This window comes from Streptopelia decaocto (genome assembly GCF_964273445.1).
Source record: "Streptopelia decaocto genome assembly, chromosome: 2".
Taxonomy (NCBI): Eukaryota; Metazoa; Chordata; class Aves; order Columbiformes; family Columbidae; genus Streptopelia; species Streptopelia decaocto.
The window spans coordinates 43,694,436-43,766,524 of record NC_138655.1 but is presented as its reverse complement, the minus strand read 5'-3'; the positions used below and the strand labels follow the sequence as shown (position 1 = coordinate 43,766,524).

Genomic DNA, 72,089 nt, shown 5'->3' with positions numbered 1-72,089 from the left:
CAGGACCCAAGCTAAGCCATCACCAGCTTGGTTCTTCTCATGACAGCATTTATGTCTCTACCAAGCATCAATAAGTAGCAAGATCAGAAAATGGTAAATATCTGGATAAACCCCAGCAGAATAAAGAAAAATAGTTTCAGAATATTAAACGAGTTTTGCTGGATCGCTGTTCCCAGAGCACAATATATTCCTCTGGCAGGACTGTTAAGCACATTTTGCCTGGACCTGCCATGGACCCCACGGAAGGCAGCACAGCAAAGTTGAGAGGAACCCCCAGGAGGCATGGAGCCCAGTGGAGCATACCAAAAATAGCTCTGGAGGTTTATTGATGCAGGTGATGACTTCATCCTGGAAGGTATAAAAGTATAAGTAACTCACACACTGTAACTTTTGCAATTCTTAAGCCTCCTACATTTCAAAGGAAAGTGAGAAATGGTTAATAAGAGCAAAACAAAAAAATGATCAGTTTCCATTAGCCAGTTGAATGTAGAATATATCAGCTCAGCTTTGGGGTTACCCTGTGCTTTTGTATTAATACTTTCTCTGTAGTGCCAGCTGGGACATCCTGGAAAAGAAAAGAGGTGGTGTAACTTTTGGAAGCAGGAAAGGTTTAGTAAAGCTAGAAGGTAAGGAGCACCTCAAATGTGATTATGTTGAATGACGGAGGGGAAAATACCCAAAGTTAACAGAATAGAGGGAAACAATGGATTGTATTCCTTGACAGTGCCCTAACACATATGACTTAAGAAATTATTTGAAACACATTTTTAGGCTACCTTTTCTTTCATGTTTTTCTCATCCTTGCAAATGCTGACCTGAACTATCAGCAGAAATATTCAATTTAAAGAAGGACTGTTATGAAATCATGTCAAGCTCCAGTCTTGTGGGCTCAAAGTTCAATGAGTCAGAATAAATCTTTGCATCTTGGAAAAGTTTTTCCATGTAAAAATTTTCCACATTTTGAAAGTTTTGCACCAATAAATAAAGTTTTTCTAAGACCAGTAACTTTAAGTCAGAGTTATCAAGTACATTTCTGTAATAATGTCTAAACTTCTGAGATTCAGAAAGACTATAAAATGGGTTTGCTCTCAGGGCATGTTATAGCACTAAGTGCTTCTCCATGTTTTGGTTATTTCAGGTTTGTAATTCCAGTCTAAGCCTATTAAAGAATAGATGATCGAAATACGAAAGTCTGATTCAATCTGAACTTTCCAGTAAGTCAAGAAGCTTTGAAGTTGGTGTCTTAGAGGTCTAAGGCCATCTCTAATTTATATATATATATATATGAAAATAATACTAATTGCAAATTAACCTGGATTCATTAATAAGATGCAAATTAGTTCCTTTTGGATTAAGTAGTTCAAGTAAGACTGGCTTCTGTGCTCTCTTTCACACCTGTGTAACTTCACTGACTTAAGAGGGTTCAATTTAGAGTCAATTTATCCCATAATGAAAGAACCTGGTCATAGTTCAATTTTCCTACGTTGTTTCTACATTAAGATATTTTAAGAATGGGCCAAATTCCCCTGTCATTCCTGTCTGTAGTATCTCCACTGGCTACAGCTGAGATATTTCAGATTTATGCACACAGAACTGAGATGTGATTCTAGTCCAATAAATATAACTCTGTTTACATGTGTAGTACTGTGACAAATATTCATTAAACAGAAGTGCGTTACATCCCAGCTAAAGCTATTACACTCTGTAAAGTAATGCTTTCTGCATCCTATTACGCTTTCCTGATCTTCCAGTAGTGCCACTGGCACTATACAGAAGAGCAACAAAAGAGTTGAAAATGCTGACCTTGGGATCCAGGGCTTGCACAAGCCTTACGTGGTTGGAAAGAGCCATCTGCTGGGCAGGGCCACCGGCGGGCCGTGACTGCTCCCCGCAGCAAGAGCTGGGCCGGCCGCCCCACCCTGTGGCCAGTCCCGGAACTGGGGGCTGTTGGGGACAGCGGGGACCGTCGGCCGTCGCCGCCGTGCTGCTGGGGGGACCCTGGGGAAGAGCAGTGGCAGGGTGATGGAAACGGTCAAAAACCGGCTACACCACTCCTCGAATTTCGTAACACGTCTGAGATCTACGATTTTTTTAAAATATTTTTTTTTTCATTTTCATTTTCGTTTGTTGCCTACTGCAAAGTGAGATATGAAGGCATCATTCAAAATTTCCTGCTGTGAGGAACGCATGTCTTTTTGTGTGTGTGTTTATATAACATGCACTGTACATATATACTTACAATGTATTTATATATCTATATATGCTTATGTTTGTACATATTCTGACATATACTTGGGACCATATTTCAAACACTAACAATTCAACATGACAAATATTTATGGGAAAGTGTCATTATTCCTGTTTTACAAATTAATAACTGAAGCATGAAGAGATTAAGACTGAAATTTTCAAAACCTTAGTTGTGAAGTGTATTTTTCATTGTCTTGTGGTCCCCTTCTCTCCAACAGCTTATATTCATGTCTCCAAAAGCTGCACAAGCTGCTTTATCATTTCCTATGTAGCAATTGTTATTGTATTAATTTACAGAGTTTTCTGACAATAAAGGATTATACAGTGTGTCATTTTTATGATTACATTATCATTTCTACTTCTATCCACAGCCCACTGTATCTTCATAGCTTTTCACCTTTCACATATTTTTTTAAAATACAATAAAATGTAGTTTGGTACCTTTTAAAAATTATCTGTTTGTCCCTTTACTCTAGTAGGTGGATTAGAGTACTTGGATTTGGCCATCAGTGTTTTACCTAGCTTTTACTTCTGATGTTCTCTTCCCAAATACTTCACATAATGGTTGAAGTGGGTTCTTTTCCACTCTGCAGAAGCCCATGCTTCACTCTGGAGCACTCCCTGCCTTGCCAAAGGTTCCCCACCATCCTGCTTTTAAACTGAGTGTTCTTGAGGTAGTGACTGCCGGAATCTGCAAATATAAACCCCATCATCATACACTGTTTGATATTAGATTGAACTTGTTGATATCAACAACTTCCTACCTTTGGACTAGGTTTATGTATCTACATGGAACCTCCTCTTCTTGGCCACTTTTTCTACACACCTACATAACAAGCTACATTACACTTCTTTTGATTTCTTTAACTCGCGGACAGTTGCTTGCTGCCCAGTAGGCATAACTTGCTTGCCCACCTTGCCTTCAGGTGTGTTGGGTACAGGAATCAGCAGGAAAGCCTGTGGCTTTTGGCTTTCACCCTGTGGCCAGCCCTGAAGTGTGGTGTTGCTCCCCGGCAGCCATAGCTGTGTCAGAGCCTCTATCAAGCAGCAATAAGTGTGTGGGGCAGTGCACTGTGTTCTAGGGGACAACAGAGTCCTTTCCCTCTTCTGCTGAACTCAGTACTCAGAAATACGTGTAGCATTTTTGCCACAAAATGTAGCATTCTTGGGTAGTTGTCTTAAATTAGTGGATCAGTGAGTGTCTTTGTTTATTTATAGTTACATATTTACTGTTCAAAGGATTCAAACCTGTGAGTTCTTTTCTACTTCTACCCAACTCTTGGCATCTATGTGGTGTGCACTGTAGTTGCACTGCTAACAGCTGGGACACTCAGCTTTCTGCTCCAAAATGAACAGATGATGTCACTCCGCGGAGCTAGTATCTCAGGATAAATTCATCATTTTGTTGTGGCAACAGAAGGTGAGAGCTGCTGGGTTTGCTTCAGTGTTACTCTTCTGTTTCCTCCTGAGGCCTAAGGACCTCCTGTAACCCCTGATGTTCAAAATGATAGTAAGTGCTACAAGGCTGTTTTACCACCTGCATTGCCTATTCTTCATTCTGTCATTTAACATTATGTATTACTCACACACTGGATCCCAGGCAAATGTTGTACTTGGCTATTCTTATAATTTCTCACATTAACTTCAAGAACTTGGTCTTTCAATTTCTTGAGGTCTGTTTGGAAGTTCCCAGGGCCCCAGAGATTTCTGGTAGCGAAGATCTCCTCCTGAGCTCCAGCTCCTTTGCATTCATGTTAGTACTCTGCTTCTGGCTCTGTTAAGCTAGATAAAGACATCCTGCACTATCTTCTGCTATCGTCTTAGACAATAACAGTTGCCAGCTGCAGGCCTGATGTCTGAAAGTCCTGTTTTGTCTTTATCTGTTATTGCTGGAATAGCTTTGAGGGCAGGCTGATGTCTAGAGCCTTTTTTCTTTCTTCAGTGGTACCTGGCAAAAGGCGTAGTGCAAATTGTCAGGGCCTGGGTGATTCAGCATGCCAGAATGTATTTTTGAATTTGCAACCAGAGAACTTTTTAGTCCCAGACAAATCAAGCAGTATATCTTCGGGATTACTGCATAGTGACTCCTTTGCAGGGCTCTGTTCCCTGATGGGAGGTTTCCCAAACATCCAAGACATTCTTGAGGGCTTTTCACCACTGTAAAAATGCTAAAGGCTGCAAAAATGAAAAGATGCAGCTGCTCACTCTGGTTTCCATGAGGGTGTCTGGACTTTCTGCTCCCCCCCAAGTTCCTTCCTCAGCAGATCCACCAGGCCTGAGGGATGTCTGTGCTTTGGGTTTCTCTACTAGCTCCTGCAAGAGCCTTCAACTGACTAGGGTGCTGGAAAAGTCAATCTCCTCACAGTATGTCTCTGTTAGGCTGCTAGAGAGGGGCACAGAGTGACTATTGCTTTTTCCTTTCATCAGACACACATCATATTTCAACCAAACTAGTGGCTTGTTTTAGTGACCACCTTTGCATCAACTACTGTACATTTCAAGTGAGAGTAGCTTGGTGCTGGTGGTGTTTTTATTGTTTGTTTGTTTGTTTTTAATTTCTCTGTTAACAGCCCCTGTCTGTCTGCTGGCTTCAAAATTGTTTTATGCATATTGCCAGCACTTGGCCACACTTCTTCACCCTCATGTTGTGCTGCCTCTCAGTACCAGTCGGTGTGAGCTGCAGTTGTCTCTGCACATTGGCTAGAACTGGATCTGTCATTGATCCCAAAGTCTAGTTATAGCTGTGGTAGTATGGATGATTTTTGAATCAGCTGAATATTTGCTCATTTGTCTCTCTTTTCCATGGTCCTGAGTGTTTCTTCTGCAATAGTGGCTATTGTTGCTTGTGTACTTTTCCTGTTCCTCCTGTTTAGAGATATGCAGGATTTGTGTTTCCTTCAGTAACTGTCTCTACAAAGTAGTATGAGTACACCATGAATGACTGCCTCTAGGTAGATAATTTTTATGTCTCCAATGCTACATGAAGATACCAGTGATCTCAAATTTCTGGCATAAGCATCTCATTCTGCTTCCTTTTTGGGGATATAAAACCAATATTCCTCTACAGTTTTGTTCTGTTTAAAACTGCTCTCTCTGCCACAGAGCTGTGACCTGGTAGCGTGGTGTCACCAGCCTTCAGAGGCTGTGGAGGATTTACCCTCATTCCCTCACCTCTGCTCAGACTGCATTTTGGCTCCCTGAGCATCCGTGCTTGTGCGTAGAGTGTGCCAAGAGGCCTGGCTTCATGATGTACTGCCTTTTCCTCTAGTTCTTGCTCGTGCTTTAGTTCTTAGTGAATTAAACCTTTTAGCATCATGGCTGTAAGAGAGATAAATGGAGAGAGACCTTTCCTGGACTGACTGCTGCCACCAGAATTTATGGATAATTTAATGGGTAACAACATTGAGAAGATTGACTCACCACAGATAAATTGTATATGCATAGATATAGATAAGTGGCTCAGCATCACTGTTGACCCATGTCTTCATGTGTAAACTGATTGTTTTTCCCCAAAACAGGGTGGATACAGCTAATCTGCCTATTAGAAACAGTCTTGGAAAATGCTGAATGATGCCTAGGCCTTAGCTGGGAGGATGTTAATGCTTACAGTCCAAAGCCATACTAGGAAAACCCTAAAAAAGCAGTGTAGACAGTTGTAATCCTGTGCCTTGGCTCTGTTTCATCTATTAATCAGACATAGCTCATATTCCTGAAATCAGGCTGATTCTCCATTGAAGGAAATATCTGCGAAGATGCCTGATGCTGATACTAAACCAGGACAAATCTTGTTTCCAGTGCCTCATCTATGTCCTCCTTTATAACAGATCTTTCCCTCCTAACAAGTTATATGCATTGTGCTGTGTATTACCTCCTGACATTTATCTGTCCATGGAAAAATAAAAGAATAAAAAATGGATGTATTTTACTCAAATTATGCTGTAATATTATTATTTGTAATTTCAAAACTTCTAAATCAGTCAGTGAATTTATAAAATTCAGGTCATAGATTTTTCTACTGGTACCTCTGCTCTTCGAAACTTTGTGTCAGTTTCATTTACTCCTTATGAAGCACCTATGTTAGTTTATTTTGTATCAGTTTGGTCCTAGCCTCTTTCCATTGCTATCCTCTTACCCACACAGCTCTTGAAAAAGCTCTAGATAATTAGTAAGTGACTTAAAGAAGATTTAGATATTCATGACTTCAGGGAAACAACTACTGTTGATCCTAAATATCTCACTGTTCTCCATGAGAGAAATGATAGAAGCAGGTGATAAGATGAAAATGCAGAGTTCCATATTATAAACATCGCCAGGAAGAAGAATGAGTAACCAGTATGACCAACTGTCATCTTCTGAAGTGGAAGTAATAAAGATTTTCAACAGAAGGTGGCCTGGTGCAAAATCACAACTAACAAGCATTTTGTGTATGGTCCCATTTCAGTAAAGAAAACAAAAATTTTGTGGGGATGCTATGTATGTGATAGCCTATATTGCAAATGGAGTGATGTTTGAAACTCAGAAGAATCACATCTTTAAAACTCTAAAGAGGACAAACAGCAGGATTTCAAGAAGAAACATAGCTCTATGATTAAGTCTTAATTTACTTCATCCTGAGAAACAAGTTGAAGCCCCAGCTCTGCAGCAGATTACTGTCATTTGTGTTTCACCTGCTGCTTCCCACTTCTAAAAGGGAGCATTTCCCCCCTATCCTCTAAGGAGGTCTGAGGACTACCCCTTTAAAGCACAGGCAATATTAATGAGGAGATTAGCAGTGCTTTGGAGTGAAATGAACTGGGAAAGAAAACTCAGAGATGGAGGAGGCTGTTAACAAGGGAATGGAGAGAGGAGGGGGAGGAAGCAGATGCAGTGAGAATATGTGCCCTGAAATACCTTCAAGGCTGTGTCTTCTCCCATCCCAGAAGGAAAAGGTGGTGCCACATTTCTGTGTGCTTGTCCTTCCTCCTCAGTTCACCCATTCTGCTCCTGTACCTTTTGTGCACATGTCCTTATCACTGTGCAGAGTAAATCTCAGAGGTACAATTTTGAGAGATTGTGTGCTGGACAAAAAAAAAAAGATCTCAAGCTGGAGCTGAGGTTTTTCATTTCTCTGCCTCCTGGTGAAGCAGAGATATGAATGAGTTGCTCCTGTCATGTGTTACTGCATAATTCATGAGTTGAAATAACTATGAAATACCTTGCTGAAATCTTAAAGATCAGCAGAGAAAATGTGCACTGCATAATCCAGTTTAGAGCACTGACAAACACAGAATATAGAAAACAGAGGCCTTCAGGGCCTATAAGAAGATTGCTTTTCACCTTTTTTCCTTTGTTGCAATTTTGTTTCCTCATTAATTACTCTTAATAAATTAGTCTATTTATGTAGATGATAACACTGGCTATATTAGCTGCTATGAATTGCTCATTTCAGGCAATTATGTATTTTGAAATTGCCCAATCCCCATTTTATTTATTCCCATGCAGAGTAGATTGCTTTGACGTGAATTTCAAGCTTTTTCAGTGACTTGAGCAGGCTGCAGAGGCTGCCTCTAGAGGAGGTAAAAGGTAACTTTGCCTTTATTTTAACTTGGTCTTTGCCCTTATTTTAACTTGGTCTTTGCCCCTGTATCTTGTTTTAACCTCACTTGGCAACTAAGAACTATACCACTGCTTGCTCATTCCCCCTCCCAGCAGGATAAAGGGAAGAGAATTAGAAGAGTAAAAGTAAGAAAACTTGTGGATTGAGATAAGAACAGTTTAGTAACTGAAATAAAATAATAATAACAATAATAAATTGCAATGAAAAGGAAAATAACAAAGAGAAATAAATGAAACCCAAGAAAGACAAGTGATGCAAATGAAAGCAATTGCTTACAACCAACCAAATGATGCCTAGCCAGTCCCCAAGCAACAACATTGCTGCCAGCGTTCCCCCTAGTTTTATTACTTAGCATGACATCATATGGTGTGGAATATCCCTTTGGTCAGTTAGGGTCAGCTGTCCCAGCTGTGTCCCCTCCCAAATTCTTGCGCACCCCCAGTCTACGCACTGGCAGAGCCGTGCGAGAGGCAGAAAAGCCCTTGATGCTGTGTAAGTACTGCTCAGCAATAATTAAAGCATCCCAGTGTCATTGGCACTGTTTCCACCATAAATCCAAAATATAGCCACATACTAGCTACTATGGAGAAAACTGCCTCTACTCCAGCCAAAACCAGCACACTCTGTCAGCAGTGACTGCCAGATTACCTACATTCCACACAGTGATTTTTCTCACTTGATCACTTTTCTTTATGGGATAAACTGAGATACCCCAAAACAACCTTGAGGTCCAAGACAGTTTAAAACAAAAAGAACAAACTAACAAACAAAACACACAACCCCCCAAAACAACAACAAAACAAACAAACAAAACACTCATAAAATGAGCTAATACTGAAACAGCTTTAAAGCCTACTGAAAGTCAGACTTAGTAGTATGGCATGTAAAAAGCAAATATGTGCTGTTCTATGCAGCTACCACATGGGCTTTATGTACAGATCAGATGTCACTTTATGGCTCATTATTTGTGGGCTGCTTAGTTGCTTATGCAGCCTTTTTGTTGGGGATTCTTTGTGAAATGTATAATGCTAAGGAAGTTTCATGTAGGGGAGTCAGACAAAAAGAGAGAATAATATCTATGAAAAGAAAGAAGGACTAAACCAAATACATGTCAGGTATTGACCTCTCAGATCCTGCAAAGTCTTTGAAGAATATGGAGTCTTTTTCAGATGGCAGAGTAGTCCTTTCAATTCTACTTTACTGACCTCTAAGTGCCAGCATAGTGCTGTGGTAGCTGACAGGAGTATTTGCCTCCTGACTCGTGTTTCAATTCCTTCAGATTCTCCCTAAACATCATACTACTTTAAAAGATCATTTTTAGTCAAGTGTCTTTGCTAAGGATTTTCCATAGCTCGCCTGTACTAAACTGATATACACTTCTTTCATGCATTTCCTTGGTTCTTTACATTTTTTTCTTCCAGGAATGGTTGCAAATTTTCATGTATGGAAAAGATAACTAATGAATGTGCAGCACTGTACGAAATACTAAAACCTGTCTTAAGGACTTAGGTGACCTTTCTTTGCCAGACTAGCCAGGTATATCTGCAATGTGATGGGAAAAGGATGTAGCAGGACAGCTTAGGGCTATTTTGCCCTATTTTGCCTGGAAATTATGTCAAACGTGCATTAAATTACTAAGTCTGGCACTCCTGAAAAGTGTTGTGTATTACTGTGCCAGCCCAGCCCAGCTGATCTGCACATGCACCTCAGAAATATCCAGGACTGGCAGATGTTGTAAAATTTGTCCTTCACCAGCCTGGAGGTCACCAATAAATGTAGAGTCCTCACATTTCATCCAGACAGAGATTCCTTTTGAGAAAAGAGGCTGTATATGAAAGGAGCCCACAACATCTGGTAGGCAGGGCTAGGTAGTCAGCTACCTTCAGTTTAGTGATGGAATATTGAGGGACACAGGGGAGCTAAAAAAACAGACTCAAAGTCATAAAAAGAAAAAAAAAAAAAAAGACTGTGTAGGAGTGAAAGACATCTACTGAGAGCAAAACTAATTATGCAATCATTTTTCCTTTTCTCAGCACTATTTTTAAGCAATCATTGAAGAAGGCGAGGCCATTAGCAGGTCTTTGGTCTGTGAGCAAGGGGAAAGTCCCCAGTACAAAGACAGCTGAGATGGTCAGTGGCTGAATAGCACATTTTGCTTGTGAACCACATAATCAAGTTATTTCTCCAATTACATGCACTGACGTTATGCTTCATGTCTTGTTAAAATCTAGAGACGTAAGCTACCTGGAGAATTTGCATAACATTTGAGAAGACATAAAAATGTAAAAGATCAAGGGGATTCGTTGTTAAGTACTGTCAGGGTTGTTAACAAAATTACCACTGAAGAAAAAAAAATGAATAAATTATGAATAATAATGTGCTGTATCAGGTAAGTCAAGCCATTGTTTCTGCAGTAATTAAGTGTTCCAATGATATGGGCTGGCAATGTAATGAGAAAGCAGCAGTGAACATGCATTAATTACATTTGTTTTCAAATTCAACAGAAGCTGAACAGCTGTTTGGTGCAGTAGGTAAATTAAGTGCACTAGTCAGATCCAATTTTGAAGTGAATTCTTGATGTCACTCAATGATTAATGTGTAGGCTGAATGTTTAAGGGCATGATTCAGCTAAAAAATATTGTCACTCGGTGTCTTGTTACCTCCTCCTGCCTTGACCACATCTTCCCTCTGCAAAATCCTTTTGCGGGGGGTGTGTGTGGAGGTGGTAAGGAAGAAACATCTGAAGAAAGTGGCTTCTGTTGTTTCCTTGCAGAATTTTCTTGTCAGACATTTGTTTATGAGGAGCAGAAGGAGAGAACAGCATTTGTCCTCTCCTCCTGAGGAAACAGCTGCGGGGACAGTTTTAAGGCTTCAGTTACAGCCTGTACCTGATGACTGCTGGGTTGGAGGTAAACTAGGACACTCATCAGAGGAAAGAGCTGTCCAAGTTCATTGGATTGCCTTAAAAGGCATTTTAAGCAGGAAAGGAAAATTTTTACTGTTACATTGACACATGAACTCCTCAAGGATTGACTGACTGGCTCCATGGCCTACACCATCGCATCTTCCTGGTTTTTATGTTGCATAACCAACCCCTATACCAAGAACTGAAACCCTGGGCTAGAGTAATAAAGTTGCCATAATACAAACTTTTTTTGCTATGTCTGACAAACACAGTCCGTATTCTGGTGTTGCACACTCTTCCTCCACACTTTGTAATGAGACATTGATGGTGTTTCATTTCTGCTGATGTATCCCATGCTCCACAAAAAAATCCTGATCTCAAGGTGTGATGTGGAAGGGGTTGGCACTGGTCAGTAAGAGCTGACTTGTTCCCCATGTTAAGGTCAACATGACAATCAAAATCAAGAGAAAACACATTTACTCTCAGCCAAGTACCTTGTTAGAGAGAAGCAACTAGGATTTATTTATTGAAGGTCTTTACTTGTTTAAATTCACCTTCTCGTAATGTATGAGGGCTCTTTTTCTTCTGTTTTTTGAAACCCAAAGAAAACCGGTAGGAAAACATTAAGTGTGATGAATGGGATAATCTGTTATCATTGTCTTATCAATGGGATTTTCCTAGTGATTGACATGTGACAAGCCATTGCCTTTTGTAATTTGAAACTTAGGTATTGGTTCTCCTTATGCCTCGAGCAGCAAGTGCATTTCCTTTATAGGTTCACTTCAGCCAGTGTCCTGTTCTGTCTGTACTAGACATCATTTGATCATTTAAAATATTATTTTTAAAAGGAAAGAAGAATCCGTCTGTTCGGCCAATGCCATTTTTGAAAATGAATTAGTCATGTACAGAGATTCTTGTCTCAGGCCAGCACAGAAGATATGTAAAAAGTCATATTCAACATTCTTGTCTGGATGCCACTTCCCTCAGAGCTCATCAGCAGTCCTGCTCTGAAGCATGACTTTGATTTAGGTGCATTTGTTAGCTACATATAGATGAAAATTAGTTTTAGGACTATTAATGAGTCTACAAAGACAGAATCATGGCAGTGAAAGACAGAAAACGGCCTCTTGTCTTCCTTTCAATGAAAGATTGTATGGTTTCCAGAAATGAAGTAACTTGGGTGAGTCATGTAATCAGGACTCACAGAATCAGATGCAAATTTATGGTCCCTCCATCCTCTCTAAATGCAAATCCTGGGACTAGAATCGGTACTTTGCTAGAAAATAAGGTACTGGCAATTTCAGCATGGACTGAAATAGGCTTTGTTAAAATACCTTTGGTGGAATCAAGCTACAATTTTAAAACGGATCTCCTTATCATAAAATCACAGTTTCTCTGTATAATATCATAAAAGTATAGAAATCCAGGACTAAAGAAGTTACTACACTCAAAATTTCCTAGATCTCCCTTTTCTGGAAACATAACATGAGTACAGAAGAAAAAGTTATATAGACATGCTCAATAAATCCCATGTTCTTGTCATGACATGAAAATGTGGTCTGCTAGGCAGCACTGAACCAAATCACATCTATCTCAGAAAATAACTTATAGTCACTTTGAAGAGATCCTTAAAAGTTAAAATGAAGGCCTACAGAATTGGTGACCAAGCAGAATCAAGCACACCAAAAGTGAACAACCACCCCTTCCTGGGCTATTGTAAAACACAAATACATTGTGGTTTAAACTGCCTATTAGAGGTGTTCACGTGTGGATTTTCATTTGGGTCATCATGATCCTCATGTTGACATTTCCACCTGAAAGCCAATCCTTTGCTGAAGAAGAGGAAGAAAGTACCTCCAGCTACATCTGGCCCTGCCAAAGTACGCAACTTCTATCACTCATAATCTATGACATTGACACATTGGGAGGAATACTGGCAAGATAGACAGCCTAAATCCAAGAAAAGTGTGTGTGGAGGGGGTGGAGGGACACCAGAAGGGAGAAGCACCTTCTATTGATAATTCACTCCATAATTTTTAATTGAATCATCTTCAGATCAGTTTCCTTTCAATTCTGCCTTATAAATGTGTGTTATGTAGTTTCTCATTGCTCATCTATTACTATGTTTCAAAGTGTTATGAAGAAGGCATTCACCTAAATTGGTATAAAGCGTTACGTATGACATATTACTCATTATATTATTCAATAGTGAGAAGAAATAACAGCTCTATGCCAAAAGAAAAGGCTTCACTGACTTCTTAGAAATCCTTCCTTTATCGTGCCATGTGAACATTAATCATTAAGAGGAAAAGATTTCATGGAGATCAGGACATAACACCTACAGCTTTGCATTGATGTGCACAGACAAGATGGAGCCTAAGAGAAAACAGATGGAATTCAAGGAGAAGCACGTAACTTCTCTAAGTAGCAGAAATCCCTATGCCTAACTTCCTTCTCAAAGGCCGGTCTTTTCTTAAGGAAGCTAATACACTGTTTATGAGAGGAAATGGTTATATAATCTTGTCAAAAGAAAAGCTACGTAGCAAACTCGGCATATGCACACATATACTATCCTACTCTTTCCTGTTAAAAACTACTGATGTATTTTCACCCATTTGCATAATGTTTACCTTTTGAAGTCTACTACTAAAGTAACTACTAAATCCAGGAATTTCTAAGTTACACTGTAGATTCTAATTAAATTTGAAATAAGTCTTGATATTTTGACTTAAAATCCAAGGTAGAGACTAGCTAAATGGCAAAAAAATTTTTTTGAAATGATTAAAATATCCTCACATAAAAAGGTATTGCATTCTGCTTCCCCACAAAAAATACAATGAGAATGAAACTGAAAAAATGAGAATCTGAGAGGAACTGAAAAGTAGACTCTGGAAATGATTGGGAGAAACAGAACGTAAAAATACAAATGTATGAGGTGTGTAAAATAACATTGGAGGGAATGCAAATTAAATTAGAGGAAAATAGAATTTAACAAGATAGGGGACACAATCTCAAAAGAAATAATATATACAGAAAAATGAATGAGACAGGCTGGAATAAGAAGACAATGATTTAAAATGAGCAAAATAGAAGGGTGTGAAAGGGAGTAATGACAAAGTGTAAATGAAAAGGAAAGAATGGGCAAAGAAACGTAAGGAGGCTGATGTCTCATGGCACTAAAATGAATAATTTCAATTGTAACGTAAAAAATTCCATACATGTACACTACCAGAGGAAAGTACAAACTGGACATTGCAATAAAATCACTATGTTTGGAAGAGTGACCTTCTAATTTCTGTCTTCAGAAAGAGTTAGAAAGATGAATGTGAACAAATTAAACAGACCTGTAAACTTCTCTTCCATGAATATACTTAATGTATGGTAAACTTATGTTTGTATATGATTTTTGCAATGGGATCTTTGTTAGTAGCCATTATATTTGGAATTTTAAAATAAAAAAATGTATAGCATATTACATTGTTCATAATTTAACTTCATATTAATTGTGTCTCTCAGCTTTTAAGTTACATGAAATGAATTTTGCAGTCCCAGGGTACTCAGTAACGGAAACCATGTAATGTTTGTGCAACTGCGACAAGTCATCATACTTGGGAAATTCAGCCTTTATCAGACCTGAGAGTGTAATAAAAGAAGGGAAAGATCCAAGCTGCTGTAGCAGAGTTGATGTATTGCACAAATCTCAAAAAATATAGCCAAACTGTGTCTAGGACTGGCAGTTCTTTTGTGACTTCCTCATTCTAAGCTTTGAGAGTCATCAAAATTACTCCCTAAAAATGCCAACAAAGACACACGTGTCTATCTTGTATGACAAAGAAGAAAAAAAACAAAGGAAGGAAAAGTTTATTTTCAGAAAATGGAATCACATTAGCAAAAAAACCCTGAAAGAAAGAGTACACCATTGAAACAAATCTTTTTCCTGTTAAAGGTTTGGAATCTTACATTTAGTATTATGAAAGTGAGATATGACTGTATCGACCATCATATAACTATCTTGTGATTCTTATATCCAGCAATGTCTACCTAAGCTTTGGAAAATCACTTAATCTTATGACTCATAAAATATTTCATCCATTACCATTGGCATATAGAAAGCAATGTGCTTTGCTTTTTCATTCACATTGTCATATTTCCCATGTATTCACTACAGAAAAGTAACTTTCTGTTTGGAAGCCTTTCATACTAGAGCAAAGCATTGAAGAAATCCAAAACAAATGTGCAATTTTTAAGTGAGAGTGCAGTATTTACTTATCTGTCTGTAACATAAGCCACCTTGAATTCCTTATACTTTTGCATTTCAAGAGACAGTAAGATCAGTTCTTTACATTTTAAGCTGCATTCAAAAAAGAGAGACAAATCAATCACATAAACCACATACACATATATAAAACTGAAGACAAATGTTCTGTTATAAAAATGATGAAGAAAGAAAGCTTTTTAAGCCACTCAACAACATTTATATGATTAAAATCCATAATCTGTCTAATTCTGTTTTGCCATAGTTTACTATGTAGAGAGATGACTAAAACTTACATTTGCTCACTGCCTGACTTTCTGCTTTGAGAAAAAACAGGTGTATCTTCTGATAATATAAAGTAGCCTAGACATAAAATAGAAGCATACATAATTTTATATTATCACTGTGATATTATCCAAAGTTCTGAAGGAAAAAAGTTGTATGATGTGCATAGGTGTACTACTATAGTATGGTATGGTATACTATAGTACAACTATAACTTGTTATACTTTAAGTTCCTAGAAATAGTAATTTATTGCTTAACTATTTTTGTACTCCTTCAAATATTTTTCTAAGCTTCTATTGTGATACACTAAAATTTAGGTTTGCTGCCACTTTTTGTGAGCTCCATCAGTATACTTCTGGATAAGATTGAAATGCAATATAACACTCAGATGCTCTTTCTGTTTTAAGAGTGATTCACTTATTTCATGAGAGAGAGGGATGTAGAACCCACAGGAAAGGGCTTTGTCAATTTGTGCCTTTGAGAATTGATGCAATTTATTTTTGAGACTCCAATTTTGTTGGTGATGGTGGCAAGTAAAGTGGCACTTGCTGTCTGTTTCCATTCATGCCAGGGGCTCTAAAAGGGATGTAATCAAAGGGCCAGTTAGACTTGGTTAAGGTACATATTGTAGTCACATATCATGGAGCCTAATACTTTCCTTCCATGTTCATAAGAGCATTCTTTGAATTTTATAGTATTTTACAGAGCTTTTTCAATTAAGGGAGGGACCAGCCTTCATGTTGTGCATAGTGGCATCAGAACCATCAACTATTGTGTGAGCATAGCAATGTTACTCAATGCAGAAGACTGCGTTGACCCTTTGGCTTTGTTTCTTCAGGATTTCTTACATTGCGATTCAGTGTATTTCATTTTGGCTGCCTTTCCTTTCCAAAAAAAAAAAAAAAATCCAACCAACTATATTTTATTGGTCTTCTAGCCCAGAAATCCAAACTGCTTATTTCTGAAATCTTTTTGTTTGAAATGCTGAAGAGCCTCTTATAGCTATTTTGTACTGATACCAGTGTTGAGATGTTCCTGCATTTAATAAAGTGCTCTTTGAAAGCTACCCTGCCATTTAACATTTTAACAATGAACCAAAAGAACAGCAAAGAATAAAACCAAGAGGAATTGCAAAGTGTGCAGAAATGTGATTGCATTTTATTAAGCCAAGTAGATCAAAAATACCTTAAACAGCCCCTCTGCAAGGCTACTGGCAAAAAGATGATTCTGTGTTAAAGCTCACAGCTGTTCCAGCATGTGACAGGAGCAGCTGCTGATTCACACCAAAATCCTATGCAACACACCACTGTATTAAAAAACTTGAGTTTAAATGTTAGCAGTATAGTCTTTTTTGTGGTTCGACTAATGTAATACTGACATTTCAATATGCTTATACCATAAAATCACGGTTCTTTGTAAGGCTTCTCTTAAAAATCAGTCTTGCTCTGAATTAATTCACTGCTCTGTTCCAAAAATTGGTGTATGTATGGTCATAGACATGGTAAAAACAAACACATATTCATGCAAATTAAAGATACATAATGACAGTTATATGCCAAAATAAAATGAAGATAATTTGACAATTAAAAAGTGTCTTACATCCTGAAGTGAACATATGAAGCCAAAACACATTGTGACACTGGAATGCTACTTGTAAATATCAAATGACCACATGTTTTTTGTTTGCCTGGTTTTCAACAGTTTTTCAGATGGTAGAATAACACACACACATTTTAAATTTATGTATTTAAAATTTAAACAAAATCAAAATCAAGGAAACTGTAAGCTGACAGAGGGGTTTCAATGTTAGTAGTAGTTTACCGTTAGAGTGTAAAAACAAGCAGCACCATGGAAAGCAGAAGTGGTGAAGGCTGGTTTTTAGACTTGCTTCGTTTGCTCATGTCAAGTAAGCAGTGAGTTCCAACTACAGAATTTCCATGGCTGAAAATTTCATAGCATCCCTCTTGGCAATCAATCTTTGGATATTTTTTGAGAGCCGAGACCAGACTACATTCTCTCATTGAAGGTACTAAGAAAACTGTCCTCCTCCAATTGTCTGCCTTTTTTTTTTTTTTCTTTAAATTTTAGAAATCAGTACATTAGGACTATTCTATTTATTGAATTTAATGGTGTATACTACAAGCAAAAATTACAGGACATGTGAAAAGTCACATATGTTATGTATGCATAAAAGATGGTTGTATAAACCTTGTTTCTTTGGGATAAAAATGAATTATTGCTTGCAAGAAGCATGTAGAATAATTTAAGAAGATTAAGAGAAAAAAATATTAAACTGCTTAATCCATCCACATGCTGGTTTTTATGTGCATAGTCACATATATAAATCCAAGGATTACGTCTTCAAAGTTAATCTCATTCAAAGATGTCTAAAGTGAACTAGTACATGTGAGCATATTTAGCAGTAACATAAAAGGAAATATTTTCAATGATGCTATAAAATGATAACCAGTAAATCATTAAAGAAAATATTTTTATGGTCTTAAGACTCTGAAGTATCTTTTTTACTTACGTAAACTGATAAAAGGTTGCAGTGTCTTTGAAACAAGTATATCTGCTCTTTAAAAGCAGGAGTTGGGCACCCCAAAGAGATAATAATCTCAAGGAAGAATTTTAAGTCTCATTCTCTCATTTACATTCAGTAATTTGACTAGTGTTTGTAAAAATAAAAATCTTTCTACAGGTTAGATTTCTGTTTCTTTTTTTTACAAAGCAATTATTCATCAACTGTCCAACAATGATACTAAAATTACCTGTGCAGTAAGACAGAGGAAGAATGTCAAGGTTATTTATGAACTCTGAAATATATGAAAGACAATCCAAATTTACTAGGAGGAGAAGACCATCACAAAGAGGAAAATGGTTCTTATCCTCACATTTTCTCTTTGAAAACTGTGTATCAAACAGGCTTAAATATTACACTTGATATATTCCATCTTATGTTTCCTTTGAGCAACTATTTTTACACTACTAATAAAATAAATGAAATAAAATTACATGATTTTGTAAAGAAAAATGCCTAAATCAGTAAGAGATGCTAATTAATAATAGCTAGGATTTCAGTTCAATTTTTTCTACCTCTTCATTCTGTGTTTCCTTCATTCCTTCCTTCCTTGCTTATATTTTTGTTCCTTCTTATGAATGAGGTTAGATCTGGTAAATATAAAAATGTTCTAGCTTCATTGAGAGATCCTTCTTAAGACACGCCTTTCAGTTGAATGTTTTTATTGATCAAAAGAATATTTGAAAATCACCGACAATATTTTGTTTCTTTCCATGAATCAATGAATGTGGAAGATTCTGAGAACTTGAGGCATCCTTGCTATTATTATGTAAATTGGGGAGATTTCATAGTGTATGTTTAATTAGATGGAAGTGAAGACTTTTGGTGAGCTACCAACCCCTTGCAGACCTAGGCATCACAGTATCACAGTATGTTTGGGAATGGAAGGGACCTCAAGAGATCATCTAGTCCAATCCCCCTGCCAGAGCAGGAACACCAAGGTGAGGTTGCGCAGGAACATGTCCAGGTGGGTTTTGAATGTCTCCAGTGAAGGAGACTCCACAACCTCCCTGGGCAGCCTGTTCCAGTGTTCTGTCACCCTCACTGAGAAGAAGTTTTTTCTCAAATTTAAGTGGAACCTCTTGTGTTCCAGCTTGATCCCATTACCCCTTGTCCTATCATTGTTTGCCACCAAGAAGAGCCTGGCTCCATCCTCGTGGGACTCACCCTTTATATGTTTATAAACATGAATGAGGTCACCGCTCAGTCTCACCTTCTCCAAACTAAAGAGACCCAGCTCCCTCAGCCTTTCTTCATAAGGAAGGTCCTCCACTCCCTTAATCATCTTTGATGCCCTGGCATTTTCTTCTTGAAGCTATTGCCCCAATGCAGAATGCAATACAGAAGGTATTGCCCACTAATTCATTCCATGTTAGTGATTCTTGAGCTTATTGGCAAGTTTTTGCCCATTTTTCTCTACAGCTGAGTTTAACTAGACAGTTAATGGGGCACGTCCCACTCAAGAGACTGGGAGAGAGCGGAGGAGTGGGAAGGGCAGGATGGGACTCTGGAGAGGACTCCTGTTGTGGCACATCATAAGGACATGAGTGTCACCAGAGTGTGGCTCTGTGGCACAGGCCTGCCAACAGGTCTGGAAACCTTGCTCAGTGCCCGTTTGAAATGCAGGAGCACAGAGGCAAATCTGGTCTGAGCACTCACTGGCAGGATGAAACATTTTTCTCAGTTCTAGGTGAATTTGCTTTTTAACATTAAGTCTGTAGTTCTCAAGGAGACTTGGTGCTGTATCTGAAAACTTAGGAGTGATAGGCTTGAAAAATCCAGGCTAAAAATTAACACCAATTAAAGAAAAAGGTCATATTAAATTATTCTTCCAACAATAAGAGCAAACTTCACATCTTCCTTTCCCCCCCTCCATGGTTTTCAAACAGTTAAGTATTTGGAGGGTGTTTTTGATAAAAGGAAAATTTAGGTAACTTACCTAGTGAAAAATAAAAGAGAATATATGTCTCTAAAACATCTGGTTTGCAAGATTTTGTCATCCGTAGCATTTTGTGGCAATTTGAGAGTGACCGTAGAATATTCTTAGGGTAGCAGTTTATCCTGTTGTAGATGCCTGATCTGGCCACAAGAGAGCATTGTAAATCCAGAGAAGGTCAGTTGCAGCAAAATTCGTGAGACCTCAATGTGTTGCTTTTTCACAATGCTGTCGAAATGATGACTATGTTTATTGACGTTAGTACCAGACAGATAATTAATTATTTAGGGTTTTTTTCCCGAGAAGTGAAAAGGTCACCTTAATTACAAAAAACTTTGGAAAATACTGTGATATTGCAGATTGCAAAACATTAAAATGCAAGTAGTGATTGAGATTTTCAGAGCCCATATATTGGCTTTACTTGTCCTTTCAGGTTTGAAATGCTTGCATTTCTACATTACTGAATGGTGTGTTTTAAGAAAAATATCATTACACAAACTGTACCTTGAAAACACAAAGGGTGAGGTATTTTCTATTGTGACTGCAAGGAAAATGAGAAATGCTGAGAAGAAAGTCTTAGAGAGATTATACAGTATTTTTTTTCAATGTCAAAAATGAATACAAACCTAGCAAATAAAAGGTCAAGAGCAGAGAAATGGAAAAAAATGGAAATCAGGAAGGAAGAAGAAGAAATGAAACTCTAGAGAAAAAAACATGAAAAGGGGAGGCTAGAAGGCAATATAAGCAACCTGATTTCCATTTTTGCACCCTGCCAGCTTCTGGGCATGCACACGACTGCCTTTCACATGTCTCTTTCTTTCCAAGCTTCTCCAGCAACCAATGACCATATTCCACCCCTGCTACATAAGTGGGTGCCTCATGAGCTGAACGAAAAATCAAAACCAAAATCGACATTTTGAAGTGTCATCTTCTGTTCTTCTACGCAACAACAGTGAACCATTTCTTGATCAAACTGTGATGTGTGGCAAAAAGTGGATTGTATACGACAACCAGTGATGAGCAGCTCAGTGGCTGGATCAAGAAGAATGTCCAAAGCACTTTCCAAAGCCAAACTTGCACCAAAAAAAAGGTCCTGGTCACTGTTTGGTGGTCTGCTCCCAGTCTGATCCACTACAGCTTTCTGAATCCTGGTGAAACCATTCCATCTGAGAAGTATGCTCAGCAAATCAATGAGATGCACCAAAAACTGCAACACCTGCAGCCGGCTTTGGTCAACAGAAAGGGCCCAATTATTCTCCACAGCAACATCTGACTGCACGTCACACAACCAATGCTTCAAAGGTAGAATGAATTGGGTTCCAAAGTTTTGCCTCATCCACCATATTAACCTGACCTCTCACCAGCCGACTACCACTTCTTCAAGCATCTCAAGAACTTTTTGCAGGGAAATGCTTCCACAACCAGCAGGATGCAGAAGATGCTTTCTAAGAGTTTGTCAAATCCCAAAGCACAGATTTTTATGCCACAGGAAAAAAGAAACTTATTTCTCTTTAGCAAAAATGTGTTGATTGTAGTAGTTCTTATTTTGATTAATAAAGACGTGTTTGATTCTAGTTATAATGATTTAAAATTCATGGTCCAAAACTGCTATAACTCTTGCACCAACCTAATACCTCGAGAAGGAAAATGCAAGCTATAGGACTGTAGGATGAGCTAAGGCTGAGAGAAACAACTGCAATGATATGGCAAAGACAAGGCTATGCATTGTGTTTCTTGATAAGCTTTGTACCTGAACTATAAGGAGCACAAAATCAAACTAGTGATGAACTTAAACTTGCCGTGCAGGGTTGTTTAAAGCAAAGCTGAAGGATGTGCAGTGGGTGCTGAAAATAGAATTTCTGTTAAAAAAGCTGCAACATTCCTACTTAGGTCACTGTCTTACTCACTCTGCCTGCGAAGCCACATTTTTATGATCACAACTGCAAGATTTGGTGGTGTGATCCTGGACCCAGTGGCAGGCTGGAAAAGGTCCTCAGTAGCAGGTGTGGTCACTTGTTTGAAAGATTTTCCCCGTCCAGTTTGTTGACTGGATGTATTCCATATTATATTAATCAATTTCTTCCATGAAAACAAAGTGTAAACAAAGTGTAAACAAAGTTTCCACATTATAGTTGCATCTAGAGGGAAAGGGTACATTTTGCAGATGAAGACTGAGCAGCAGGGCACATGTGATAGTTAACATTGCTGACACTTCTGTTTTAGAGATAGCATATGTATTTTCTCTTTTTCATTATGTTAGAAGTGGGAAGGACCATCATTTGTGTCTCAAGAAGGTGGTACCAGAAAAGAATTTATAATATTTTCAAGATTTACAGAAAATAAGAAAATCAAATACAATGTGCATTTAAAAGTGATGGGAGGAGGACTTGCTTATTTTGTTTTTTTTTGGTGGGATGAATGATTGGAGGTATTCTGATACTGTGTTGAAAAGCAGGATCAGTTGCCAAGTTAATCTGTCCCATGCATAGGGAAGCCTGTAGATCTGCAGAGCAAGATGTGAAAATAAAATTTTATTTATACCTCATCTATACCTCTTCTTTTAGATGCCTTCAAAATCTTGCTTGATAACTTGTTTGGTGATAAAGTGGGCAAAATACAAACCAGCTATTCTACTTCCTTTGCTCTTTTCCTTAATACATCAACAGTTGTGTTATTTACAAATCCTTTATCAAACAGGGTTTTTTTGTTGTTGTTGTTTGTTTGTTTGTTTCCAGTGAATTGTTTCAAATATTACTTGGTAACTGTCTTGTGAGGGAGAATAAAAAATTAAGTAGCTCTCTAGGCAAAGTGAAGAAGGCAGTGGGGGAAAGAAGAGACCTTGGGGAGAATTTCTAGAACAACTGTGAATCTTTGGCTGTATTTTTTATTATTTGTTCCTGGGTTGCCAAGAAAGCCAAGCCCTAAGGGAGGGTGTAAGCCAGGTCTGTATGCCCTGCTGAGGACAGGTTGGAGACCCAGTCCCTCAGATGTGGATTTTGGCTCTGGCAGGAAGAACCTGGTACAGATCACTGGCACCAGTACTTTGATGGCAGAAGCCTTAGGGCAGATCTCAGTGTGCAAAACCAGGTCGAGGGATATGTCAAAATGCGCCTTTGTAACAACAAAAAACACAGAAGTCCTGGCTAGATCCCTGGTCATACCTGTGGTAAATGAAACTGCCAGCTAGTCGTGGCTGCAACACTTTCTTGGACGAAAACAAGGAAAACATTTGGCTTCTTGTAGTTAATCCAGGGCAGAAGCCCAGGATTATTTTACTTCCATCTTTTTGCTATTAGATCCCAAAACTTGAACAGTGATTCAGCTCCCAAAACACTGCACTAGTTTGATACTTACACGCGAAAGGTCATTGCTAGCTTAACAATATCCCAATAACATCCAGTGGCATTTCACATGTTCTTGGTGCTGTTAAGAGAGCATTTAGCGTCACTACAGATCCTATGCAGAGGTGAGCTTTAAAACTAAGTCTCTTTTTTTCCTTAATTCTACTGCCTGATACAAATACGGGCTAAGACAAATATTAATACAAATTGAAAACAGTAGGAGTGCTATAGATGTACTGTGGATGCAACACTAGTCTGAAGTTGATCTTTGATGCGACACTATCTGATGAGACAAAAATGAAGCTCTGGGTCTTCATAACTGAGCCAGGAGGTTCTGTCACAGATGAAAGACTATGAAAGTTGGGATGACCTCAGAGCCCTAAGCAATCTGGAAAAACTACTCAAAGTAAAACTGACAGGGATGTTGATGTCACTCAGGCATTGATTTTGCTACAGGACCAAGAAGCTCCAGTTTTATAAGAGATGTCAAAAAATGTTAGGTGTGGCCTCATTCAGACCTAGCACTTCTGGATTTCCAGTTTCATCTTTTCACTATATGATCATGTGCTCCCTGATGAGCACATATTCCAATAGAAATTGTGGGCAGTACCGAAAACAATTGCTATTCTTCAAGTTCATTGCATGCCCAGCATGAAATAGTTCACATGAGATTTATTTTCATAGTGTTTGGACCATTATTTAAATAAAAGAGTAAAGCCTTTCTTGTATTCATGTTGAGAAAGAGACAGTCATTAAAATGAACAAGTGCCTGTTACCTACGAAGTAAGCCTTGGAGCAAGTCTCTGATCTATGCATTCAAGTGAAGGAGGAGACGAGAAGGGGAATGATAATGAGAGACTGGAAGGAAGTTGAAAAGCAGTTGCCTTTGGCATGTTTTTATTAATTTTTGGTTGGTAAGGGGAAAAAGGTTGCTGTGCTTTGTGAACTTTCAGCGCTTCACAAAGTCATGATGAAAATAGAAGTTACAGTAAATAAGTGCTGAAGTAAAAATTGCTCAGGCAATATTTATATGAGGTGATATATCAGGCAGCAAATATTTTTCAAATGCTGCTGCTTTATATAGTTATCCCATCCATAGTAGCAACTAATACCTAAGTGTTTGTGGCAGACGCACTCTCCCCTCCCCCAGCAACTTACATTCTGTAAAAGAAATGTTTAACAGAAAACCAACTAGAAACAGGGCTTGTCTGAAAATATTCAGCACTTTGACAACGTTATAAAATACAGGTGCAGAAACTGGTTAGCAATTCAATTAGTGCACAGCCAATTCAAACTCAATGATCAAATCCCAGAATTCTAAAATGATGGTTCAAAATACGCAACTTCCACAAAGTGAGGACTCTCGAGGGTACCCAGAAGATCATCTACCAGTTTGGCAAGGTGTCTCAAGCCTCAAGGAACATTTCTTAGATGATATCCCAGTCCAAGGAGGAGAGTCTTCTACTACAGACCCACTACTCCAAAAACCCAAATCAATAGGGCCACCGGCTGGCTCCATTTGTACCCTAGTTGAATATGAACTGTGATAATTTATGGTAGTGGTCCAGAAACTTCCCTCAACTGAGGCATCTCATTGGTTTAGGTCCCTGTCTGTCAAACAAGAGGTGTGTGTGTGACCATAGTGGTCCATCAGCCTAGAAGTTTGTGTTGCTTTGGGGAGTGGGGTGAGGGGGAGTGCATCTGTCACAAATTGCAGCAAGGAACTTATCTTGCATTACAGGAGAAAAGGGAGTATACAGACTCCCTTCAAATTTAAATATGCTTTGGCACTGGGTATTATGAATAGATTTGGTTCACATTTTGAAGATTTTTACAAAGCTAAATTTTATAAAGGAAAAGGCCTCACAAAGGAATATACATTAGGGAATTAAAAATGAACTGCAGTCTTTTCAGTTGAAAAATAATGAGCAGCATAAGGAAATCATACATTACATATCATTTTCATCATGGAAACAGTCTGATGGTACTTTTCTTGCCCTTGATTTTTTTCCTGTAAATTTAGGTGTCTGAAGCTCAGTCTCCCTGGGTGAACATTTATGCGGAGAGAAGCTGGTCTGAATCTACTAGATATAATACATTAGACTTCAGCTGAGCATCTTTGTAACATGGGAGTTCAGTATGGACATTATTGGCTAGTTGAATCTTTTGTGTAATCTCACAATTGCACAACAAAGATTCATTAACCTGCTCTTATATTTTATTTAACTGTTGCAGGGAGACTTGCTTGACATTAGTATGTTGAAATCGCTTTAAGTTTCCAAATCAAATTATTACCAAATTTGGTTTTAAAGAACTTCAGATTCCTCAAGACAGGAACTATTACATTTCCATACCTCAAACCTTTTTCAATAATCTCAAGAAATAGTCAATGAAATAAGTAATTATGATATTTTTTTTTGTTTTCCTTGAGATTTCCAGGAACATTTGAGATGGTTTATGTTAAAGAGGTTTTCAAAATCAGTCAAATGCACCAATATAGGATCATAGAATCATGTAAGTTGGAAAAGATCCTTAAGATTATCAAGTCCAAGCATTAACCTAACACCACCGAGTCCATCTCTAAACCGTGTCTCTAAGTGCCACATATACATGCCTTTTAAATACCTCTGGGGATGATGACTTAATTGCTTCCCTGGGTAATCTGTTGTAATGCTTGACAACACTTTTGGTGAATAAATTGTTCCTAATATCCAAGCCCTGGAACAACTTGGGGTCAATTTCTCTTATCCTATCATTTGCGATTTGGGGAAGAGACCAACCCCCTCCATGCTACAACCTCCTTTCAGGTAGTTGTAGACAGCAATAAGACAGCCTCCTTTTCTCCAGGCTAAACAGCCCCAGTTCCCTCAGCTGCTCCTTGTAAGTACTGTTCTCTATGTTTCAAATTCAATTCTCTGTGCTTCAAATAACAAAGTATTCTCAAATAAATATATTTATACTGTATGTGAGATAAATGTGGAGTCATAGGACATCAGCTACAGGGTGTTTCAAAAAGATGGACCCAGTTTGAACCCACGATATCTTTGCAAGCACAAACCACCCCTGAATGAAACTCTTGCCACTTGAAAGAGCAGGGCATAGAGTTTCAAGTGATTACTGTTAGATACCTGTCTTAGTGCCATTTATAAAGTCTTGTGTAATTGTAACATGTTGCCATTGTGAAATATACTGCTTGAAATTGGGTCCATCTTTTTGAAACACCCTGTATAATGCATTCAGTGAAGGCACAACAAAAGAAAATGAATGAACAGCTTCAAATATATTGAATAGTTGTGATTCGAAGTATGTATTTTAGAAATTAACAAAAAAAAGATACTATTCACTGTTCTAAAGGTAGATTTTGATCTATAATTACGACAGATATGAGCAGTATTTACAAACTGATCTGGTTTAAGGTGAGAAAAGACAGACTTTAAAATTTTTCATTAATTCCATTTTGGCATAAATCCAGGAAAATTTGCATGCTAATTTCATAACAAATTTACTGGAACATACTGCAGTCCCTTACAATTTCTGTGATACGCTCTCGTCTTGCCTTCTCAAATTTCTATGTTTCATCAGTTCTGACCTTCACTACACCTTGATAATTTGCTGTATGTAAAATTTTTGCTCTACCTATAATTTATACAAGATGATTCTTGTGATAAAGTATATAGCTTCTGCCAGCACACAGTGAAGTCCTTGAAAACTACAGGGCTGTCTACACTGGCAAGCAGAACAGACCAATAGCACTTAATCTGTAAAGCAAAATAAAGGATCATAGAACTATTTAGATTTGTTGGGGCCTCTGGAGGTTATATAGTCCAGTATTCTGCTCAAAGCAGGTCCATATAGATCAGGTTTCTAAGTAACTTGTATTGTTGCTTTAGGTATCTCTAAGGATGGAAATATCCTACCAACTCTTCCAGTAAAATAAGTATATAAATAAATAAATAATCTAATGGCAAAGCAATACTATACACTTCCAATGTTTTGGAGTCCTCCTAGTCTCATCCCATATGCTGAATATCCATAAGTAGCAGGAATTTTTAGATTTGCTTGTGGAGCAAAACTTCTGGCTCTGGGGAGACCTTATAGCAACCTTCCAGTACCTAAAGGGGACCTAGAAGACAGCTGGAGAGGGATACTTAACAAGGGCTTGTAGTGATAGGACAAGGAGCAATGGCTTTAAACTGAAAGAGGGTAGATTTAGATTTAGACACATTTGTGAAGAAGAAATTCTTCACCACCAGGGTGGTGAGGCACTGGAACAGGCTGCCCAGAGAAGCTGTGTATGCCCCATTGCTGGAAATGTTCTAGGCCATGTTAGATGGGGCTTTGAGCAACCCAGTCTAGTAGAAGGTGTCCTTGTCCATAGCAGGGGGTTGGAACTAGATGATCTTTAAGGTCCCTTCCAAGCAAAACATTTCCATGATTCTATGATTCTATAATTCTATGGCATCTGCAGGAAATGGATATCATATCTGATTCCCTTTGTCTCTGAAACAGCAGAGTAGAGAGAAAAATCTGAGACAGGGTGTGATCACAGGTTAGTTAGGCACAAAGAGCCTTTTTTTCTGTGCTTCACATTGATTCAGAAGAAAGTCCTTATCACCTAATGCTTTTAGAAGGTGAGATCTTGCCAGAATCCTAACTGAAGTTTAGCATTTTGACTGCTAATTGAAACCTGTGAGTCATAGCCAGTGAACAAATTATGCTATTGGTTATGCTGGTATAACCAAACAGTAGCTCAGGTGCTGCTTTATTTCTCACTGTAAGCGAACACGGTAGTTTTCAATCTAAAGTCAATTTAAGGAAAAAAGTGAAACTGAGAACTAATCTGAAGCTTCTATAACAATATAACATGAATTTTCTGTAACATAATATAAAATTCTGCTTCAAAAATGACCTTTGCCCCTGCACAAATGGAATTGTGAGGACTTTCAGATGTGGTATCATAGTAATCATTACAAACATATACTACATACAATGTGGTTACACTGTGGTAATTTAAACCTCGCAAGCATGTTTGTATGCTGTTCTTTTTTTTCTGCAGTCTTGTAAGAAGGTTCAAAAGTTTTGGTGGCTTAGAAGTATGTTACCTTGATGCTGAGCTCTCCTACCGTTTACATACACAGTCAGGTCTGGTGTTATGAGGCCAATCTTTTTAATAGATAAAGACACTACCCTGAAAATAACACAAAACCCCCACAATACTTCCTTAGGTGGTTGGTTGTTTGTTTCTGTGTGTTTTTGTCTGGTTTTGGTGTTTCTGTGTGTTTTTGTGTGTGTGTTTTTTTAATAATTATTATTTTTTTATTCGTTCCATGTCAAATGTGTCCCAGTCCTCATGATAATTAGAATACAAAATATAGTGAATATCATGGTAGTGCATTAGGTTCATTACCCTTTCTTATCTGCAAAAACATCAAAATTCTATTTAGATGATGAAGAAAATACCATTGATGGTTCCTCCTACTTGCCGTGTGTGTGTGCGACTGTTTGTGGTGTCGCAGGAGAAATGCAAGAGTGAGACAAACAGAAACAAACACAACAGGCTTGATGCACATGAGCAGGAATGGGAAGGAACATTTGAACACTAATTGTCTCAGATTTTCTAGAAGTGTGTGTGGCTCTCTTACATATTTGCATTAGTAGCTTTTCACAATGTCTAAGCAGTCTACAGGACTATCCATAGAGGGATGCTTCGTCTTACCCATCATATAAACAAATATATCTAATTTAAGAAAACAAGTAATGTAAAAAATATGAGGGAAAAATATATAATTCAGTAATATAAAATCAGTGCAATAGGTCTGAAATTAACTTCACTTCTAAAAATTAAACCAGTTCTACAAAGATACAGGATGGCCATACCCTACCCCGTTTTATCTGCTGACTTCAGTGGAATAGCATGGGGGATAAATCCGGTTGTTATCCTCAAGTAGCAAGCAGCATCTCTTCATTAAAAATGAAACATCCCATTTAATAGCAGACATCAATTATTCCATGCTTCGTGTTAAGGGAAAATCAGAGGTAACTTAATGGAATCAACAGATTGGTACTGGAGTTCAGAGATACTGCTGGATCAGATTCTTTAAAAATTTTCTAATTATCAGCAAATTTTTTATGACCCTTCAGTTCAAATTAAACTGGTACGAAAACAGAGTAGGGTATGTCATGTCCTTTAGTCTCTGTGTAAACAAAGCAAAGGGTATGCGGCATTTCCTAGAATTCATCCCCCTTAGTTTTTGCCAGAGAAGATTAAAATTTCCTTTCTACCTTCATTTCAGTAAGAGCATTTTTTTCAATCTGTCTGTGACATTTTTTCATATAAAAGAAACATTCTGAATTCTTGACAAAACCGTAAGTATTGCACATTGTTAATACCACAAAAGTTTTGGCTGATCTGGAGACATGATGCAAAAAGCTGTCATCTCAACAGTGCTTAAGGTTGTAGACTTACCAGACAAGCCTTCTTGATGTCAAAGGCTGTGAATCATCACTAATACAGCTATTCTTGCGTTTACTGGTATCTAATAGGTGGCATGATTAATAGTTCAGGAATTGAAAGCCATTCCACATATTCTCCAAATTAAAGTACTATTCAAAGGCCCCAAATTGTTCCTTTCAAGAACCAGTGGACAATAAATTTGACAAAAAATCTGAGCTGCAGAAAAGGATATGTAGGTGAACACCTTATCTAGTTAGTACTTATGAGGTAATATTTTCACACAAAAGTTATTAGACTTAATGCAGATATAATCAGGCTAAGTTTTTGGGATCATATTATAGAAGAAACCAGAATAGGAAATATAAGGTTCTTTACATTCCTCTAACCTTATACTCATTGATGCATTTTCTCTGTTAGTTTGATATGATAATTCTTTTCAGCTGCATCTCAGGCCTCATGATAATGCATTCTAAATTAATTCTATTTTTTCCTGTGGGAGAGTGGAATAACTAGCTGTGTTTCAGGGGTATGGATACATAGTACGTGAAGTGGAAATCTGTCTGTGTTTTTTCAGCATGTCTTTTGTTCAGAGAAGCCCCAAATGTGCTTTGTGTGAATCACCCACCACAGGAAGACCAAGTCACATTTTTCCCAAAGCAGCTATTTTAGCACTTGTTCATTCTCTCTATTTCGCGTTTGCTAGTTCCCCTCAGTAACAGAAAAGGCTTTTATCCAAGACACCCAGAAAGGCAATCAGAAGAAACCAACAGAAGGTTTCCTAGGAGTGTTACTGGATATAGCTGAGCATCTTGCTGCTTCTTGGCGTGACAGGTACACAGGGCAGTGCAGGTTCAGCAATAAAAGAAGGCAGGTGAACTGCATGAAAAATCCGTGCCAAGAGAAAGTAGTTATTTCTTTAGCATGACAAGTTTTGACCACGATGACACACTATAACCAAAAACAACAAAGCAATCTGCAAAATCCCTTGTTTCTATTTAGTAAGTAGGGCAGTTCTCCACAAGGCTCCTACAAGAGAACTGAAATTCAGGAGAGACAAGGGACACAAATGGAACTGCAATGTCCAAGGTTTCCTCCTAGGGTTGCACAAATTGGGAGCAGGCAGATAGAGACAGCAGCATATTTTACAGTATACACTGTATGAAATAGGCCTCACTACTAATCCAAGCAGACACATAGCCAGGCAGAGCAGATCTACCAAATAAAGCCACAAGATCTTTTCCTTAAAATAGAGAATATTAAGGAATTTGGTGATTAAAAAGACACAATAAAACTCATAGCTGGCAGTAAACAGGACAGAAATGAAGTCGTGGAGGTTGCATTCCTTCATCTTAAAGCAGCACAGGCCTTCTTATTTGGTCCAGCCAAAATACCAGAGAAAAAATTATTCAAACACTCAGAAGAAAAACAGGGGTCTTCTTTGAGGCCTTTAAATATTAACCACACTGACTAGGCTGTGTCCATGCAACTGAACAGCAGCCCCGTTCTCCAGAACAAAAACTTTTCCTACTTCCCATCTTTTCCTTTTTATTTTCTTTTTTATTTTTGGGAAATTTAGGCATTTTATGAAGAGTTCAGAAAAGGGAAGCTGGCTGGTATTGGGAATTCTGATATCACAGGCATGGAATCCCACACACTTATTAGCCAAGTGTTTCCATCCCTCTGCATATTTGACTCTTCCCTCAAGCTAATGATGTTCATAACCTTTTGCCCTTTCCATGGCATCATAGCTATTTAGTAATATTTACTTTTTTTTTCCCGTCTTGTAAAATGTGTGACCCCATTGCCTTGCTAGTTTGTGGCTGATCCCAACGTAGATCAACTCAGACTCAAAGAGTAGTTCACAGGGTTTGTGTTCTCTGGCTACTTTCTTCTAAGTATGTTAGTCAATACGCGGCCCTTGCTCCCTAAGGAAAAAGACATCCAAATGATTAGGAAGGAAGAGGAGGTACCACAGCTTTTTGAAGCTGTTGTCTGGTGCCTTTAGTCTCAGGCACTAGTCTCACAACTGAATTTTCTGGAAGAGCTTTTCTCTTTTGAAAATCAGTGCCTTCTGGGCTAATACTGGGAACATGTACTTGGCACCATATCCAACATAGGGTTCTAATTAGCAGCCAGTATATAGCACTTCTGTTGACCAAACAACCAGCTGGGTTTATTGCCGAGGACCCATTCACAGTATTAGTGTCTACTAAAACTAGACATTATTTTAAGTGCTATATGGTCTAGGTGACAACTGCTAACTTTTGCTAAATGCATAATATTGGTTTGTAAACGGAACTAGAGTCTAAAGTTATCAGCACATCAGAAAAGCATGAAAATCCATTTCCTAGCTTGGAGGTCCAGATAATATTAAATAAATGAGACCAGACAATGTTTCATTTCCTTCACTTGAAAATTAGAGAAACAAAAGTTGAGAAAATTGAAGGTTTCCCTTTAGGATTTGGAGGTGGAAGTAGGAGTCAATAGGATGATCTATGTTTTTAAATTAATCTGTTTGTTTCTTCCCAAGATTGGATTATGTTTTCTGATTTAGAATATTTTTTATCTTGTTTGCAAGTTGAGTAGTGGTGTAAAGAGGATGAATTGCCTGCAATACAGAACCAATACAGAAACCGAATTGAAATAAAGGAAAAGATTTCACACTTTGGCAAATGTCAGATGAGTTCAAAGAGATCTTGGCTGGAAATACCAATGAAAGGATTTTACCTAGTTTATAAAGGTGTGTGTAGTATAAGCAGTTTAACGATTCTATGCTATAAGTAGAAGAAATGGTTTCTGCTTTTTTCTACTATCTTTAATCTTTCTCTTTATAACTTAAGAAGTTTTGTCTCTGTACACATACACTCAAGCAAGCTGCACTGCTGTGGAGGTATATGGTCTCTTTGTCTATTAAAATCTATAATTAAAATAGCATTGTAGTGGTGTTATTATAGCTAATGAGAGTGCTACTTGTCTCTTTTGAGACTTCTTTCTGGAGGGTGAGGGCTTCAGGGCACTTGCACTCCAGAGGACAACAGGTGGCTGCTGAGCTGGCTGAAAATTGAAATTTTACCTTCTGGGAAATTCTGTTGTTCTACAATGTTTTCATCCTAAATAATAAAACTTTAACTTCTCTAAGGAGATAAATTTTTCCAGAAAATTTTGATTTGGAAATATCAAAATGATAATGATTTTTTTTTTTTTTTTTTTTTTTCTTGCTAGTTATGTCCAAATGCTTAATTCTGGTAATGCCTGCTATAAAGACATTAACTCCACATTCCCACTGACGGGATGGAATTTTAGATTTTAGATGGAACTGTAGAGAAAAATCAATAGTAAACATTGTGTTTGGAGTTTGAACAAGTCTAGTAATTTCTCACCAGAAACATACTCAAAGTGAACATTTTGTTTTTGACCAAATAACATTTTGCAATAGACAGCTGTGCTGTAAAAATAAGCATTTAAACAGTTCTATTTGTTATTTCTTAATTTCAGGCTCATATTGCATAAATCAGCACTATAAAAAGCTCTACTGTTTCAGCATGCAGGGGTCGATACTAGCTTCTGTCTTTGCTTGTGATTGCATTTTATTTTTAATAAAAGAAGAAACTCAAAACATAAATTAATCAAAACTCAAACTGTCTTTAAAATATCAGAATGATTGCAAACTAATACAGCATATAAGTGACACATGCAGACAGAGTGACTCTAGGATAGAGGTTACTGCAGTTTACATCTGCCATCAAGCTTAATATCTGTATCATGGTGCTTTTCTGCTCCCAAGACTCACCCTTATAAGATTTTTTTTTTTTATGTTGAGGTTAGTTCATCATAAAAAGAACAACTGCTCTTTGTCACCCTTAATCTTTTCATGGTGATTTAGTTTTTTGTTGTTGTTTTTTTTTTTTTTTGTTTTTTGTTTTTGTTTTGTTTTTGTTTTTTTTTTTTGTTTTTGTTTGTTTTTTTTTGTTTTTTTTTTTTTTTTTAAGGAGTATAAGGGATGTACCATATACCCAGGGACCTGGGATTTTTTTGTCCCTTTTGTTCATGACTGGATTTTCTCCACTCAACCCTGGGGAAGAATCTCTCACCTTTCAGAACTGAGCAGGTAAATCACCCCATTTCTAAAGCTCTGTTGGTGTTTATAACAGGTATTGTGGCTACAGGGAAATAAAATAGAAACACAAAAGCACACAAAAGCATAACATATTCAGCTTGAAGATAAAGGAGTTGTTGATGAACATTTCATTAATGCTATTAAGAAGAGTGCAGCTGCATTGCCACATGTGTTGAATATGTATGTTTTGGAGGCAAATAACCCTAATTTGAAAACAGGTGAGTACAGTACAAGTCTCAGATTGAAATAACAAAAATTATTCCACTGCTTAAATTATTTTTTACCCCAAATATTTTGATTTTGTCAAAAAGTTTGATCGAAACTGAAAAGGAAAAACACCTTGCAGAGCGGAAGTGATTAAGTGAGAGGGGGACATAGCTCATTTCTTTAACTTAAATGTTGAAGTGTAGGAAATCTTTACATTACCGTCAGTATATAATCATAACAGATCAAACTCTTGGCAAATTTTAACTACAATTTCTCATGAGAAAAGAGCATAAGATCAGAACCAGCAGTACAAAGCATAGATGATAATGATTATTATTATTATTGATTATAATAAACAGTATGAATATGGAGAGTAAACTCTGAAGTTTTATAGAGTGACCTTACATTGACTAATGGTGGCAGTGAAGGATGTTTGCAGGGCCAGCAGACTCTTACCTGGCATGCATCTGCTGGTAATGGCCCTGCCACCATGGAGTTGTGTTGTTGTGCCAACTCTGCCTGAAACATAGGCAGCATTTGGTAAAATTCTGGCTGGGCCACAGTGGGGACAGGAAAGGGAAGAACTGTGCCATGTAGGAAAGGCTTTATGTGGCATTAAATTTTAGGATATGTGTGGCTTGGTATTTCAGAGGGCAGCAATGTGCCTTTGTAAGACCCACAGCCTCAGTTTCCCCACATAGGTGCATTAGGAGATCAAAGCCTTTACCTAGTTAGGTAGATATACAAGGTAGATAATATGAAGCCATTAATTCATCTGTTAATTAAATGTCTTGATTCCCTATTTTAAACAGTAAATCAATAACAAATATTGATTAATTAGTTTATTATCCAGGAACCCTTATAGTGAGAAAAATACTCAGCAATATTTATTTTTGTTAAAATATCATAAAAGAAAACAGAAAGTATCTGTTGAAATTCAGGTACCATACATTCTGGATAATGTCCAGTCAACAAAATTAACTGTGGTACCTACCTGAAGATCAGACACTTATTCACAGCAACTTCTAAGAAAATTGTCTAGTTGTAAATTGTTTAGTCCTTGGAGCATGTCTGAGTCTTCCTTTGTGTTTGTACAAGGACAAGTAAGAGGAGAGATATAGCTCATATCAGATCTTGCAGACTGAAAAAGTTTGAGGTTTTGTTTTTTAATGCTGTTGGTTTGAAATTCCTTTACACCTGTAAATCCTGTTAGGCTTGGTTTCCATCCCTTACATGTATGTCCTATCAGGATGTTGATATGGATCCAGAGGGAGCACTTCCCATGAAGGAAAACTGTATCAGCAGGGTTGCTGCTGTTACTATGGTTGAGGGATATAGGCCCCGGTACTGACATAGACCAGGGTTTCTATCCACATATCAGTGCAAATGAAGCAGCTTGCTCTAGGACAAAGATACTATATCCATATGATTATAAGACACACCATGCCTCTTCCCAGAAAAGAGACCCTGTTCTGTTTTATTTATAAGTATAAACGCAGCCTGTGTGGTCTTGCTATAGATTTACTTGCAGGTGCCAGCTGACCTTAAGTGACATGCGCTCTTTAATAGGTCATGCATATGAAATAGGATCTTTCTTTGCACCCACTTGACTTCAAGTATTATGAGCCTTTGAGAACCAGAACTAAGGATCTGATATAAATTTAGGCAGAAGAAGGAGCAAGAACAAGCACTAGTAAACATGCCCTGGCTCCAGTTTTCTTTGGTCTGAAGTGGGAGAAAGGTGATGGGGGAAACTGTCTGCAACTTCAGCAGCTCCCCTGTATTCCAAGGACCAGAAAATGTTTGGTTCATAATGAAAAGGTCTCATTCAAATCAAATGAGATCATGGGAAAAAAAAAAAATAAAGCAAGAGTATTTCAAAATGGACTGACATTTATAACTTTCCTGTATTTTCAAAAAGAAAATTATCACAGAATCCCAGGATGGTTTGAGTTGGAAGGGACTTTCAAAGGTCATCCAGTCCAACCCCCTGCAATAAGCATGGACATCTTCAACTAGATCAGGTTGCTCAGAGCCCCATCCAGCCTGGCCTGGAATGTCTCCAGAAATGGAGCATCTACCACCTCTCCAGGCAACCTGTGCCAGTGTTTCACCAACCTCATTGTAAAAAGTTTATTCCTCATGTCTAGCCTGAATCTTTCCTCTTCTAGTTTAAAACCACTACCCCTTGTCCTATCGCAACATACCTTGCTACTGGCAGGACCCAACTCAGAGCAGCTGGGAAGTAACAACATGGTGAGTCTCTGGGCCAGGACACCAGGCAAACTCCCTTTGTATCACACTACCACCATCAGAGACCAGGGCATGGCTACACACATCCCTGGAAGAGGTGGCTTCCTGAAGTCCAGAGATACTTGAAGGTGCATGGTTGCCAAGTGACTTATGCAACCCAAAAGCTTCACTGCGTTCCCTCCTTTAGAACCCCTCCATCACAGAAAGAGTTACCTAAATTCTAAGCATACACACACACATGCATATACACTTATTTTAATTTTAACATAAATAATATGGAGAGCTACACTAGATGTTTCAGAAATAGCTAGTATTAATGGGTCAAAGTTACTCTTAACACAATATTCCTAACAACATTCTTCTACAAATAGCTCACTAATCATATGTATGCTCTAAAAGAAAGCAGTTAGTACTGGCTTACGGGGAAGGATGTCTTACTTGATTATGTCTATTAATACAAAGCATACGAAGATAATTGGTGTGCGTGGCAGTGACAAGAGATTTTGAACAGAAAACACTTCATTGTGGTGTCACCAATTATTTTGTCAACAAGTATTTCAATTGCACACAAGTATCTGCCAGGATATCCTCTTTAAAAACAGCATCTGAATAGCATGCACAATCTGATTCTTAATGGTTTTGTTTGTGTGAGATGTTCTGAGAGTGAACTGTATAACATAAGAGAGAGTGCATTAAATTTCTAACACAAGCTAAATTGTAAATAACAGAGAAAAGCTGAGGCAGGATTACTAAACAGTCAATAGAGAATGATAATTACCATCAAAAAAACCCTGATCATCTTTGAAGATGGTAGGACTCAGAGATAGGTAATGGACTGGTAGTGTTGCCTATGGCAGTATTTTATATTAATACAGAGTTTATTTTTGCTTTCAATGTATCTTTGGTAACATTAGAAGCTACTAGTTTGAAATAATGTGCCTTTGCTTATCTCACTGTGCAGTCAGGGCAAATGATTTAAGATGACCTGCTGAATCACTGGGTTCAGTCCTACACAGTCGTGGATAAGAAAAACAGGGTCATCTTTCCCCATTGCCAAAGATGTCATCACAGAAAACACCTCGTGGATTGCTTTTCTCCCATTTGGCTTTGCCACAGCTTTTTCTGACGTTTCAGCTTGGCTTTCATTTCCAACTTCAACAGATATCATGTGAACAATCAGCTCTGTTAGATGGTCAGTTCTATCCTTCACCTTTACTGTTTTGACAGATTTGGGCAGGGTCCTGATGCTGGAATCTGACTGAGCTTTGAAATACATACTAAAAGAAAGCTAAGGGTGACTGTATTCCAGTACTGCAGAGTTACAGTTGAATGAGAATACTGTATACAAAGAATGAAGAAATGTGCATTAAACTGTCATTACACTTAATGAAACAGAACTAATTTTAGGAAAAAGATAAATTATAAGAGTTAAGCATTGTGCCCCTAGAATAAAAAGCAAATGCAGCATGTAAAAGCATACTTCACATCTACAGAAGAATCTTAGCATGGGGAATCATAGTAAAGTAGTCTGGAAGGTATCCGAGAAGGTCAGTTAGTCTGTCCCCTGCTCCAAGGCAGGATAAGCTATATATAAATCATCACTGACAGATGGCTGTGTTATGTCCTGTTAAAAAAAAAACTCCTAGTGAGGGAGAAACTATAGCTCCCCAGGCAGTCTACTCCATTACTGAACAATCTCACCATTAGAAAGTTTATCTTGTGCCATAGTGTAAGCCTTTGTTTCTTTTCCTGTTGTTGCTCGATAGAGAAAAAAAAAAGCTTTTTTCCCTTTCTCTTTGCAGCAATCACGTATTATGAAAGAGCAGAATACTCTCAGAAGAGTGCTCTACATATGCAGACTGTGATATGGGCCATACCCTCACCACCTTTCCCTGTGGGTGCTTCTAGTGATGTCTACATGACGTATGCACACAGGTACTTTGTACTCACTCTGCCCTGACCTCCAACCAGGAATTCGGGAGCTATGTGTAATGGATCATGCTAGCAGCACATGGTTATTAAGCCGACTAGTCTGTGGGCCAACTCAGAAAGCAATCAGAGCAAACTCAACCCCTTTTAGAGCTGTCTTTTTGTAGTACTAAAGGACCACCTGTCTAGGGAGGTGACTGTAAGTCATGCCAGCACAGATACATGGCAGAGCATGAGCTGCCTCACAAGAAATGCCCCCATAGGAGGCATGCACTTAATGACACTTAATTGCATAGTGTGTTTGGACTACGGATTCTGTACTTCTGTTCTTGAACAAGTCCAAAAATAACCCTCTATTGATAGACGTATAACAGAACATATCTCCTCTCTGCGTAAGCAGTCCATCTCAATGGTATAAACATAACCTTTTGAACCTTTGCAAATTATATTTTTCTATCTGTCAAAAAGAGGATTTTTTTTCCCATCAAAACGTGCATATTTTATGCATGTAGAAGATTGGTATGTCTATACCTAAGAAAAACATTCCTGATGAAACCTTGGCATCGGGGCATAAGGCTGGGGAAGAAAGGTGGGCTTTTTTTCCCTTTCTGCAGAATATTTTTCTTTCTTCTGGCAACATGCTGCTTTCAGTCTTATGGTGAAATTTTAAAATGTCACTTTTTACATGAAAAATTAAGTTGTACATATGCATGTATGACCTCCCAGCATTTAGTTTTAAGCTGGAATGTATGTGTAAGAATATATAAATACAGAGAGAGCACAACAAGAGAAAAATCTGTTTCTACAATATTGCATTTTTATAAGACTTACACATTCATGAAGGGATGATAGAAATGAGACAGTTTCTGTACAATAGAAAAGAAATTAAAGGCAGAACTTTCCCAGTGTTTCTAGCAGGAGAGATGTGTTCTTTCTCAAGTTTAAATCCAATATCAACAAACTTGGTTAAGCCATTAAAATCCACAGAGGTATGGGATTCTTCATGTTGTTAGGACTCCCAGAACATACATATCCTTGAAACAATGTGTTTTTGAGACATATCCGTCTTGGTTTTCTACAAAAAAATAGATTAAAAAGCATAAAATAGAGAAAAAAGCCTAAAATATTGCTTTCAACCACCAAGAAGAGCCTTGCATGAAGGCACAATGTAATTAGGAATTTGCAATACATTGATGCTCAATGCCTTCCCAATCTGCAGGCTAACCAGGATGGTACAGATCATTTATTCTATGGCCTGATGCAGCCTATTATTGTTACCTTCGGGCAACCTTGTCCAGTCTGCAATGGCTCCTTTTCTTACCAGTCTTTTGGGACATGGCAATGGAATAAGGGAATAGTCCTGACTTCTGAAACCTTGACTGTGACCTTGATGGTCTGTTTGAGGGTAAATACTCCTTTTAGTCAAGTCTACAATGACTTATTACATTCTGTGTTTTAATATTTATAAAAGTCATAGACAAAAGGTGCTACATATTGCAAATTACAGTTACAGGACTATGCCCTGAAGTCTTTTTTTCAGTTTGCCTGATCAGTGGAATTTTAGTTGAGTTAGCATTTGGCCTGTTTATTATTAATTCATACTATGAGAACTATTCTAGCTTGTTTTGCCTATTTTCAGGAGGATTTAAACTGTTCCAAGCTGCATTACAGAAGGCAAAATCAGAATAATTCATTTTCTCATATCTCTGTTGAAATCCTGAAGCATTTTAGCTTAAGATACATTTGCTTATACATTGAATCAGGGTATGGAGAGTTTATAGGGAATAGAAAAGGGATTGGATAGAAATGCTTTAGATGTGACTCATGATCATGAGTGTTCAGTTCAGAAATCTGAACTCAGGTTTGCCTGAATGTCAGAGGACATTGCTTGCAGGTGGGTTTAAACTTTCAACATTTTCCTCATGCTGTTTTTGCTGTATTACACAGGTTACCTTTGCCCCACAAAAGTCTGTTGGTTCCTACACTCTATATTAAATGTGAACAGCAAATTAAAAGCAGATAAACAAGTCTACAGCACAACAGACTATTTTAGTACCCAGTGAAACTAGGGTAAAGGTTGCAGCTGGTTAACAAATATTTTGGCAGTGTGTATAAAGGAGTGAAAAAGGAAATCCAGAATGCTGAGGTTTGCAGGATCAAAGACTTTTCAATTTGTATTAATTTTTAAACACCATAAAATGCCTGACTTGAACATACAGGCATAAAATAGCATTCATAATGTTTTTTAGTAAGAAGACTTGAAACAAGGAGCTGCTGGCACAGATCTTTTGAAGACAACTCCAGCATTACGTTTCTATGGAGGAAATTTACTTTTGAGCTATTACATATCAAGGCAGCTGAATACCTTAGGTGGAAATATAAAGTAGGATGAACCAGGGTAGTCCAATTTCTGTGCTCCTCCCAAATGTATTTCAGCAGAAACAGGATTATCTTCTTTTAGGGCTTGACCTGACTGCCCTGATCAGCCTAAATTACCACACTTGAAAAATACCCACAGGGTTTAACTCATGGGAAATCAGAGGAAGCAGAGAGAGAGGTGGGCAGGACTGGTCTGGAATGTAGAAAACATCAGTATTATCAGAGGGACCAGATGGGCTCTCCCACTCCACATGAACATGAGCAGCATAGGAGCTGCAAACTGTCTCCCATCACCTTGAGTACAGCTCAGTTTGGAACTGGAAGACTTTGCTGGTATGGATGAGTATTCAATTAGGTACTGGGCTGGCCTTGTACTGTGGGCTGACACTCCTGTCAAGACAGGCCTTTGGTTCTGAATGTGTCTCACAGCAATGGAAGACCTAACTTTCCTCCTGCCCACCTTGCAAAGCCAGGCTTGAGGCAGATCTGAGCCCTGCTGACCAGCTAATGCTCAGTCTATGGGGTGTGTGAATTCACTCCCAGTGAATTATACAAGAATTTACAATAGCTTACGGGAAGTGCACTCATTATTAGTTTAATATTCATTGGAGACTACGTTTAAGTCAAGCCAAGTTTTCCTTTAAGAGTACTAAGTATAGATTATTCACAGAAGGCCAGGCAGGCAGACAGTGAAACTTTGTTTGGCTCTGCAGAAAAGAGAATTTCAGGGTAAAGTTAGTGTTGTTTCTATGTCTCAGAGTATCAATGGACTTTTACCCACACAGTATGTAACTTGGCATGTTGTGCTATCAGGCGCTCTAGTGCATGTTTGCTCTGCTTCTTCCAGCAATCCGCTATATCTCTCTTGTTTGATACTGGGAAGATAGGCAAGAGACGTTACAGCTGAAAAGCACGTGATGTTGTTTTGAACACATTTTTGAAAGATGGAACGATACTCTGGAACTTTCTCGCCAGTTCAGTCTCTCTCCACTGGATTAATGCCAGTGACTGACAATAGCAGTCCTTGATACAACAGAACCAGAGTCTGAGGTTTTGCTCCAAAGAAAAGTATTTTCCACAAGAAATATAAGAAATTTTAAACATGTGATTTGGTCTACCATGAATGAGGCTTCAAACGAACATGATAGAATATGTTAACAGAGGGACATTTTGATATATTCAATTAGATAAATTATCGGTCCACCTTCCAAACAGATTTTCTCATCATTACATCATGTGCTTTTCAGCCACCCCATTTAACATAAGGCAACTGCAGAAGCGATTGCATTGAGAGTCTGAGTAAACATGAACTACAGGCCAAACTACAGAAAATATGTATGCTATTACAAGACTTCCACAAAATACTTTAACCTGCTTTCAACAGGTATTTTGTTCCACATATATATTTGAAAGTTACTTCCTTAAAGAAGCTCAGCACAGACACCCTACTTAGTAGTTGTCATCACCATGCTTTTTACTTGGCTTTCTGGACTTGTAAGCATGAGTAGTGAAAATTACTTCCCCACAGCATCCCTTGATTGTTTCAAAGCAGTGCATGACCACAAATGTTTTTTTCTACAGATCTATCTGCTTGTGGTGGCAGGTCATTTTTTTTTTTTTTTTTTTTTTTAATTCTTTATGTAGTTCTATATGAATTTAATGGATCTAGAATTTAATGGATTTTGACGGTGACTCTGTGTTCCAGGGCTTTCATCAAAATGCAGTGCAAACAGAATAATTCAAAACCAATTTGCTATAAAAACTTATTTTTCCTTGAATGTGCTAGAAAATGCTAGAATTTCCCCTGCATCTCTAAGAAAAATAAATATGTTTAGCAGAAAAATGGTGTGTAAGTGGTTGAATAGAAGATGATATGAAGCATCAGCTGCTACAGAGTGGACCTGGCAAGGGATTTTGACTTTTGAGGGCTACAACAAAGCCTTGCTTTTTAACTCACAGTACTAGAAACTGTACCAGTTAGGTACAAAACATCATATTTCAAAGCATCTAGTTTTTAGGGCTTAAAAGCTTCATAAGGAAGGTGCAAGTTTTAAACTTCTCATGTAGAAGCTAACTTGGACTTTCAGCAGTACAGAGGGATTGCCACACAGAAAAGTTGCCTCAGTTCACACATATCCTTTCTGATATGAATCAAATGGCACAGAAGATGCCTTGCTATGCTGAGCATTGGAGAAAAAATGCAGAACCTGAGCTCTTTCCTATCCCTTTGTAGTCCTACATGTCCCAACAGAGGAGTGGATGGTGCAGCCCCATGTTCCCCAGAGAGTAAAGCCTGCAGCAGCACTAGGCTTACCTACAGAGGAGGGAAGAGCACTTTGGTGGTGTTTCTTTGAAAACAGCAAAGAGCTTCTGGCCCTTTGAAAGTTTTTCATGAAAGCTGACCATGCTTATTCTGACATATCAGAACTCAGCTAGAAAACTTCCTTTTCTTAAAGTAAGTAAATTCCGTTAATATCAGCTGCTGTTGTAGTTGACATAATTATGACAATATGAAAGATTTTTGGTATCCAGCTCCTTTCTTGTACACCACCTTAACTAGAAATTTATATGTGCTTAACAATTAACAGTAGCCAAAAGTAAGGAAATATATCATTTTGGGCAAAAACTGTCTATAAGATGGAAAATGGAGGGTGCAGGAAAATGTCAGCAGGTTGGCAAGGGAAGTGGCAGAGTCTTCCTCTTTCACTGCGTTCAGAGACTAAATGTTTCCTGAAATATATTTTTCAGCCAGGTGCAAGTTATTGGGCTCAGCAGAGGCCAACATCCTGTGGTCTCTGTTGTACAGGAGCTTGGATGAGTTTATTTAGTAGTCCTTAAATTCAGTAAAACTATAAAACACCAGAAGAAGGGCTACAGCTCAACTGGTATGGGCTCTATGAGCTGAAAGGCAGGCAAGGGAAAACAAAGACAGCAACGAGGAGAGGAAAGAGATAGAACTTTCCAGTTTTATAAATCAGAAGTGGACCCCTTGTCACCAATACTCTTACATCAATGTAACAGCAGAACAACACCTATATGCAGCTACGTTAAAAAGCCTTGCAAGGGAAAGCATAAAGTTTCTCAAATTTGAGGCTTTCCAGAGGCTTTGAGGAAAAAAAAAATTGTAAAAAAGGCACCCATAAAGGACTTCATAGTTTTAACAGTATGTAAAACAACTTAGTTTATTATTTGATATGTACAGGTAATAGTGTTTCATTTCTGTGTTTTGCCCAGTTTCTGTGGGTAAATATATTTTTTTCCTGTTGCTGGTAGTTTATGAAACATTGACAGTAATATACACGAGTAGTGCCGTAAGTACTAGAAAAAGCATTGTAGTGCATATTGCAGAGAACAAATAAACAGCCAACAATGTATGGCTAAATGTGAAATTACTGGCTGCTCTTCAGCAGTGCTTTAGGAAAATTGTGATTTTCAGATATGATCTGTTCAGTCGAATTAAAGTCTGATGACTGCCTCAAGATGTCCATTTATCACCCAAAATAAATCAAACTGAGAGAACAGGCAACAATACATGATTGTATTCAAAGGCAACACATCAGCACCTATGGGTAAAATTTCCAGCAGCAGTCAGATAACAGGGGCAGGAAATCAGAGAACAACAATAGATCACATCAGGACAGGATATTATAGAATCTCAGCTTGGTTCATAAATAGAAAATAATGAACTACTGCTTTCATAGTCTTACCTGTCAAACTGAATTAAAAAACTTGAAAAAATGTTATTGTCGCCTGCTACAGCTAAAGATTTGGTCAAGGAATTAAATAGGTTGTACTGAAACAAGTACATCTGCTTTTTTATGTATGTGGATCTGAAAGCAAGAAAGACAACAGAGTATGTAATGTTCATTTCTAGGCTATGATTTCCTCCTTGATTCTTGCTTTTGGATTCAGATTAAAATCTTATGAAACTTTTCAGTGATCTTCAAATGTGAAAGCTTTACTAGCAAACCTGAAAGATTCCCCAGAGCTATGGGCTAGTGCCTAGCAAAAAATGAAGAAAAAAGGATTTGAAAATTCAGGTGAAAATCTGTGTGGAATTATAATTCTTCTCTAGGCATTAGTTGGAGAGTGTGAAGAATGTTTGAGCAGAAAGTCTAGCCACCAGATGGAGGATCAAGGTAATGGGAGGTAATGCAGATCAACAGATGGAAGCCTGAGAAATATCTGAAAAGAAAACCTGAAGGAAGCAATTTATTGTACTGAGCCCTCTACATTTTTATTTGTCTTGCAAAATGTTCAAGTTGCAAAGCAAATACATGCCCAAAGTAGACATGTTAAGCACTGAACTGAGTATTAGAAATGAGAAAGGGACTCCTTCCCTGCATGTCAGATAGTCTCTGTGTAAGTTGGTACAGTCCTGTGGGCTGTGACCAAGCACAATAAGATGGTCTCATGAACAGCAATAGCTTCTCAACCACCGATCTGAAGGACTTCTACCTCATTCTGTTTGAATTACAGTATTATCAGCACTGAGTTTCACAACAGGGGGACATCTATACCACTGGGCAGACATCTGCTTATATTTACACAATCCTTTTCCTTGCAGCACTCTAGAGTATAAAGAGTAATTTTACATGTCACACAGTCTGTCAAATGCTCCTGAGGTTGGACTGAAAGCACCCACCAGAGGAGAAAACTTTGGAGGCACTTCCACACAAAATCTGAATAACGACCAGCTGGACCTTCCCCACTTAAGGTGCCTAAGGCTCCTGAATTAGAAACATTTTTGAAGACTGTTGAGAAGATGGGCCAACTGAGTTACACATGAACTAGAAACTGCTCCCTGATAGGGCTGCACAGTGAGGTACGATAAATCTGTGTATGTGCTGAGGATTTGCGAAAGAACTAGCTGAGCATTTCTACTTCTGTAGCCACTTCAGCTAGAAAAGAGCTCCCCATCCTAATTGCACAGACTCTGAAATACTTGTTAAATTGCAGTGAATGCAACAGCATTTTCACAGAAAGTACATTTCATAGAAAGGGTATATCAGGTTCCCTAGCACCTCAATCGCGATTCAGATTTACTTATGCAGATAAACTCCCCATGAAAGCTGGAGTCAGCTGCCAGAAGAGAATATGACTATCTGCACTGAGCGGGCGGGCGCCTACACATCACAGATATCAGTTTTGTTGGGAAAAGTGTGTTCTCTCTTTTTGAGAAGAGAGTGCAGTAATTCTGAAACCTGCAGTAAATGTGCACATGGCTCACTCTTGTGTGCATGAATTGCCTGTGGTTTCTCAGCTCGTGTGACTGTATTAAGCACTGGCCTTGCCCAGAGAACACTGGCTAGGGAAAAATGTCATCGTGACATCCTACCTAGCATAGTTGAGTGTGCTATTTCCCCTGCATACAGAAAAGATGACCAGGGTGGTGCAGAATTTCACCAGACAGGAAAGGAGCAGGTGGTGGTGGCCTGCAGCCTTTTGTTACATGCACAGCCACAACAGACTTACTAACACCGGACTGCTGTGCCATGGATCCACAGGAGTCTGGCAGAAACAGCTTCCAAGGAGAAATACTCGTAACTTTCTAGACCGGGAAAAGGGAAACAGAAAAAGGTGTGATGCATCTCCATCAATGAGCAGTTTCTGAGATAGACCCATGAAGGTAATCTTTTGTATCCAGAAATCAGCAACACATGAATGTAAATCACCAGGAGGGGCTCATGATGCATACCCAGAATTATTTAGACTTGGCAAAACTGAGTTTGATGGTGGCACCTGCCATGCTCGTAGTGCATCAGAAAACAGCAGAGATTCAGCTGGTGCTGGCACAGCTTTTGAAGAACATGATCTAGGAGATCCAACAGCCAAATGGCCTCCAGCAGCCATCCAGGGTGATGGGCTTTGTGGTCCTTGAATCTGGAGATACCTGGAGCTTCTTATTGCCTCTGTTGTTTTTCATCAGCTTCACAAGCTGTAGCTTATTGTAATGCGTACAGAACAGTGCAGATCTAAGACTGGAGCAGACAGTGTTCCTATGGGCCCTGTAGTCTGTGCAGAAGCAAGAGACGTCTTTTAAAGGAGATATAAGAGCTTGCATTATTGTAGTCATGTCCTTGAGAACTTCATTCTCAACAAAGCAGGAATGCGCCTGAAGCAAACTGTGGGAACTGCAGACACAGACAAGGCACTGCAGCCTGGGGCCTCCTTATTGTGGTCATGGGAACAGTGTCGACACGGCTTAATTCTGCTTGCTTGCCCTGTGGCACTGCAGATCCATGGAAGAAACACCTTACCAGGTAAATATCTACATGTAAGGTTTCCACATAGCTCGAATGTGTGTGTATATAAAAGACCAGTGCTAATGGCTAATGATGCATTTCCAAGCTTTACTACAGATTTCTTAAGGTTTGAATACTTTCTTTCATATCTTCACTTCTGTAAAAAAGTGTGAAGGTTTTTAGGCATCTGATAAGATTGTGCCGTTTTCCTCCTACAAACCCGAAATGACAAAAATGACTCTAATAGTCCTTTGGCAAGATGTTGCAAATTTGCAGATGGAATTTGGAGCCATAAGGCAGCCAAGAGATGCTTCTTTCCAAGCTGAGCCTGTTGCCAGTGCGGAGAACAGGGTGAGCCAGATTTCATTTAGTACCTGGAATAGTACATCAGGGAAACCACAGGGAGAGGATTTCATTCATAGGGAGCACAGCTGCTTCACAGACCCTCTTGTACTTCTGAGGTGCTGCCAGGGCCACCTTGGTGGTCCCTGCTCCTCTGGTGGACACCTGCAGTAGTTCCATCTCCTGTTTTTGAGATCCAGTGTTTGTAGGAATCCTTCAACCTCCAGTGAAAGGTGGCAGGACTGAATTACACCCTTAGCTCATCATTTCTTAACTACAACACAAATGAAATGTTTGACACAGATTAACCGCTTGAGTTTAAACAACTCAGTAGATAAATCTCAAGTAAATGAATCAAGGGAAATGAAACAATACTTTAAAAATTACAAAAGACTATCTGTTTCAGAACGATCAAAGCTCCTACCAATTTCAAAACCACTTTGATACAAATTACTAATAGAACAATATTTTGTAACCATATTTTGCAAGAAAATTGTGAAGATCTGCAAAAAGATTTTTCTGATCTTACTTTTGTCCATTTTTTGTGTTTCTGGCACATTGAAAAAGTCATTATGCTGTAATAAAAAAGGGTATAATTTTGGACTGTATTATAATTAAAATGAATCAGGTCAATGAACTATGTCTGAATCACTGCTTTCATACTCAGAAAAGCTGTTTGATTTAAATGGTGTTTTATGTCTCTATTAAAGTACTGCACTTTTAGACAAAAAGAATCTGAAACTGTTATCTGTGATATACAGACAAAATCACAGTAATTAAGTACATAAAGTTGAGTGTCTGAGCACAGGATTTATTCTTGTTGGCTTTTATCTCCAGCTAGCTAACCCTGCTCTATGTGCTGTTGTGACAGATGCACAGCTGTCTTGTGTGCATTTGACTGAAATTCTGCATATTGCAAACTGTGCAAAAATAAAGTGTTTGAAGATTTAAACAATTTAATTTGAACTGCTATTATTTGTGAATGTTTTCTTCAAAAAGCTAGTTAGAACACAATACTTTATAATAAAGATACAGGTTTTAAGAGTTAAAGTAGAAATAGATGGAATTTTGAGGATGAATATCTCCAACAACATTCATTAAAAAAATTAACATTAGGTGTTTGGTGTCCTTGGGTCTCCCAGATGAGAATACAGAGATAGAGGTCTGTTGAAAAACCAAAAAGTACCTGTACCTGGATCCTCAGAGGTATTTATAAATACTTGTCTTGATTTCTGTCCAAGCACTGATTCTTCTGAAGGCCAACATTACCAAGCTGGTGAGTTATAGAACAGATGTGTGAGAGCTGAAGCCAATGCTGAGAAAAACTACTTTATTCTGGCAGCTTGCCTAACTGTAACCTCTCTGTGCTTGTCCCAGCTCCAATACCAAAACTCTTTCAGATATGCAGAACTACCTTTCCCCATAGCTGTCTTATAAGAAAAAGGAAAGTATAATGACAAGCTCTTCTTCTTAACAATTATTTCTCAAACCATGGGCCAGTACTTTTCCAGCAGTTCCAAAGTGGCTTACAGTGATTTGGTCAAATACTATGTGGCAGCAGTTCTCCCTCTCAGGCTGACAGTAGCTGTCACATTAACAAGGGACGACAGCCTATGATAAGTGGCTGCAGGATTTTACTCTATGCAGGGAAATGATAACTACCCTAAATTGCTGACAACGGTTCATTTTCTCCAAGGTGAAGGGGTGGATATAAACACTTGTAGGCAATTATAAGCTCTTGTCTCCTGGCTGATCCGGAGGAGCTAAGGTGCTGGGAACTCTAGCTGAAGACAAGTGAGATGAATCAAGCAGAGGTGACATTTTGGGGGTTGCATAACTCAGTTCTAGGTATTTCTAGCTTCTTTTGCTGAGTTCAAACTTGTTATTATCTGAATTTGTGCTGAAAAAGTTATGTGAAATTAATCCAACATTTATTCCAGTTTCTTTTGCTCCCATTTTTCTTTGGTCATACAAGCAATCGGAGCATATTTGTTGGTTATGAAAATGGAAGCAAAACAATCACTAATGATGCAGGGATGAAACCTCAATAGTTTTTTTTACAGTTTGTCACTTCTTATTTAGTGAGGTTTTACAGAATTTGTCAGAGATGGAGATAGATAAGGCAGGATTTGATTGCATGTCACTTCTGCAAGCACAGGGTAGGTCAAGCCACTATATGGCTCATTTGTGGAAGATAAGATCTTTAAGCACTTAATGGAACTTGTAGATAATTGCAGGTACCAAAGGAAGATAAGTATTTGAAAAGTGTATTTCAGTTGCCATGTAAAAGTGTCAGAAGGCTTTCTTTTTGTAGTCAGAGCAAGTGTAACATGGATACTGACAGTGTAAATTTTCTGTCTTATGTGTTTGTTTTGGCTTTATTTACATTTTTTTCCCCTAGAGCAATTAAGACTAGGTGTGAAGACATAGCATCTTCTCATTTCTTTAGTCATTTGCTCAGGCTGTCAAAATGGATCTACTTAATATCAGTTGCGCAGGTGAATTTTATCTATAGTACTACATGGACATCTATTTCACATGGAAAGACCTGATGACAGTGACTCATTTTATATGTCAACAAGTAATCATTAGATCATAATCATTATCATCATTGTAAATGGTAACTTTTACTCAACAACAACAACAACAACAAATGTATCACTCCTTGAGCTGACAATCTGCAAGTAACAATTTTCTTTCCATTATCAGCCATAGTAGTGGTACTGTGTTATCAAAGAGACAGTCAGTATTTTGTTTTCTCTAACTGAAAGAATGAAATGTATGTGCAGAAAATCAGAGCTAAGACCTACCATTATCCCTGTTTTCAACCTGCCTGATGTCTGTGTTGCAGTGGATACACTTCTACAGCAAAGCCTTTGAGAAGTCTGCGTCACAACATTTGTGAATTGTTAGTGCAGAGCATTGCACTGGACCGTGAATAGACCACAGTTTCAATCGCAACATCATATGTCTTTTGTCATGTAGGGTCTGTGTTAAGTTTTAGATAAAGCTATGTGAAGAAAACCTCATAGCTGTACACAAATAAGTCTAAAGTTTTAAAAGCATTTTTTTTTAAGTAGGTAAAAAATTATATTTCTTTATCACAATGGAGATTTCAGAATATAAGGTGTTTGGATAACACCCTGGTTCTATTATATAATATTACTGCAAATGGTTAGTGTGCAAAAAGAAACAAACAGAAAAAGAGATAACAAGTTTGAAATAGTATTTTTTCTGATTAATACTGAGTGATTATTATTATTATTATTGGGAGCTCCAGTGGCGCAATCGGTCAGCGCACGGTACTTATAGGACAGTACATGGAGCAATGCCGAGGTTGTGAGTTCGAGCCTCACCTGGAGCAGGACTTTTATGGGCTCCAGCCACTGTGCCAGCCCCACCCTGCACTGCTACCGCCCCCCACCTGCCAGGTTTAACCGCATGAACTTTAGCAAGGGCAAGTGCCAGATTTTGCACCTGGGACATGGCAACCCTGGCTGTAGATAGAAACTGGGGGACAAGTTGCTGGAGAGCAGCTCTGCAGAGAGGGATCTGGGAGTTCTGGTCGACAGCAAGTTGAACATGAGCCGTCAGTGTGCCCTGGCAGCCAAGAGGGCCGACTGTGTCCTGGGTGCATCAAGCACAGCATTGCCAGCCGGGTGAGGGAGGTGATTGTTCTGCTCTGCTCTGCACTGGTGCAGCCTCACCTGGAGCACGGCCTGCAATTCTGGGCACCACAGCATAAAAAGAATATAAAACTACTGGAGAGTGTCCAGAAGAAGCTACAAAGTTGGTGAAGGGTTTGGAGAGGAAGTTGTATGTGGAACAGCTAAAGTCACTTGGTTTGTTCAGCCTGGAGAAGAGGAGGCTGAGGGGAGAACTCATTGTTGTCTATGGCTTCCTCACAAAGGAAGGTAGAGGGGGTGGTGATGTCTTCTCTCTGGAGACCAATAACAGAACCCAAGGGAATGGCAGGAAGATGTGCCAGGGGAAGTTTAAATTGGACATTAGAAAAAGGTTCTTCACAGAGAGGGAGGTGAAGCACTGGAACAGGCTCCCCAGGGAGGTGTCACAGCTTCAAGCCTGACAGTGTTCAAGAAGAGACTAAACAACACCCTCAGGCACATGGTATAATTGTGGGGTTGTCATATGCGGGGACAAGAGTTGGACTTGATGATCCCCTTCCAACTCAGGACATTCTATGATTCTGTGAGTCTTCTGGAAGCACAGAGTTCAGTCACTATGAGGAGAGAGATCTGTAGCATCAGCAGAGTGTGGTCAGCCTCCCAGTTACCTAAAGGAGATCCCCTGCACCAGCAGCACACAAGTGTCAATATCCATTTCTATGTTTCTAGATTAAATTTTATATGAGTCAGTGTCACAGTAAGTAGACAAGCACCTGTCAGTGTTGATCCCGCCATAAGAGGCAGAGGACTGGAGCAACACATTTCAAATCAATTGGTCTTATTTAATTAACTTCTCTTTAAGACTCATTAAAGAACATAGTAGAAGAAACTCTGGATTAAAGGGTTAAAGGACCATTTGCCATTCTTCCATTTCTTCTTCCATATTTCTGGGTTTGTAAATGTGTACTTACACTGTTTTAAGCCTGAATCTATTTAGCTTTAGTAGCAGTGAATAAGACCTCAGGTTCCCAAGGCTTGTGGTGTTCAAACAGTAGATCCTTGCACAGATCAGCCTATTGTATCTACATTATACTTCAGTGTGTTCTCATTGTGTGTTCTCATTGCGGAATTTGGTAATATGCCTACTAATCCCAAACTATCTGCATCGTGCACACTCTGGGACCATGAAGCACATTGGAAAGAAGAGGCCCCATCCTCTACGGTTACGCTGGATTTACCAGCAAGAAAGCTAAGAGCTATGATTAGGAATCTTCCATCATGGAAATCTGTGCCACAGTGAAAGAACTAGTCAAACCAAGATTGGTGGATAAATTCCTTCTTCTCCCACTAATACATTTCACCAGGGATGAATCACACATTTTTCCTGCTTTGAGCAGAAAGGTCTTTCTCCCTTTAGTCTGACCAAGAGTTGTGCCTCCAGATCTCAGGGTCTGGCATGCCTGAACAGAATACCTCTAACTGTTAAAGCAAAGTTTTCAGTTCACACAGTGTCTATGTGGGACTACATTGTTTTTTCTGAAAGCCATTCTCATCCTTTTGGAGCTTCTCTCTCTGCTCTTTATGTTGTCTTCTAGCTTTGGACCCTGAACTCCATGGGAGCTGGCTGTAATGCCTTGCAGCAGGTGGTCATGCAAAGAGACAATGCTTTAGGAGCTCTAAAATTACTTTGAAAAAAAAGAGTGATTGATGTACCTTTAACAGCTCAAACATGTTTATTTAAACAGGAAAAGGGAAGACCAGATCAAACACCAAAAACAAACTTAGAGAAGCAAAACAAGGTAAGAAAACAAGAGCATGCAGATAAGATGCACAGTATATAGCCAAACACAACATGTAATAGCAAATAATGCACAAATTTTGACAAAAATTGTTCCCAGCCATAAACAGGAGGATGCATAGAGAGGGGGACCTGAAGAAGCCCCTCATCTTCTTTCCTCAGTTCCAAATGCTGCCAACTGTGGCTTCACTGCCAGTGAGATGAGTTTGTTGTTGGAGTAAATTCTCCTGAGATGCTAGGAATTTTTATCTTGAGAGGTACCCAGCTTGGTTACCTTTGTTTTTTTTCATGGAGGCTACTTCAAGTGCATTGTCTATATGTCATACCTAGAGGCTCAGCAACAGTGTCAGGTAGGACTGAGTCTGGGACTGATGGTTTCCCAAAGAAGCTGCTTATCTGGCCCTTTTCTCTCCTTTTTACTCCCAAGTTGTCACAGAAGAAGAGATTGGCAGTGCCTACTCTCTAATTTTTCCTTGCTGACATGTTACATATTTCAGGCAGAAAGCCTTCTCTAGTTGCCTGAATGTGACTGTGTGCCAGCTCTTGCTGTGCTGGAAGATTTGGCACTGGGGGTGTAGAGGCAGCTTTGCAGCAGCCTGAGCAAAAGACTTCCCACCAGCATCATCTGTGGAGGTGGGAACAGTAACCACATTAGATTCATTAAGATCTAATCTAAATAAATGAATTAACTGAACCCTAATTAGCTATGTACATCCTGATGTTAAACAAGCTAAGTTTGCAAATGGATGCCTAGGAGAGATTCACTTGTTTGCAGGCTTATTGGGCTCTGTACCTCTTACATCAGCCACCAGTGACGTCACATTAAATTAGATAACCATTAAATTAATGCCAGGGAACCTTATCAGAGAACAGAACATGATAGTCTGTACTCTTAAAATGTTAGAAAGATCCTGGAATGGCTTAGGATTTTCCGCGGCTTTGCCCCCAAAAATTCCTAGGCAGCTTGGGATTTAACATAGTTCTTCACAGACTGTTTTGGATTTAACCATATTATTTTGCAGTATAAACCAGTGTGGATATAGGCCATTGCATATCAGTTTTCTTCAGGGCTAAAAAATGGTCCTAAGCATATTTAAATTACTGGTACAGACAAACTATCAGTTGTATGGGAGTCTAGAAAAAATGGCAGAGCCCCTGGTCAATCCTAATGATGTTTGTACTTCTGAGGCCAACTGGTTAAAGTGTGGGAAAAGAAATAACAAGTATAGTGAACTGAGGATCTGGCCTGTTGTGTGAGAAGTCCTACACTATCAGTGTTCCTCCACTGTGCCTCTCCGCAGCCTGGTCTGACTTATGAGTGAATTAAGACTTTCAGGTTTCTTCAGGTGTCCTTGTATAAAATTAAGCAGGTATATGAGACACATAAGGACGTGTATGTGTTTATTGCAATGAAGCAGATTGAGACATACAGGAACATGCTGTGTGTACTTACTATACAGTGGCTTTGGAGGAGACAAAAGTGCTGTGAAGGAGAACAAGATGATAGAATAATGAGCCATCTACATGGGACTACTTGGTCCTCCTGATAATATGGCTTTCACTAGATCGCAGGACATTTGTGACTTAGGTAGAGCTAAGCCAATTGTCGTTTTTCTTGTTTCTAGGTGTGAACTCCCACTCACTGCAGCAGAATAAGCTCCTGCAGCAGTGTATGCTTTAAAGTTCGATTCCTTCCCAGAAGCTCATGTATGAAAAATTTCAGACAGGTCCTTTGTCACCTTCAGGACAGTTCTGTGGGCTGGGCTGTAGGTTCTACTGATGTGACCAGGCAGGCAGACACTTCTCCAGCATCCTAACCACCCTCACTGTACTCAGTATAATATTAGCACTGAGGTTCGGGAGATGGGGCGGGGGCATGGGAGATGAGAGTGACAACCCCATCAGAGACACCACAAATCACCTGACTACGGGGTATAAGCATCTCACCACGTAGGGCTGCTACACACTTGCATGGCATAACCTGTCCTCACAGTCAGTTCTAACCCAGCTGCACAAGTGTACTTTGACTTCTTAAATTTGAAAAAGTTCTGCTCTGTGATGTGGATGCTGGCCTGGGCCAGCTCTGTTGCTAGGTTAATGGGAAATTTTCCAGCTGCAAAATTATGAGTATGTGCTTCTTGTTCACAAGCTCCTTGATTCCTTTTGCACCTCATGCTGCTCCATCCTGAGCATCTGGCCTGGTGACAGGGCATCTAGCCAAGAAAGGAGGATGCCAAGGGTGTCACATCTCAGTGCTAAGGAATGCTGGCTACACACTGTGAGGCACAAGCACCTTCTAAGACGCTTTTGCAGAGCTGTAGAGGTGTCAGGTTATATTCAGTCTGGTGAGTCTGAGTCCATACTATTGGCAAGGACAGAGAGAGAGTAGGTATAGAAGTGAATGAAAGCGGAGTCTGTGTGTGTTCATCAAAATGCAACAGTGCTGTTTACAGCAACTAGAAAAAGTGGATGTCATGCAATGAAATGTTCATTTGAGCCAAAATAAACAAGAATACTAAAATATGCATGATTTAGGCCTTGCATCTCTGTACTGGATGGGAAACTGAATAGCAAGCTAACTCTTCTCATGTCTATACATCAATCTCCAGGAACATATTGAAGGGGTTTATAAACATGCCTATGATTCAATTTTGCTTTATTCAATTACATCACATTAAGTTACATATTCTATGTTGTCGGAATACAATTTATAAACCCTATAGTTGGTAATACTGGAATTTTAAGGCTTCTTCTTTGGAATACCTGAGAGATGAAACAACAAAGAATCCAAGTATTCATATGCTGCCTTAGAAAGATATAAAAGGTGTAGCTTGCTGGAAGAATTTTCACAAGCTTATGTAGCTTGTGTCTGAATCTAAAGAAAAATATGTCTCAGTTAAATGCTAAATACAGCTAAAATAACATACATTAAAATGTCTTGGTTTTCTTATGAGTGTAGTGCCACACAGGACATGGAACTGAATGAAGAGAAACTCGTAACAGCTTTTGAAAACTTGATATATTTAACTGTAAATGCATAAAGTTGTACCAACAATTTAGCAATGTGCATAGTTTTTTCCAGTATGTTAGCAGTGCAGTTTATAGGTCAATTTTTTTCACTACCTTTGCTGATGCTTCAGGCACTATGCATCATTCAGAAGTGTGCTGCATGGAGTCTAGAGTTCAGTACCCTTTCAGTGTCATCTCATCTGATATCTTAAATTATCAGGAACAAAAAGAAAATCTTTTTATCTTCATTAAATATCTTTTTTTCATGTATTCCATACATATTTGTGGTAAGGATTTTTTAAAAAAATAGCAATAATAGTAATAATAATAATAAAATGAAGAACAAGAAGAAGAAAAAGTGCCAGAACTGCCAGTAAGCAATCACTTCACTACTGGGAGTGGTGTTTGCTAGAAAGTTGATGGTTTTCGGTGGTGCCACACATTGCAACAGTAAAGAGAAAGGTTTTTTTTGTCCTTTCTGTGCTCAGGCTGTCCCCAGCAGCTCTATGGCCCCGTGTCTCTTTCGCAGGCTACATACAACATAAATCTCCATTCTCCTGCCACCTTGCACACTGCCATATAATTCTTCATTAATTGCTCAATATTTGAAGAGTAAAGCAGATAAATGAAAAGGGTAAGTGATGGCACTACTCCTTGGAAGTAGCTAACAAACCAAGCAGGTTTTGAGAACTCATTTTTGCATAGGGAAGGTTTGTTACTTTACATAGGAGAGCTACTTAATTCCTTTAATGAAAGCCTCTTTTTACAGACTCCTTTCAAAATTTGACAGTACAAGTATGCAAAATAATTTGTTGAGACAGTGAATACTTAGAGGTACTGAAAGATGCATGAAGGAAACATTTCTGAAATTTTGCTGGAAATGTTAACACATCCATTACAAAATACTACCCAGAGAAGTTCAGTCTTCTCACATAGAGTCCTCCTGTCAAATAAAGACACTATTCTCTTCAGATGAGAGTGATTTATATTTTCTGTACAAAATTTGATTGAAATATTAATTGTGGATAGGTGTGGGAAACTGCAGCGGGTCTGTGGAATCCTTGACAGAAAATATGGGAGTAGAGATCAGCCTTGAAGATATTAAGATTTACCCTTGAGAAAGATGGGAGTAAAGAAGTATCCGGAGGTATGGAGTTGTACCCGTGAGAAAGGAGAGATATACCCGTGAGAGAGAAGGGGATAGAAGAATAACATGGATGATAGCAAAATTAACCAATGAGATGTTAGTGCTGTAACTTGTAACCAATAGTGAAAAGACACATGAACTGGTAGAATTGTATAAAAATGCACTTGTAACAATAAATGGCACCTATTACTTTCATCTTGAAAGAACTTGGTCCATGTCGTCTGTCCGTCTCAACCGCGACAGATAGGCAATAAGACTGGGCAAAGAAAACGTGTAAAATCTGCTCTTCCAGAAGCTTGGGAGGAGGGAACATTCTACCCTCGTGTGCCAAAAATGTACCTTTCTGCATATGCATGTGGAAAGATACTTTAATTGAAGTGTTCACATCTGTCTAAACATTAATGTCAACGTAACCATACAATCATTAAATTGACGCAGCCATGAAATAACACTGTACAATTTCCCATGCTGCACTACTCTTCCACAAGGTTAAGTAAAAAGGAAAAGTAAAAAAAATTCACAAAAGTGCATGGAAGAAAGCACCCAAAATATGTGCTCAAAAATGTTGTCATCATGCTCACAGATATTCCAAGAACTGAAAGAGTAGCTAAGTTTAGTAGATATACCTTGTCTAGTGAATAATTAACAGGTCAGCTTCAAGGTGAAGCTCAGTATAAACTGCTCTTTTGTTTTTGTTGTTTTGACGGAGATTTTTTTTTTACTTCTAATATCTAAAAGAGAGTTATACCAAGTAATCCTGGCATGACTGGGTGGGAAATTCATTCATTTAATTGGTCATATAGATTTAATTTTTAAATTCAAGTTATACTTTTGATAAGTATCCATGATTCATGAGATGACATATAATTTAATGTTTAGTTCATTTTATAGCTAGGCATACACAAATGTTAAATGAACACTTGTTAAGGTTGCAATAATAATGAAAAGGCTGAAAATGTTCCTTCTTTAAATGCATTTTTTTTTTTTAAATTGGGGGTTATGTACTATTTATTTAATAGGAGCCCTACCTCTTTTGCCAGAAAGCATGGATATGAGCTGAGTTTCTGAAGTTAAGCAGATTATAGAGTGCATTTAGTAGGACTTCTTCCATGTGTGTGATAGAAGTAGAAAAGTGAGTAAGGAATGCAGCAAAGGCTTCCGGGGAGAAAAAAAAAAAGTTCAGTGGTCAAGGCAATTGAATGCTGTCTTGAAAGCTGAATTATAACCTTGCCCCTGAGTTCGTAATTGATGCTATGTGAGTTACTTATATTTATCATAGGTGGCCACTAATCAGTGTTTTCAATGGCTAATGAGAATCTGATTTATCAAAATGCTGAGTACTTAAATTTGGATCTGAAGAGAATGAGAGCTATAAGTGGGTAAATGAAGTGTGGCATTGTGTTATATAAAAAAATGAAGACCTAGACTGCTTTCATATGAGACACCTAAGCTTGGTGGATTTTTTTGATCTTAGCTCTTTTGGATCTCAGGATTCCCACTTGTGTACTGAAGATAATAGCATGCCTTGGCTTTGCATCATTTGAGATAGGATACACTACTGAAGTAGTCAGATATATTGCAGCAAAATGGTATCACACACCACACACGCCATGTTCTTTCCCACAACTCCTCCTGTGAAAAAGTATTTCCTTGTGGAGCAGGAACAATTCAAAGAGTTAAAACTGTTAATTTTTCTGTTGGCAACTCTGAAAGGTGAATTAACATATTGTAGGACAAGTTTTGCCATGAGATAGGATTACAATTTAGAGTTGTGCATTTATCTATGGGAAGAAAAAACTTACTCATTCTATCTGGCACTTAGTTCTAACTTTACCAAAACTTTAGATGATCACAGGTTTCACTTATTACTGCGAGACTGGAAATCCGTGCTTTGACTTCACTTTCTCTCGTGTATGTGTATAGTAATATGGATATTTGTCATCAAAGTAAAAATCTCTACTGAAACAAGTACCTGTCTATTTCATCCCCCTTTAATCCTTCCCCACAGGGGTGAAAATCATTAATTAAGTCAGCAGCTCCTAGTCCCCACTTAATGCACTCCAGAAAAGTGCTCAGAGATGGCAGTCGGGATGAGGTACCCAGGTGACCAGGACGCGAAGCCGGGGACCCGCTGCTGTGCGGCCGCATGACGGGGGCTGGCTCCCTCCCGTCCCGCCACACCGCCCCCGGGGCGGGCCGCCCGCCGCCGCGGCCCATATAGGGACGGTCCGGGGAGCCGGAGGTACTGGCTGCGGAGGAGAAGCGCGGGCCCAGTCCTCCCTGTGAACGTCTGCTTTCTCTGGGCGACGCAGGTGAGCCGCTGGGACCGGGGAGCAGCTGCGGCTATGTCGGGGGCCCCGGGCCGCTCTTCTCCGCCGGGCGCGGCTCCCCCCGGTGAAACGCGTTGTTCCCCCCGCAGGCTCCTCCCGGAGAGAGGCGGTGTTCTCGTCTCGTCGCTGCCATGGCCTCGGTACCCTCCGCCGGCTGCCTCCTGGCCAAGAACCAGTACTACAGAAGTGAGTGCTCGGGGGGATACGGCAGTTGCCTGGGGGTTTCTCTGGAAAAGGGAGGCTGAGCACTCCTCCATAGGCACCCTGCCCCCGAGCCGATGTCCGGATTGTTATCACTTATTAAAAAATCAGAAAGTGCTTAAGGTGGCTTCTGGATGATGTGTCTTTGTCTGGTAGTTCTTAGTTTCTTGGAGAGTTTTTCATGATGACAAGGAGCTTCAGTTTTAATGAGCATCTGCTTCTGGTTGTTCATCTACTTTTTTTTTTTTTTTTTTGATCATTAAGGATATGTTGGGGGTTTGTTTGGGGTTTTGTTGGTTGGTTTTCTTTTTTTTTTTTTTTTTTTTTTAATATTTTAAAACGTGACATAGAAAAAGCATTAGCCCAGAAAGTTATGGTTTCTAGTTGTATTTCGTTGTCTACTTTGCATGCTTAGAACACAAAACCAACTCACAATTTTGTTTCTAAATATGTGAGATAGTCACAGGTTTGAGACTATGTCTGGTGTATTAGGATCCCTTTATACAGGAAGAACACTGTAATGTGATTGGAGTATTTAGTTGTATCATAATGGAAAGTATAGTAATCAGGTTCTTTTGGAGTGGAATATTCAAGAATAGACTCATTTGCTTTGTTAGCAATGTGTACACGATCATAAGACTTGTCACCAATTTCAGTGAAAGTTATGCAAACAGATCTCAGAATGCTTTTAACTAAACAGTAGGTAGACTAAGAAATAAACTATTATATAAACAGTAGTGGAATAATGTAAATAATGTAAAAGTTATAGAAGTTATGCATTGTAGCAAGGTAAATTTACCTTTTAGATGTCTTTCTCCAAGACAGCAGCAAATCTGAGCAAATTCTTGGCATGGAAATAGTGTACTCTCTTGAAACTTTGTTTTGTGTGGTGTGTGTGTTTTGTTTCGTTGTTTTTTTTTTTTGTTTTTTTTTTTTTTTAAAAACCAAACCAAACAACAAACTATGTGTGTATCTGTTTTCCATGAACAGCAACACAGAACTCTGAATCCAGTGTTTCTCCCAGCTCCTCCTGCTGTTTGGATCCTGTGAACATTACAGACCAGGACAAAGCATTTCATGGTATTGTTGCCTTCTTTGAAACAGTATTTGGGTTTTGCCTGTTTGTTATTCAGACAGTGTCTAATGGTGTGGGCTTTTTCTCCTTTTGCAGAGTTACCTGAATTAGTTGATAAATATTGGTGGATAAAAAGCTTTTTCCATTGTGAACCATCTCCACCAAATGTTGGCAGAAAAACACTATCAGCAGGCAGGTGAGTCCTGTTTTTTAAATGAAGGAGATAACTTATTCTTTCAAGTTTCCTATTAGTGAAAGTGTTAGTAAATAAGTTGTAGTTAGTGAAAACAGTCTGGGGAGTGCAATGTTATTTTGTTGATTTAAATAAAAGGTACCATAAGAAGAGTAGGTTTATAGAAGCTTTCCATGTTTTCATTTTAATAAGTGAATGCATATGCTACTTGACATTAAGCAGGTACTAGTGTCTATAACTGTTCTGTATTTGTAGTGATATTGATGTAATCCTCTTTCTACAGCATTGGTGCACGCATTTATGCAGTTTACCCATTTTACTTTATGTTAAAAAGTTGATATGAATGTGTTCAAAAATACTTAGGCAGATAAATATCTTTGTGGAAAATATAAACATACTCATTACTTTTTTAATATATATTTCTGCAGTACCAACAGTTGAATATGACAGCATGCTGGCTTTACTGACTGAGATACTACATACAGACTTCTTTTTCCAAGAGGCTTGGGATCTTCCTAGTGTCTGGGTTCTGCTGCAAGAAGAAAACAAAACCTCTAGAAGGGTAGAAAACTGTATTTTCAAAATATTTTTCAGTAGCTTAAGTGATATGGCTTAATGGATGTGTCTGTGGCCTTCCTTGTTCATTAGGGTTGCTATAATTTGAGGTGCCTCTTTAATGGAAGTTACTTGGATTAAATATCCTGATGACATACTTGGATAGCTAGTGAAAAATGACAGTAAAAGGAGAAGCGTGTGTATTGAATGACTTTGCAGTAGGCAATAGTGTTAAATTTTACCTTTACAGTATCAGCTCTATAGGCAGTCACACTGATGTCAACAAGATTCAAGCTTATAGTCCAGAGTAGGTAGTAAGCTCTGTGGCACAAGTTTTTCATCAAGTATTTGTGTACCAGTTACATGGAGTAAGTTTACAAGATAATATGAATACCTTTACTTTTAGAAAGCCCAGTTAAACAAATAAACAGTAATCAGTTTGGTCTCTTTGTCTGAGCAGGGTGTGTAAATCCCCATCTCAAATACTCAGGTACAACTCTTATTGATATCTATGCATGTTGGTGTTTGGGGGTGGAATAGAAGAAAGACAAGAAACCAGTAATCCTAGTGAACACTGACCTTAATCAGAGCTGATCCTTGTAGCTCTGTTTTAGATTACTCTCACCTGCTTTGCTGTAGATTAAAGTACTACTTGTTCTCAAGTGACTAATACTGTCAATATTCCCTGCTGTCTGTCAGTTTAGTTATGTGCTAGGTCTGGCAAAGTGTTCAACTCAAAGTGATCACATTACTGTTATTAACCAAATCTACCTTTGTGATTCATGCTCTTGAAAGATACTGTATCATAGCTTCATTTGGTTTTCAGTGTTGCAAAGCAGTATATCAGATTGTGTATTCTACTGACTATGACTTAAGTGCATCAGAGGTCATAAAAAATAACAAGTATTTGGCTGGATGATACAATTTCTGTAAATTACCTGTGCAACTTTTTGATGTACTGTCACTAAACCTACCTAACATTTGTCCATCACTGGGTGAGCTAACAATAGTAAATATTAATATAGCGAATATTTTTTCATTATAGGTAAATGGTTGTCATGGTTATGCATAGAACTCCAAAGTGTATTAAGTGGCTGCTTCAGGAAGCTTACAGTTTCAGTTGAGACAGTAAATACATGGCACAAGACAACAGCAAAAACCACAATTCTGAAAATATAGTTTCAGGAGTTTTAAATTGACTTATGTATTTTACTTTACTGCTGTTGTGTAGTTTCATGTTTCTTTTTTCTCTAAGTGTACAGAAAGAACTATTCTATTTTTTTTATACTAAGTTTTTTTATTAATAAAGATTTAATCAGTATTTGGTCTGACTTATTTTTGGCCTCTAATAACAAATTGGTCTTTGGTCTTGATTGTGGTGCAGTTGATGAGTGGTTTGGGGTGTGTGGTGTGTTGTGGTGGGGGGTTGTTTGTTTGTGGGTGTGGTTTTGTTTGTGGGGTCTGTGGTGTTGTTTGTTTGTTTTAAATAGTGGAGAATTAGTAAAATATAGATTTACCAGATAAGGGTGTGTGTTGCTTAAAGTCTGATGTCAGGTTAAAAAGGAATAATGTAAGACCCTAACACTTTTGTCTGTAACATCATGGTGTGAAGAAGGGGAAAAATGCTCAGACAGCTTGCTGAATGGAGACAACTGTGACTTGAAGCCATAGAAAAAAGAAATTACGTAGCCCTTATTGTACATGAGAAATACAGGATTCAGAAACATTGGAAAACTGTGGTAACAAGCTTCCATGTTGTACTCTGAGCTGAAGCTGCTTCCATTCTTCTATAGTCAGAAAGTGGGCTGCAGAACATACTGATAAGCTGGTAAGACCCACAAGAAAGTCTGCTTTTGTGTGTGTGTTTGGTAGCTTGTTTGGTTTTTATTGTGGGAAGTCTGGAAGAACAAGAGGAAGAGGACTGCATATTGTTTGCTTTCATCTGTTTAAGCTCTATGAACTACTTTTTGTAACAGTGTTATGATGATGGAAAACTCTTCTGGAGAGGTGCCCTTGCCATCCCCATCATCTCTTACTGTGGTCAGTTCAACATTGGAGCGGCACCAGTGTCAGATTATAGTTATTTGTGCAAGGTCTTTGAAGCATAGTTACTGTGCAATGGATCAACTCTCTTAAGTAACACCTAATGCTGCTATGACCAACTTGTAGGAGAATACTTGCTATAAAAGGGCTGCATTTTGTTCTATCATGGTAATAAGAAAATGTCAGTTTTCTTGAATTAAATGTCAATATAATTTTTTTTTTTTGGGGGGGGGAAAGCCAAAAATTACATGATTTAAACAGAAGGTGAAAGAAGTATGGAGGGTAAACTATACTTGTATAGCTTGAATGCAGCTTAGAATTAGAAAAAAAAACAGGAGAAAATATGTATGTGTGTGTATATATATACACTATGTATAGTGGATGGACAATAGCAAGGATTAACTGTAAGGACTATAGCTTTTGCTATGAAACAAGGGTTTTATTTTTAGTATACTAGCCTTTTCTGCAGAATCAAGTGTGATAAATGGACCCATTTAAATAAACAGGTTTTCAAGATGAGAATGAACAGCAAATCAAACTGCAAAATCAAACTCACCTTCAGTTACTTAGAATACATAATTTTTTTCTAATACGTGCAGTGATTGACTCCCATAACCAATGTGCTTTAGCATTTCTTTGTAACTTCTTCAGAAGAGTAATTTCTGTTTGTGATATTACAACTTTCTGATATTTTAAAATGTGTGCAAATATTTTTTTCCTCCCCTCCATTATATTAACTAAGCATGCATTATTTCTTTTTGGAAGCAGACTCTGTCTTATTGTCACTTCTCAGCTCTTCTGCAAAGGAAAACCCAAGCAGAGTTCATTCAGACATTTGTACTGGGATTAATGTTGTTTGCAAAACATTTCTCAGACTACTGCATTCACAGCTGGTGAAATTTTGACCATGATCATGTTTGTTGTCCTGGCTGACTCCTCAGTGGTGGAGGGATTCTGTCATATTTCTCTTGTCATGCACTCTGTCATATGCCATTTTAAGCTGTTTTGGCAGTATCAGATGTGAAATATACTGTATGTAATCACTGGATGATAGGTCTTTGTAATACAAAGAAGCTATCATTAGTAGGAAAGAGAATCAAGTCAGTATATTGGGAGGAAGTCAGAGGAAAAGCTTCCCCCCCCCTTCTGTATCTCTCGGGAAGTAGAGAAAGAAACCTCTGTTTCCCAAGCCTATGCCAAAAGAGAAGATTCAGCTCCCAGTTAAAATACTCAGTGGTATGTTCAGAGACACTGTATTGATTTTTTTCTTGCAAATAGAATTATAACATTTCTTGTAGCCACAATGACAAGACATGATTTAGAGAGAGATATAATATCTTTATTAGATCAGCTCAAAACTGGAAAAGAAAGGGCTGGTACACTCAAAGAGCTGTTGCTTTTCTCAGCTGTGTCAGTGACTACATCTCCTTAAAACTTTGCCAACTTTTGCTTCTGTAAAATGAAATTTCACCTATGCCCATAAAACAACACCCACAGTCTCACCTTACTTGTTTAGCTGAGGTAGCAGTATTGAGTGCAAGATAAAAATGTTTTGTCATTTTGTGAAATGCACCAAGGTACAGGCTTTATCATAACAGAAGAGGACTGACAGCACTAGCTGGACGTCAGTCACGCTACTGGGATCATCTCCTGGGCGTTCTGAGGTAAGGATGTCCAGGACAAATGCATTGATATTTGGAATAATTTTTGAAAGAGATGTTATTCAGGTTGTAGTGGTTGGTTTGTTTGCAAAATGAGCAACAGGGAAAACAACAAGCGAAAAACCATCTCATCCTTACTTTGAAGTAGTCAGTGATGGAGAGTCTGTAAAACACCCTAGTAAAATTTTCAATGGCTGATCACATTCACCTTTAAAAATCTCCCCCATTGCTGTCAACTTAAATTTCTCTGTGAGCAGGAGTTCGGGGGTTAGTCAGGAATGCATGGTTCAAATAACTAGCAAAAAAGTGCTGATTCCACCTTCTCTTTTCACAGTAATTTCTGAAGAGACGGTATCATTTCGTTTAATCCCCAGCTATACTGACTTCAGGAAGAATTTCAGCACAATGGGAGTGGATCAATAGGTGGAAGCAGCTGGAAATATGCTTTTTGCTTCTGTGAGTGAAAGCTAAGAGCCAGGCTGTTAGAGTATGTTTCCCACTCTGTACTTTTCTTATTTCAGATTAGGTGAGGACATGTAAACTACTAAGTAAGCCAAATGTGAAGAAAAAAGGTGATGATGTCATTTTGAGATGGCATAAAAATGTTGGCCAGTTTGAAATCTTGGACCCTAAACTTGACTCAATTCACTTGAAAATGAAATTTAATGAAAAGATTTCTTAGTATCTCGAATAGTAATAGGTTTGAAGACTTCTACCCATTACAACTAGCTACTTGTATGAAATGACACATCAATTCAAGTTTTTTGAAATTTCATTTTAAAATAAATTTCAATCCTTTCCTTGATGACCTGTACTGTGCAATTTTTGTGTTTAATTTTGTTGTCACATTATATACAGAGTAGCTGCTTCATCCCTAAAAATACACTTTAAATTTTGAATAGAAATTTGGAACCTATACTAGATTCTTAAAATAAACCTATTTTAGATATATCATTCTAAGAACCTCTAAATTACAAGCTTCACTGTCTCATAATAGTCCAGAACTGAAAGGATAATACTAGGGTTAAATACACAATTTTATAAGTTCCTTTGAATAGGTATTTTCCCATGATATTTTAACCAGGTTAATTTAATGCTGTCATGACTCCAGCTCAGACCAACCATATGTTTAAGTTCAGGTGTAATCTAGAATAGCTACTGAATCACACAAGGTAAATATACATTGTATGTACTAATCCCTTCACATTCTGTCAGCTGAAATGCGTGCTTGCAAAATACATGATCAATTTGCAGGAAAAAAACCCCAAAACACTCCTCCAAAACCCCCTCCTTTTTCTTGTTCTGTGCTTTCCAGAAACATGTTTTTCTATGTGAAGCATTAGTTGCTTTGTATTTCTTTCTAAATTCATTGCAAAAGAATGACGAGCTGAAATACATTAAACAAAGAGATTGTTACTTTCACTACTTATTTTTGTGGTTGTCGTAATTATTGTCTTACATTAATCTCATGCCATTATTGTTTAATGTATCTAGTGGGAGACCTGTTTGTTCTCTGTTTACATTCTCAATGTGGTGACAGGTAACAGGAGTGCTGTCTGGAGGGGGCAGCTTTTGGTGTAAACACTTTTTAAACACCTACATGCCATTAAAACAGGGCTCCGGTGACTAAGCAGGTCAGCTCAGATTTTCTGAGATAAATGTGTGTAGACTGTAACTTTCTCATGTAAGGACTGATTTTTGTTCTGCATTTTTACAACATAGCATTGGACTTTAATCTTGAAAGGCATCAACTGCTAGGCATTGTAATAGCATATGAGGGCTTTATGACTAATTCTGAAAATGGATTTCCTTTAATTTCTTTTTGCACATTAAAACATCCACAGCATTTATTTTATAGGAAGACTTGTAAAGAGGAAGACTACAATTTATTGGCCAAAACATTCCTCAACTGAGAACAGGCTTTTTTTTGTACAATATCAGTCAAATACTGCATCCTTCATATAACTTGCTTATGCTCATAGCATACTGTTCAGCCCTCAAACAGGAAAGTCATTTGAGATTTATTTAAACTGAAAGTAATTCTTCAATGTCACCTAATGCTGAAATCCACGGAGATCAAAAGTGCTTCTCATAATAAATAAATGTAAATTAACTGATGCTACATTTGAAGTGAAAAAACCAAAAGGTCATGAAGTAAACAGTTGTGATAGTCATTCACATCTACTTAAAATCCTAATTGTATGTATATGTATGTATTTGTATGTATGGTATATGTTGCTGTCACGGAGGCACCCCGAGGTTAGTTTAAGGGACAACAGGGTCCAAACCAACTTTTATTAAACCGGTGAGAAACAGGGTTTTAGCACTCCAAAAGTGACTTAAATACAGGTTCAGATATCAGTTGAGGAAAATTATTAAGGGGCAGCAACTAATACAACAGGCGGTCCACAGAGTGCATGCACGTGGCTTCACCCAAAACAATGCCGGAGCCGTCCCTGAGTCCCGGAGAAGTACACACTTGCCTAAACACGGTGTGGGATTATTTTAAAAGAGATACATGTACTCGTAGTGAGTACGGAAAGTGTATACTCGCGATTGTGCGACGGTAAGTTTGTAATACACTCACAATCCTGCGAGGGTTAATTTACTTACATGTGCAAATGTGCATGGAATATTACACGTGCTTATGTGGAAGCATGGGAGGAAAATACACTCACGATTGTGCGAGGAAATAATTTATACACGTGCTCGTATTGAGCATGGAAAGTTACGCGTGCAAATGTGCATGGAAAGTACACGTGCTTGTATTAAGCACGGAAAGTGCGCGTGCAAATGTGCACGGAAAGTTACACGTGCATATGTGCACAGAAGGAAAATACACCCACGATCATGCGAGGATTAATTTTACACATGCTCATATTGAGCACGGAAAGTTACACATGCATATGTGCACGGAAAGTATAAATATACTTGCAATTCTGCGAGAAGTTTTACTCACACCCGTGGCGGCGAGGCAAGCGGAGTCTCCATCCCGGGGGGGGCTCTCGGCGGCAGCATCTTGCTCGTGCTCCGAGAGACCCGCGACAATGGGCGGAGTCTCGACGAGAATCCCGTTTTTATATTGGCTGATCAGATCTGACTGTAGGCATTCTAGAAGCTTCTCTGCACCCCCACACGGGTTGTGGGTGCCCCTGAAGCCTCCAAACATCCCCCACACTGGCCGCAGGCGCCCAGCAGCTCACTGGCGCCTTGGCACTCCCTTCTCCTAATGGCCCTGGCCAGGGTACTCTGGGGCCAAACAAAAGAAGCTGTTGGCCTCAAGTAGCAGAGAGAGAGGGAGGTGTGCCTACTTCTTCCATACTGAAGGAGGGAGGGGGAGAGAGGGGGTTGCATTCTGCCACAGTTGCTATGGCTCAAAGAATCACAGAGGTTAAGTTTATGTCAATACTCATTCACTCTCCTCTACACCTGTTGCTCTAAGCACTAATTAAAAAAAAAAAAAAAAAGGCAAAAAAGTCCTCGACAAAAATAACACCAAACCAAATAAACACAGGAATAATACAGAAATGAGATGTAGAGGGCAGACAGAGCAAACAGCAGTCCCTTTACTCTTAGAATGTTAGAATGGATCAGCCTATCTTCAGGACGTACATCTTTCTGTCTCTGGTTAAAAACAAACAAACAAACAAACACCACAACCAAAGTGTTTTGCTGTGGTCAGGAATTAATGTAGACCATATTGGAAGCTCAGGAAGAGCAGACACTGGTATCATTTATACTGAGCCAAATCTCAAGTAAGGAATATTGATTGAAAGAACCCAGAGCCTCACTGTAAAAAAGAGGGTAGCATTTTGACACAGTCTTTCACCTCAATAAAACCTTGGCCTTTTGGCTGAAAAATAACATCCCTGGAATACATTGACACGACATGTTCCTGTGATGGCTAGTGGACATTTTGTTTGAGACCTCTTTTATGGACTAGTCTTCTCAGAAATTGGTGTCTTTTTCCTCCCCCCATCCACCCTCGTATAATGCACATTTTACATTAAAGTGGATTAAGTCTTTATGTGGAACATGGTGATGGGCGTCAAGAAAGCAAAAACTTCTTGATATGTATCCCAAGTGTATATTTAATTAAAAAGTTATTGATTTGGGGGCAAACATAATTTTTAAAAAATCTATATTATTTCAGTGAAAGAACAGAAAACATACATGTCAAAACATTTTTACTGGCCATAAAAATGACTATTACAAGGAGATGTAGTGTGAAGAATAAGTTGGATTCAACATTAACCTGCAACATCAGAGACAGCAAGGATTTTACTGATCTCTGAGAAAGTAACATTTATGGTTGTAGTAAGTTGCATATGGGGGCTTAATTCTCCCTTCCTTTCACTAAACAGCACACACACTGATGTCTCAGACTCAAAGCATCAAGTAGGCAGGCTGAGAGGATGCAGGGAGGGTGAATAAGACAAACTCTCACTAGCCACTGCAGATTATCAGAGAGAAAAATCTGTAGGCTCATTTAGGGTCTGGACCTAACATGTCAAATTTCTTGTTGCAGAACTAGTGAGATTGTCCATGATTTTGGAGAAAAAGAGGGGTTTTGTTGTATGTGGGGTTTTTAAAATTTGTTTGTGTTTTGGATTTTTTGTTTGTTTTGTTTTATTGATCAGGTGGTATATTAAAAGAATTCTTCTTATTTACAGAGTGAAGTTTCCTGGCCTGTATTATGGAAGATGTCCTCACAGACCCACTGGATTCAGAATCATTAACATGAACTCAAGCAGGCTGTTTTTCTACGAAAGACATGTTGTTTTATTTTTCAATGGTTGATCAAGCAGGGCTGTGTGTATATTATATCATCACCCTTTTGTGTCTATCTTTGACTGCCCTGTGGCTGAGAGAACCACAGATAAGTTAAATGGTCCCTAAGTAAATCAAATAGAATCAACAAGTCCAGAGATGTTCCCAATATTCTGCATGACTGTCTGATAAAACTTTCACTGAACACTGCATTAAAATCTGCAGTGCTATCCACAGAAGTAGTAATGACCTTAAGTCATAGGATAATTTATAAAAACTGGTATCTATGTCAAAGCTACTTTTCATCAACTCTGTTGGCTCAAGATGTCTAGTTCTTTTATCTGATGGTAATAGTCTGTGTCTTATAACACAATAAGACTCAGTTATGAAAGCTTTCTGTTGTGGCTATCTTGTTCTTTGCTCAATATTGAATCTTATTTCTACTAAACTAATGATAATTATCATAGTAATAACAATAACAATAACAAAGCCCTCACCTCTAGCCTACAGCAAGAGGTCAGCCCTGTAATGAAGTATATTTCAGGAGAAAAAAATTGTCTTGGTATCATTACACATTAAAGCAGATATTAAACTTTTTAAAGTTTCTGTAGCTTAAAGATGCATTTATTCTTAAACATATAATTTGCCATAGACAAGTATGGCCTTACTTTTCATACAGTCATCATATTTTGGACAATTCACCAAAAATTAAAATCAGTGAAGTTAGAAAGGTGCTCAACATTGCTACAAGTCTCTTATAATGGGATTTTCTTTTATTGGTTGATTTAGGACTCAAAAGTTTCACCTGCTGGGTCTAATTGCTCTTCCATAGTGGGAAGAGAATCAACCCACAAAATGACTAAGTGCAATAGCTGTGCCCAGGATACACTACTTGGTATAGTGTGTTGTCATGTATTTATGTAAGCATTTTTTTTAGAGCCATAATGTGTCATTACTCTTATCTTTTCATATAAATACCTTATCCTTTTGCTGTTAGAATTAACACAATGTGGAAGTGGGTATTACCGAGCCCTTGTCATTCCTTACATGGATTTCTGAGTGTGTGCTTACAAATGCTGCAGGAATGACTAGATTTTGTGAAAATACATCACTGAGGAGCCAACATGGCAGTTTCAAATACTGCAGGTGTTGTAAAAGGAATTGAGGACAGCAGCTAATTTAAATAACTTACCATAGTTCAGCCATCTCCTACCCTAAAAGAATTCTAAAGCACATTTTACCCTAGAATAAATTATGTGCGAGGTTTTTTTATGGCATTAAATTGAAAAATCACTTCTTCAGCATAGACTAGAGGGGAAAAAGTAGAGATGTGAGATATTGCTATCCTAGTATAATTTCGTTAAACAAACAGAAAACCAAATGAAATGGCCTGTCGGTTGTTGATTGTGGTCACTCATTTACACACTTATTGCCAGGTACCAACATAGCATAGGAAGGACGTTTGTGAAGTGCAGAGGGGAAGAAAATATTATTGGAATTACTTTAGTTTTAATAACTGATTTCTGTATATCTTCAGCTGAAAAAAGCCACATGACCTTTTAATGACTAAAAGTGTTTCATAACCTTTTCAGAAGATGACACTTCTAATAATGTCATGCCCTCACTTGTCTTTATGAACTGAATAATGTGGTTTTCAGACAGCCATCTGAATTTGTCCAGGTTAGATGATATCTGTCCAATTTATTCAGGTTTTTATGCAGTATACAGTTTATAAATCATAGTTTTTAATTGCCCTTCCACTGTTCAAAATTTATACATAGATACCTAACTTGGTCCATATTTCCTAATAATTTACGTGCTCATGCCTGTACAGGAGTGCAATTTTCAGACCAAACTTTTGAAGACCAGCCTGATTGAGCATTGAACCTGTGGTCCATGACATGAGTCCATGTTTCTCGATGTTGGTGGGGAAAAAAAAATTAAAAAGAGGAGAACAGTACCCCTATGCTGCGATTCGAACTGGTGTATGCCAGACTAATCTCAATTTTGTCCAACTAACAAGATCTGCAATGTTAAAGCAAGACTCTTTCAGTCAGAAAAACTGGAATACAGAGTTACTTCTTCCCCTACCCTGTCCCATCCCACCTGGTGAGATTAGGGATGAGTTAATTCTGAATGCATTGTGCATCCTGTCCCACCAGGTGAGATCGGGTATGAGTTAACTCTGGGTACTCTGTGAGGTAACACAAAGTGACAACAGACAATCACTTAAGAGGTGCAATTCAATCTTGAATTTACTAAAAGCACTCAGTAGAAATACAAATTATGGCAATTAGTGACTTGGCAAAAATCTGTAACTATATCATAAAACTTAGCAATAGTTTGACAACAAAAACTGACTAGAAACAATGGCTTGGCAACAGTTGGTAACTATAATGCAAAACCTAACAAGACTTTGGCAGCAGAACCCACAATGATATTACTTTTATATGTTCAGGAAAAGAGAAAAAGGGAGAAGAAAAATGAGGTAGGTATGTTAGACTAAGATATCAGAGAGAGAGAGTAAGTTATCACCACTTCACAGGTTAAATGGTACCGCGATGTCCTCTGGAAGGGAGTGAATGTGTTGAAGTCTTTGGTCATA

At 38.4% G+C, this 72,089-nt stretch overlaps 1 protein-coding gene across 1 annotated transcript; it reads left to right on the top strand.

The window, feature by feature from the left end:
- Window positions 1–58,860: 58,860 nt before the first annotated feature.
- PPDPFL (pancreatic progenitor cell differentiation and proliferation factor like) lies at window positions 58,861–62,331 on the top strand. The gene is made up of 5 exons (XM_082044988.1): window positions 58,861–58,968; window positions 59,076–59,172; window positions 60,178–60,267; window positions 60,359–60,458; window positions 60,884–62,331. Exons 2-5 carry the CDS (start codon window positions 59,118–59,120, stop codon window positions 60,894–60,896), a joined length of 258 nt encoding a protein of 85 aa, XP_081901114.1. The 5' UTR covers window positions 58,861–58,968; window positions 59,076–59,117; the 3' UTR covers window positions 60,897–62,331.
- Window positions 62,332–72,089: the final 9,758 nt, after the last annotated feature.

What these genes read in the sequence shown, in the direction of transcription:
- PPDPFL (XM_082044988.1), top strand. Translation starts at nt 59,118, where the DNA reads ATGGCCTCGGTACCCTCCGCCGGCTGCCTCCTGGCCAAGAACCAGTAC. An exon ending in CAAGAACCAGTACTACAGAA is followed by an intron (nt 59,173 to 60,177) that starts GTGAGTGCTCGG and finishes TTCCATGAACAG; the next exon opens with CAACACAGAACTCTGAATCC. An exon ending in CCAGGACAAAGCATTTCATG is followed by an intron (nt 60,268 to 60,358) that starts GTATTGTTGCCT and finishes CTCCTTTTGCAG; the next exon opens with AGTTACCTGAATTAGTTGAT.